Consider the following 59,630-nt stretch of genomic DNA (forward strand, 5'->3'; position numbering starts at 1 on the left):
GCGGCGGCGGACCGGCGGTGGGGAGTGGTTTAGGGGCGGGCGGGGCAGCGCACCATCGGCCGCGGGCGAAGGGGGCAGCTGTTTGGCCGGTGGTGGCTGGCGGCTCAGGGGGGTGGAGGTTGAAGATGAACTGCAGGCCCTTGATTTCGTATCCAAAGGCTGGAAAATCGACTGACCAAAGATGAAAAAGTCCGTCGACTGACGTGTAGCCTCACCTGATGCTGCTACATGACCAGCCGCCCCGGCTCTCGCACGCGTTGTTGCTGCTACTGCTTTTCTGCTACTAGTGTGTTCAGTTTCGATAGTACAATTCAGTTTCGACAGTTTTGACAGTTAAGTTCAGAGATGAGCGGCAGATGTATTTTACAGCTAGCACTTTGTGCTTATGTATTTTACGTCATCTATTGGAGATGCCATTAGAATTCCACTCAGGTTAACGTTGTTTCTCTTGTCCTGCTTCAGCCTCGGCGTCGTACAACTCACCAGAGCTTCTCCAATGACGAAACCCTCCATCACAATGGAGCAGTACCCCGGGCTCCATCTCTAGACGCCTAAAATCTTCTTCCCCTCCTGTGACAGCCAAGTCAGCCAGAGCATCCTCACCGACCAACCCAATCACGCTGAGATCAACATGGCTTCGCCAAAGAGGTTGTACACTTGCTGCATCTCTTTTTTACTCTACACGTTATATATATTGTCCACTGAGCATACGTAGTAACATGAAATACGATTATTTTATCCTACTATACGACAAGCAGTGAGGTACCAAGCAACTTAGTTATCCGTGATGGACTCTCTTGAACACCATCATTATTTATCTCTGCATGTTTGAGTTGTGCATTTGTCGATGGGCCTAGGAGTTGAGCTAGTAGGGCAGTGGCCTGGTTCCAAAGTAATAGAAGTAGCACAAAAACACTTTTTGAGTGTAGGCTTTTCCTTGCTCAAGCCTGCCTACTAAAATTGCCAGTGCTTGAAAGGAAAAGTGAAGGAAAACATAGGAATTGGAAAGTTTCCTATGATACTACTATTCATGCATTTGGTTCAAAGGAATGGAGCAAAGGAAAACTGCAGGATTTGTTCCTTTAGTGTCTCCTTGAAAGAAAAACTATAGGAGTTTTAATTTCCACTTGTCCTCCTTTTCAAATTCCTATTCATGAAGCACAAGACTAAGAGATAGTAGCATAATAGCATTATAACCGTACATTTTCTTGTGGTTTGACTTAATCTCACCATGCGTCTTTGCATCCTGTGATCTTCCAATTCTTGTGAATCAAACACCCAGATTGGCAGAAATCCTGTGTTTTAAAATTCTCTATTTTGCATGTGCATTCCTATCCTATTCCTGTCTATTTCCTATCCCTGCATTGTTAGAATCCTCAAATTCAAACAAGCACTTACATAATTAGTTCTGTTACAGATTTGTGTCAAAGAAAACCTTGTGTCGTTTGTCCTGCTCCTGATGCGTTGTGTTCCACCCCCGCTTAGCTGCTCCAACGACGAAAGGGTTCACCACATCATGGATCCGCTCTCCAGACTGTCTTTCACCGCCTCAGATCTTCTTCCCCGCCGCCGGCAACCACGACAACTGCATTACCAACATCAACTGAGGAGATGACCTTGAGGACTACATGGGTCCGCAAGAGAGGTCGCACTCTTTTGTGTTTGCTTACGTTATGCATCGCTTAATATGATGACATGCTACTTTATCGTCGTGTTCACCTATTAGACTCCGAGTCAGGTCCAAACTAATGCTGAAACTTGAGTTTTTAAATGGTTGTGGGGTACATATTGGGGCAGCAATCAGTACTATCTGTCTATTATCTGGTTAATCTCGGGTGTCTACTATGAGTTTCATGTTGGATGCAAACAAACATTAAAGGAGCCATTATCTGTATTTTTTAACTAAAGCTATTATCTGCCTGCTATCATTGGTTTTGGGTCTATCCATAGTTTGCTACCATCACTCTGGATTTGTGCATGCACTCCTTACATAATCTCACTATGTTTTATTCCTATGCATGTCAGTTATTGTACACAATGGAACTGAACACGTAGAGCAAAAGAGACGAGCCTTGTGTGGCAATAAAATTTCATGCAGACATCGCTCCATGGTGGGCGCAAAGGCAGCCCCCCTCTACCCATTTCAGATCGTAATCAAGAGGAAGATAACTGTTCTGAGGGGGATTCAGAAGGATAAGACCACTCCTATTTACCCCATGAGGTCTTCACTCTAACTTGGCATGCTGATGGTGGTAATATCATGCATATGGTGCCTTGCATTGCTTACTGTATACATCAAATATGTCATCTGCTTAGTTTATACATGCTTTGTGTCAATGTCATCTGTTTAGTTTCTTTATTGTATATGTGAATCATGCAATGCCATCTTGTTTAGCCAGGCATCATATATGTGAATTTTGCAATGCCACCCTGGTTAGCCATCATATATGTGAAATTGTGTCATGCTATCCTGTTTAATTAGCCATCATATATGTGAAATTATGTCGTACTATTCTATTTGGTTAGACAACATAAATGTGAATTATTTCATGCCCTATTTTCTTCACTACTATCCATTGCACCTGTCTATCTTACAATGTTTGTACATTTAATTACTTTTCTTGTTTATCAGCCATTTCAATTGGAGGGGTGATGGCAGTATCTGTGGGAGTAAAAAGATGGTCTTTAGAAAAGATCGTGCTACCTGTCGATGCAGATAGAACCACGATTGTACTTGCCCAAGAACCAGCCCCACCACACATAACCTAGACTCACGCAGATTGTACCCCTACCCAGTTGGACAGAGAACCAGCCACACCCCTTCTAACCCCAACCCCAGCAGATAGTAACCCAGTTCCAGTTGACATAGCACCGTCTCCACCACAGAGCACCCAAACACGAGCAGTTAGTAAGGCAACTGTAGTGCCCAAAGCACGAGGACCACCACTCCGAACCCCAAGTCAACACTTAAAGAAGAAGAAGAAGAATTGTTCTCAGGTCAGGTTCCGTAGCTATGGTTCATACTACTTTGTTCTTGCATCACTGTATTTACTCATACCAACTAATTTCAAATTTGAAGGATGCAAATGAAACTCCAATGGTGCAACAGGTATGTTTTAAACCTGTTTCTTTAATGTGTTTGTTGTTGTAACTTGCTCTATGTTGATTTCAGTTTCAATTGAATAAACAGATATGTTCTCATGCCATGCACATTACAAGTGTTGTTATTGCTATGTAGTTTCCTATACTTATATTCTGTCTATGCTGCTTTGTCTTAAATAGATATGATTCGAACTGTATCTATCTTGATTTGGCAACATAAACTAGAATGGTATAGACCATACAGTGACTATACTACATAGATATATGTTTGTTTCATGTTGTTATCCTATCCACCTTACTACTGAACTGGTTTACCAAAATGAGTTTCATATACTACATTGTAAACCTGTGATGTGTTTGTTTATTTCTCTTTTAGAATGCAGATAAAATATTGGAGAAGAGTACCCGTTTATGCAATGGTAAAGGAAGTAATGCAAATAAGGTTCAAGATAGTAAGACATCCCTGTTGGTCTCGAAGAAAGCTGATAAAAACTATATTAAAGACACTGAGACAACCCCAAAGTCATGTCTTGATGTAGTGTTTGAGCTACTGGCTGCTACTACTGGCACCAGCTCTTCGAACTTGCTACCTGAATCAGTTCGGCTCCTTGAGCCTCAACTTCAAGTTGAAAGACATCAATTATATGTTATGCGACAGGAAGCCGAAGGACTAAGGAAGTCCCTGCAGAATTCAAATGCATACTTTTTGGTGCAACAGCAAGTGCTGGAGGATTTAAGCGCCAAACAAGAGAAAGTTAATAAGCTAGCTAAGCATCTTGCCATCATTATGGGTACCTAGGATATTGTTTCTTGAGCTCTTCTGAAGTGGTTTCGGTTCTGGACTTGTTTTGCTGCGGCGTTTATTTGCATTGGTCGCCAACTTTGACAACTAGTGTATATGATATGCTGCTTTGTTCCCTATATTTGCACTGGTGGCGAACTTTGATGCCCAGTGGATGTAATATGTGCAATAGTCATGATAGCCTAGCATAAGTTGCTTGCTTACTTATTTCCTTGTTGTCTTGTTTATTTTTTTTGCTTGTAGTCAGTGCAATTCTTTTTCCGCAGTTTGCCAGTGGCTGCAATAACCTATTTTTTAAAACTAGGCCACAATAACCATGGGCTACATATTTACTGTAGTTACTATGGGCCTCCTATGGGTCGTAGAAACAATGGTCCTTCTAAGGGTCGTAGAAACAATGGGCCTTCTACGTGTCGTATGATCGATAGGCCAAACATGGGCCAATAACAGACCGCATTATGGGTCGTAAACGGGCTAGATTTGGAATCATCCATTCATGGGCCGACAATAACAGGCCTTCGTTAATCAGCCTTATTTGATGACGCTATGAAAACGGCCCAACGAATTAACGGGCCGCAAACGGGCCCATTGTAACCGTGGGCTGAATTTGGCCCACAAGCAGAAAAGGCCACTAATGGGCCGTAAGTAACTGAATGCTGGAAATGAGCCCAAGAATAAATGGGCCCTGAGAAGGCCGAAAGAGAACACGGGTTGGAAACATCCCAATGGAATAATGGGCCGTTAATGGGTATAATGGGGTACACTGTTCATTGCAGGCCAGATTCACCACAGGTCGTTAATGGGCCAAGAGTTACAAATGGCCTCGTATGGGCCGAAAGACATCATGGGCCATACATGGGCCGGAAGTTACAACGGGCTGAAATCATATTGGATGGCCCAGATGAAGCTACTGGGCTTAATTCCGATAGGCCGTAACGGGCCATGAGTCAGCGGGCCGTAAATGGGCTATATACGAACATGACGTTAGCAGGCTTTCCGTGGGTCGGCCCGTTACCTTTTGACCAAGTGAAACGGGCTATCCTTTTCACTGGAATGGGTCTCTGTTGGGCCGTGTCACGTGTCGACATATCATAGGCGCCTCCTGTCCAATGAATGGATGACATCTGTCCCAACGGTGAGCCAACATGTGTTTCCTCCGGCCAATGAGAATTTTACACGTGGAAAATCCTCATTGGTCCGGGCTGTTAGCGGGTTATTAGATCCAAAACCGTACCCGATAGCTTGACGGCGACCCGTTACGGTGGATGCCATATGTCGGTCACCCTTGACGAAAGCACTTCCATAATGCACCATTTATCGTCATGGAAGTGGACACTTCCGTGATGATAATTTTGGTAATGTCATGAAACACTTCTACGACAACACAGGTATGACTATCTTGATTCTTTCACAAAATCGTCATGGATGTACATGCATGACAGAAAATGTGACCTACTGTGACAAACACGTATCATCATGGAAGTGTATTTTTTTATAGTGTGGTCTTCAAGATCGGGTAGCGCTTCGCCGTCCAGAGCTAATCGTCGCCACATAATTAGAGGGATTAGGTTAGAACCGCATCGGGCTTCTAATTATAAGGATTAGAGGATCTAGGTCAAACTCTAATTGATCAACTAGGAGCAACTAGAACTACAAGACTAAAGGAGGCTCCAAAAGTTGTCTGTCCTAAAGGGCAAAATCCTCTAGTATATATAGGTTAGAGGGTGAGGGAGGGGCTGCCACCAAGAAGGGAAATCCCCTTCTTGATGCGCCGGCCAAGGGAGGGGAGGAGGAATCCTACCCCACTCCAATACGCCCTCCCCACTTGGAAAAGTGGGGAGCCTTCCCTATTGGGCCATGGTGACCCAATATTCATTCCACCACTTGGCCTTACAAGGACCGTTTATATTAAAGTAAATATAAAAGCCTTCTAATAATTACTAGAGTCTTTAATTATTAATTTAATATCACCAGAAACATTTTCCATCTATATATTATTTATCAGTAATATCTGGTATTGCCCGATAAACTCTGAAACCCTTCCAGTGACCCCGATACGCTTTCGGTTCCTCTTGAAACTATTATGAATATTAATGAAATAATTCCACAAATAAATCCTCAATACTCTCGTACTACTAACACTCAACAGATCGTGATTACATTAAGCTTGTGACCCCGTAGGTTCGGTAAATCATAGACATAAACGAAACCACATCGTTCAATGACCGATAGCGGAACTGTGGACGTCCATATTGATATCTATGATTACAGAAATAACATTGAAGTGAACCTTTGGTTATCATGTGATATTCCCTTTGTTTCGTGATACTTTACAAAACCTAAGGTGAGATATATTGGTATCCTTTTGGGTCATACACATGCTCACTATACTGGCTCGTTACAGGTTTTGTTCTTCTTTGTCATTGACATGTTCCGGCATCCCTGTGACACTGTCATCTGTGTCTGGCCAGACGATAATGGATGTAGTTACACCGAGAGGGCCCTAAGACTACCTCTTCATCGCCGGAGGAGCAAATTCCACTCTCGAGCTATCGTGTCCCTCGTCAAACTTTCTGATGAACCTGTAAGTTGTCTTTATGGTCACCGTGTTAAAGATGATGTTTGAGCAACCCCAAAGCTTATCAAACGGTAAGAAGTGACTAGGATACTCTCATGGTCTAGGGAACTAAACACATATTAACACTTCGTGTTGTAGCAATTGACTTACGACGATATTATCTCAAAGTATAACAAACAAGTTTGGGTCGATTTAATATGATCGTTCTTCTAACATTATACTCTTAATGTTGTTTTGAGACTATCCTTACTCTTAGCGATATCTCAAGATCCAGAAAATGTGATCACGAACAACACTTCAGCTAGTTTTAGAGGCGAGACTAGGAATCCAGCTTTTACCGCTTATCGTTCTACATGTGCATGCTAGTTTTCCACCGAATCGCATATTCCAGGATCAACAGTTAGAGCAACTCCAACGGGCCGACCCAAACGGACGGCGATTTCGTCCGCTTTTTGTCCGTTTGGGTCGGCCAGACGGACATGGATGCCCGCTTCCACATTTGGGTCGGCGTCTACGCCCAACGTTGGCCTGAGACCCATTTTAACAGCGCTAAAAAAATATACGCATGCATATTTAAAAAAAGAGAAACAACATTAATTAAACATTAAAGCCGGCCACGAAGGCCGGCGAGAGTCCACGCGTCCACATTTGCATTAAAAAAATAAAAACAGCCTAAACTACGAGGCGGCGCGCTGCCCTAGGCGTCGTCGTCGTCCTCGGGGTCTGTGAGGTCGATGAACGTCGGCGCCGGCCCGGCCCAGGCGAACGCCGTGTTCCAGAGCGCCGCCATGTCGGGCTGTGCCGGCGCAAGCAGTGCCGGGACGGGGGGCTGTGCGGCCACCTATCCAGCCATGGCCTCGCGTGCCACCTCCTCGGCCTCGCGCGCCTCCTCCTCGAGGTCGCGCTCGAGCATCTCCTCGTACTCGCCTTGACGGCGCTCCTCTGCCAGCCGGCGCTGGCGCCACATCTCGAGGTAGGCCTGCTCCTGCGCCGGCATCGCCCCCAGCCAAATCGGTGGCGCGGACACCCACTCGCGCATCACTCCATTCCAGGAGAAGCGCGCGATGGGCTCGGGCTCGGGCTCCGGCTGCGGCTCCGGCTTGATGGGGGCGGCGGGGCCAACGGCGGCACCACGCTGTCGCCCGCCGCGGAGAGGGCAAGGGCCTGCGCCATTGCCGCCTTGTAGCGGGCCTCCTCTTCCGCCTCCGCCGCCTCCGCTCTGTGCCGCTCGTCCTCCTCGCTCTCTTGATAGACGGCCGCAAGGGCCGCCTGATAGGCGTCCTCCGCCGCCTGGTCCTCCTCGCGAACGACCAGCGGCGTTGGCCTCCGGTCGACCTCGCGCACGCCCCGTCGCCTCGCCTCCTCGTGCTCGAAGGCGAACCACCTCACCCAGTTGGGCGAGTCGGTTGCGTAGGCATTGTCGAGGCGCTGCTCCGGCGTCAGCAGCGCCCGCCGGCGCCGCTCCTCCTCCGCGTGAGCACGAGCCGACCGCGGCGCCGCCAGCACTGGGATCATATCTGGATCCAGATGCCAGTCGTGCGGCGGCGTCACGTCCGGATACGGCAGAGGTTGGCGGTTCTGCCAGTGCCACTCCGCCTGGTGCACTGGCACGCTGACGCGCTACCTCTGCCGGCGAGGCGCCGGCGGGGGTGGGAGGAACTCGAAGGGGAAAGGGGTGGCGGGGGACTTGCCCTTGGCCTTGCTGCTGCTGGTGCCGGAGAAGAGGCCCATCGTCGCTGTGGTTGTGGTGGCTAGGGTTTGCCGGTGACGAGGGAGCAAGATGGGCAGATGGGGACGGCGAGTTTGGATGAGGACGGCCCCGCCGCACGGTCGGCTTAAAAAAGGACGAGCGACGTCGCTGACGCGTGGGCCCGTCGTCATAAATTAAGCTGACCGCGTGGGCAGCGGGTAGTTGGACGGCTGCCATGTGGGGACGCGGCGGATAGTGAGAAGGCGCGTGAAGCGTCCGTCCAGCGTCCGCGCCGACGCATTTGGGGCGCAAATTTGGGCCGCAAATGCGTCGGCGCGGACGCGACGCGGACGTGATTTGGGTTTGGGTCGGCGCGTTGGGACGCCACTTTTGTCCGCGCCGACCTAAACGAACGCATGCGGACGAAATGGATCGGCCCTTTGGTTGCTCTTATGTCATAGAATATAAACTCTTAATCATGAACATGGAAATATAATAATACAATATTATTGCCTCTAGGACGTACTTTCAACATGCACTACTAGTGACTCATTGATTCGTATATGTAGTTTAGAGGTTTATTTGTGATGGAGACTCGTCACTGGAACCACTCAATGGAGATAGAAGTTATTAGAAGCTTGTGCTAATGGCTTATTGCAATCAGCTGATCTGTATCGCAATGGCCTGAGCGTGTGCAACACTTGAGGCATGAACACAGCTATGCGACATGACGCAGTCTAACGGATCACCCGTTAGATTGATGTGTACAAATTTATATGCTACAGTAGAGGTTGAATGGGTTCATCATGGTTCCGCTCATCATATTATTATTATTAGTCACATAAATACTTTTAGTTTGTTTACTTATTCAAACATGAATAAATATATCACATTACCTTTGTGTTTGCATGTAAATAATTTGTTCACGTAATACATTAGGGGTAAAACAATCTTTTCAGGTCAGACTTAACACCATTACTAGCCAAAACTGAAGGAGGTGTCACATAGGGAATAAAATGAAGTTTAAGTGTTAGAAAAAGGAGAGAAAAAATTAGGCCAAAAAAGGAACCAAACTTTGAGAAAGGGCCAAACAAAGAATTCTCTCTTCTTTGAAGCCCAGATAATATAGGTTCCAAGATGATCAGTTCCATGAAAAAAGAAGTATATAGATAGAAGATTTGCAATGATAGTCACTGTATCATCGCTGAAATGTGGGATCTTTCAAGGGCCAAGGTATTATAATTGTTGCATTTTTCACTCTAATAAAAGTATATTTAGTACGGTGTACTTGCAGCTTTCTCATTGTCGTGTCAACAAGATTGCCTACTCTTTTTTTTGAAAGGGGATTCTCCGGCCTCTGCATCAGAAAGATGCATACGGCCATCTTATTAACCAAATAAAGTAGTGCCAACATGGTTCCAAAGGTCTTCAAAAGTAATAAAAAAGCACAGAAAGCTCACACAGAGCCAATAAGAGCTAGAAACACCAACTAGCCAAAAAAAGACGCCACAACCGGCTGGCTAAAACTAGATAGGGAAACTAATTGCCTATCCTATTACATGACCGCCATCCAAACCGGTTGAAGATATCCCGAGCTACCATCTCTCAGCGGAAAGACCCAGTAACCAAATGATCCCTGGCCTCCGTCTGGGTGAGTAGCGACCACGAACGGATCAGAGCCGTAGTTCGGAATATGACCTGCAAAAAATGTATACATGATATTTTATTAAAAACCAAATCATTTCTGCAAGTCCAGATTGTCCACAACAAAGGACAAACTCCAACCCGAATATGTCTCGCTAAGTCAGGCTCAATCCCATTAAGTCATGTCCCAAATAACGCATTAACAGAATTCGGTGGATTGATATTAAAAGCAATGTGGACCGTCTGCCAAAGTACCTTGGCCAACGGGCAATCAAAAAAGAGGTGTTTGATAGTCTCATCCCGATCGCAGAAACTATACCTAGTAGGTCCTGTCCAATTACGCTTTATCAAGTTATCCTTAGTTAAAATAACTTGTTTATGGACAAACCACATAAACACTTTTATTTTTAAAGGAACTTTGACATCCCAAACATGCTTGGACGTAGGAATGGAGTTCGAATTAATAACATCAATGTACATTGATTTAACCGTGAATACTCCAGACTTAGTCAATTTCCAGCGTAATTCATCGGGTTGTTGCGAAAGCTGGACCTCCATCAGTCTCCTAACTAGACGGAGCCATTCTTCCCAACGATTGCCCGCTAGCGTTCGTCGGAACTGAATATTAAGGGGGGTAGATTGAAAGACCGATGCAACGAACACCTCACGTCGTTGAACAATGCGGTATAAAGACGGATATTGGATGGCCAAGGGTGTCTCGCCGAGCCAAGTATCCTCCCAGAAACGTGTACTCGTGCCGTTTCCAATGACAAACTTCGTCCTATTAAACAAGGACTATTTGACTTTCATCAGGCCTTTCCAGAAAGGTGAATCGGTCGGCCTGACTGTAACCTGGGACAAAGTTTTTGTCTGGAGGTACTTGCTGCGAAGGATTTGAGCCCACATAACAAGATTGCCTACTGATTTATTCTTTTGCTTCGAAGGTGAGGAATTAGGCAAAGAATATGCATTGACGAGGATGAAGCTAGAGAAAAATGTATTGATATACTAAAAATGTATACCCATGGGCATAACTTCAACCAGAAAATGTGTTGACATAGTAAAATACCTCAAAGGCACAACTGCAACCAGAAAATGTACTAATAGCAATGCATTGTGTTGACAGAGTTGTTAACGCATAAATTAAGTAAGGGATATAGCATGTGCTGTGCTGAGAATATTGTTGTCAGTCCAGCTATCAGAATCTGCCGGTTACCGAAGTGAGCACCGACCATACCTAGTTAGGACAAAATATCAAATTGATTTTGGGCGGTTGAGCAATCACATGATAACTAAAAACTATAACCAACACCATTATTGGATTGCACAATGCATTGCCACTGACAAGCCATATAATGTGTCTTGTCGCTTCATATAATCAACTACACTTCTTTCTTTTTCATAAAATCAACTACACTTCTACCCCCAAATAAAACGTTGTTGAGAGGGAAGGGGGGAGAGAGAGAGAGAGACACCACTGGCTGGCGAGCACCAACCAGCAGCCCACATTGCACCAAAGCAATACATATACTAATCGGGCGGTCTACATAATTGCGTACTGGCAGGTTGCACGCTTCCATCCCATCATCCTACTAGGCATGTCCACCGATCATGCATCGTGTTCATAAAAGAAACAAAGGGAGCTGGGGACACCGGAAAGCAGCACCTAGCTCCACACCACCCATCATCCATGGCCATGCACGATAGTAGTAGGTGCACAGAAACAGCTTTCGACTTCACGTGGCCCTAAAGGTTCCCTTCTTTTCCCCCATGATCGAGTCATATTATAGAGGCGGAACGGCAGGAGATTGGCTGGTTTCTACTGCTTGCCCTCCAATAATACTCCTTGAGTCTCTGTGCAGCCGCGCTAGAATCTAGACTTTGACCTAGATTCTCCCCGGGCGAGCGAACCAGCGCGGGTGGTGCCGGAATCTGGAGGCGACGGCAGGGGAGAGAGATTCCGTCGGGCTGGGCATAATGTGCGCAGCGCAGCGCAGTGCAGGCAGCAGCGAGCCTCGTGTCGGCAATGGTGGTGCCGCGTCAGTCCGATCATATGTGTCGAAGCTAGCATAGCATAGCATAGTGGCTCCAGCTTGTCATGTCACTTACTGCAAGAGTCCCGACGGTTGCTTTGCTGCAAGTGTACCCAGTTTATATGGCGGACACGTGTTGGTGCTGGCCCGTGACAGCGTCTGCGTACACGCCCGGTGTGTGTCGCCATGCGTGTCGGCAGCAACGCTTGGCTCGGCATGTATGGACACCGGAGCGCCACGATTAAAGGTCTGGGCAAAAGTTTAAAGAGGCCTAAAGTTGTAAATTCCCTCTGGTGATGCACATATCTGAAAAAATGACGGTCTTTTCACGTCCTTCCCTCTATTTTGAAAAAAAACATGAACCTTACAAGATTGGGCATTTGATTTGTATAAGAAAAGAAAAAACCATATGAATTCACCCTTCGCTCGACATGCGGACAATATGCAAGTGGAGTAAGCATGTATAGACACTAAAACAGACACTGGAACATCAGAGTGGTCAGGGGTGGGCCCACCTCAATTTAAGAGTATTCAGTTGAATGCTCATTATTTTTGGCAAAAAAAATAGGTATATATATTGTATATGATGTGCATGTAGGGAGCTCCTATTGGACGCCCGTTGTGTCCAAGAGCACGCCGACGCACAAGGAGACGCCGCCATGGGCCGGCCCATTTCAAGGCACCGAAGTGGAGTAAGCATGTAGGAAGGAATCGACCTCATGACTCCCAAATAGTTTAGGAGTGATGCTAGCCACTACAGCCAACAACTACTAGTGGCATATGACATCGCTAAACATTTAAGAAGTCAGTGTAACGGCGTATTCATTGTACCACGTTATTTGCTGTACCATCTGGATTTCTAAATTATTTAAAAATATTAGGAAAACACATACAATTTTATGAAGAAAGAAAATGTGAACAAAATTTGAAATTTCAATACATCTTTTATAAAACCCCAAAGATATTTCGAAATTTTCAACATTGGAACAAAATTTGAAAATAGGAACATTCTTCAAATTATGAACAACTTTTAATGCAATATAGTTAAAAATTCCCGAATCAAATTTTGCATTTGTGAAATTCTTTTGAAAACATGAACAAACTTAAAAAACAAGAACAATTTTTGAATTTGTGAACAATTTCAAAAACATGAACTTTTTTGAATTGATGAAAAAATTGTGAAAATATGAAGAATAAAATTAAATTCCTGAATATTTTTTGAATTTGTGAACAAATTTTAAAAATGCAAACATTTTCCCAAATGTTTATCATTTTGAAAATTATGTAAAGTTTTCTGAAATTATAGAACATATTTTGAAAATAAGCAAACAAATTTCTAATTCTAATTTCTTTAAAAATTTTGAACTTTTTTACATTTCAGGAAAAAAATTAATAGGAACATTTTTAAATTTGAACAAATTTCACGAACATATTTGAAATTTCTCAACTTTTTTGAAAAGGAAAAAACATGAAAAAGTAAAATAAAAATAAAGGAAAAGAAAAAGAGAATGAGAAAGGGAAAGAGAAAACAGAAAAGAAAACTGAAAGAAAACAGAAAAACCGAGAAAGGAAGCAGCACGGGAAAAATCCCAGTTCGAGTTCCCACCATCGGTCGCACTGTGTTTAAAGCTGGAAGTGGGCCGGCCCATATCCCTGTACGAATCCCCGACAATTCGCCAGGGTTTTCCGTGCATGTATATATAAAGAAAAATGAAACCGGTACATGCTAGTCCAGCATTTGAACCGAAAAACAGAGGCTTCACCACGACTTGGCCCAGTAGACTACCATGACTTGGCCCAAATGGCTGTAGCAAACCGCGCGCTCGCATGGCCTTTTTCATAATTTTGACCTTTGCAGAGAACTTTAGTACAAGATAAACTCCACACAAAACTATTTCACGATCTTAGTATCTTACCTTTTGGTAACACCATAAGTCGTGACTTTTTTTCTATTTGAAAATGCCGAACTAACATGTGTTGGTCCCCTTCATAAATAAGTGGCAAATGTGAACAAGCTACTTGAAACGCCACTAACAATGATGTTTCGTATTTGGGCAGCAACGCGACCCCCTTTGGTGTTTCCAGCAATGCCACACACTTTGGTGTTTTTGTCATGCCACGTAGCGTCTCGACCAGACCAGCAACGCGGGTAGGTTTGACGTTTCTATAACAGTTTGTCTAATTCACATCTAGATGTTTTTTTAAGGATGTCACATCTAAGCTTCCCAATATATAATGTAGCAACAAGAAACAAAAAAAAACTAAAACAATAAAAATAGACCATAAACAGAGTGGACATCAGTCTAGATGTGACATAAGATATGTCCTAGACTGACCCTTTTCTTATAGTGCAGCAACGCTACGGCCTCAGAAGACTAAAACGGTGAAAAAGGCCCATTAACACACACGTCCATCGTTGCCAATGCCCGATAAAAGTCCATCGATCGAGTCGATCAGACACGGAGACGAACCGGCGCCTTCCTTCCCATCATACCCTGTTATGTTCTCTTTGCAGATAGCACGCGAGCCGCCAGGCGGCCGCGGCTGTTGCCGTTGGTTGATTGACGATTACGTGTGCAGACAGCGCCAAGAATCCATCCCTCGCTGTCCCGCTCCCTGCCTCCCTTGGTTCTGAACTTCTGTTCTTTGCAGTTGGCAGCGAGCAGCAGGCCACATCGATTCAGTTTCACATGCTGATTCTTAGGCTGTCCATAATGGAAGTATCATAGGTAATACTATACATGCTAACTAAGCAAGTTTGGTGAGATGGCATAGAATTAAATGAAAAAAGAGAGGCTTGAGTATCATATCATGATACCGTATCATATTAAATGATGTGCTACTTTGTGTCATGCATGGCAATAAATGTAGTCTTCTATGATACCAACTTATGATACTATGCATTAGGGATGTAGTATTATAGACTAATATCATATGCATGATACTAGTATATGATACTCCCCATTACAACCAGCCTTAGTTGATATGTCAACGAATTTTTTTACTTCTATATCTATTCATGCAACCATGCCACCTCAGCAAACCTATGTTAATTAGTTCACTTATTTTTTGCTGACATAGACGGTAATGCTACACATTTATGTAGGATGACCTACATATACAACCCTTTAAGAGTCGTGGCAAGGGCGATCGCTGGGCGATCCACCTGCCGAGATTTACTGTGCCGAACGAAGACAAAATAAAACACGAACGATCCCAAAAAAATAAGGACAAAAACAAAACGCTCGCACCTCTCGCACCCAACCAATCTTTCGTTCTTTCCTCCCAGCTAGGGTTCCTCCTCCGCCGCCGCCGTGGCCCTCACCCGTGCTCGTGCTTCATCTTCCGTCCCGAGCTCCACCTTAGCCTTTCTTTTCCTCCCTCTGCCTCTCCTCTCTCGCCTCTCCGCTAGGGTTGCCGCAGCCACCATCCATGCTCCTCAACCGGGGATGGGGCAGAAGAAGCGTCGCTGGTGGTGATGGCCTCCTCAGACTGCGGCGGCGCAGACGAGTCGAGGGGGCGGGGCCAACCCGTTGGCCGAGCTGACCGACCGCTTCAGGTCGCTGGAGGCCGAGGCAGAGGAGGTCTAACAGGTGGAGGGGGTGGCCGTGGGAGGAGCAACCCACAACAAAATGCGACCTGGTTGGTTTCGTAGATCATCGATCTGTCCTTATGCAGGTTGTCTCTCTCCTTTCCCTCTCCTAATTTTTTTACCGCCCCCGCCTTCATCCGTCTGCACAAGTTTCAGTTGTTTGATGTATGTGCGTTTGCAGTTTTTATGATTTTGATGTGGAGTTTGTGTTGCAGTAATGCTGACAAGAAAACTGCAGAATGAGTAAAGATTGGAGGCTTGGAGGCGATGGGATCAAATGGTTTATTTTAAGAGAACGATAGTATCTTTGTCTTGTCTATTGTACGGCAAAGTATGTTACCGGTGTACATATATTTCGGTTATCTATCTGTTCTGTAGTAGAGTATCTGAACCTGGTGTAAAGAACTGAAGCATCTGGGTTGCTCATAACAGGGCAGGTGAGAGTTTCTCATCTTTTGAGAAGTAGGCCCCGTGTTTGCGCTCAAAGGAGTTTCTCATCTTTTGAAACCTAGGCACCATTTTTTAGTTCAAGGGAGACGCCATTTTTGGCTTGCACGGCATTGAATTCTTAAGCAAGAACCTACGCAAGGTGTTGAGCGACGGTGTAAAACATTTTTTGCTAGGTTTGGATGATTAACTCTTTTTGTGCATCTAGGTCAAACCAGTACGTACCCAGTTTATCCTGAAACTAAGGCCCTTTGGTGTTTTAGCATGACGTTCCATATTTCTCATTGGGAGAAGGAAGAAGTGTTGCTTGACTAGAATGAGATCACAGAGAAATCTGGTATGTGCTTTGCTACATAAAGCAGTTTGGTGTGATCTCCATATTCACATGTATACTCTTGTGAGCGTCAATTGTATAGTTTAATATAGTTTGATTAATATATTTTCTGCAATTAATTTTGAACAATGCTTATTTGCTTATTACTATGCGGACATTTTTTTTGCTTGAGCCTGAAAAGTTACTGGTGGATCATTTTGTAACTTATGCAGGTTATGTGCACATTGAGAGCTTCTTCTGCTCGAGGCAGCCGTCGTCCACATGCTCCTCCTAAAGTTCCTCCTTGTCCACGGGAGATGCTGGTGATGCCAGCTTCCCTCCACGCACAAGCATGATATAATACCCATATTTCTCTGTAGGTGCATTCGGTTTTTGTCTTGAAGAACCAAGAACAATCCTGTTTTGATAAGGGTGGCAATTTTACAAGCTTTGGTTCTAACACAGTAATGTGCCTGGTTTCAGCTATCTTCTCATGTTGCTGCAGCAACTTCATAAATTGTAACTTGAGACACCGCCCTGCGGGATTACCATCAGTATTTACAAGAAAATGAGGTGAAAGTGAGTACATTTGGAAGCTACTCTATGAATAATGGAGGATGCACCAGCAGGTCAATTAACTCCTCATCCTGCAAATCATGCCTGATCTTAGCTGAACTTAATCTTTGTGATATTAGCGACCACTTTCGTATTTCAAGACAAATCAACACCCAACCACCATCCATGGGTAAAATATGGCATGGTTTATTTTTTCTTTTGAGGAAGAATGTAGTATAATATCAATTGGTCCTGTATATAATTACAGTATGACACAGGTTACACAATTTTTGCTCGCTTTGGTACCAATTACCAAGGGCAATTTGTCCAAAAAGTTTGGATATGCGGGAGCTTTGTGCCCATTCGCAAAAACATTTTGAACACTCACACAGTTGGTTTTATAAATCAAAATAATTGTAATTTTGAAATTATGTGGGAAGCAGGGAACCTGAATCCCTTAAGGCCTGTCCCATCTCATGTTTGGAAGAAGTTACAGTATTGATTGGTTGGCTGTCTTTTTTTGTTTGCAGCAATGTGAAGCAAAATTTCCAGGGATTCAAGCATGCGAGTAAGTGTTTTCTATCCCTGTGATGTCTCTACTAACTTATCGACGTTAATGATCTTCCCATTTAGTTTGTGCTTGCGTATACTACATACCATGATGTATTCCAAGGACAATGTTTGGATGTTTGGTGCACGAATTTTCAGTTCTAATCCATCATGGGCACTGGGCAGGACTGGGGATCAAGTAGAGAGGTGATAGAAGAAGAAATGTATTCAAATGATGATTATTAACATTCTCGTATGCATTTTTAGTACCTTAGCCAAAATATGCAGGACATTTCAACTGTCATTATTAACTGTAGTTTAACATAGATTGTTTGTGTCCTCCAGTGAAGTAACTTTTAGATTGATGTACTAGTACTTACAATTGCATTTGCTTCATTGCAGTGCTTGGTTTGAGGAGCTTCGCAAGCAGAGAGTTGTTAAATTGAAACAGGAGGCGGCTCGGCGCCGCCGACTCCCCACCAGCCATCGAGCATGGTGATGTCTACTACACAACCTTCTTCTTGTAGACGTTGTTGGGCCTCCAAGTGCAGAGATTTGTAGGACAGTAGCAAATTTCCCTCAAGTGGATGACCTAAGGTTTATCAATCCGTAGGAGGCGTAGGATGAAGATGGTCTCTCTCAAGCAACCCTGCAACCAAATAACAAAGAGTCTCTTGTGTCCCTAACACACCTAATACAATGGTAAATTGTATAGGTGCACTAGTTCGGCAAAGAGATGGTGATACAAGTGCAATATGGATGGTAGATAAAGGTATTTGTAATTTGAAAATATAAAAACAGCAAGGTAACTAATGATAAAAGTGAGCGTAAACGGTATTGCAATGATAGGAAATAAGGCCTAGGGTTCATACTTTCACTAGTGCAAGTTCTCTCAACAATAATAACATAGATAGATCATATAACGAGCCCTCAACATGCAACAAAGAGTCACTCCGAAGCCACTAATAGCGGAGAACAAACGTAGAGATTATGGTAGGGTACGAAACCACCTCAAAGTTATTCTTTCAAATCAATCCGTTGGGCTATTCCTATAAGTGTCACAAACAACCCTGGAGTTTTTACTAGAATAACACCTTAAGACACAAATCAACCAGAACCCTAATGTCACCTAGATACTCCATTGTCACCTCAAGTATCCGTGGGCATGATTATACGATATGCATCACACAATCTCAGATTTATCCAACCAACATAAAAGTATTTCAAATAGTGCCCCAAAGTTTCTATCGGAGAATCAAGAATGTGTGCCAACCCCTATGCATAGGTTCATGGGCGAAACCCGCAAGTTGGTCACCAAAACATACATCAAGTGGCACGTGATATCCCATTGTCACCACAGATAAGCACGGCAAGACATACATCAAGTGTTCATAAAAGACTCAATCCGATAAGATAACTTCAAAGGGGAAACTCAATTCATCACAAGAGAGTAGAGGGGGAGAAGAAATATAAGATCCAACTACAATAGCAAAGCTCGGGATACATCAAGATCGTGCCATAGATGGAACACGAGAGAGAACACGAGAGAGAGAGAGATCAAACACATGGCTACTGGTACATACCCTCATCTCCGAGGGTGAACTACTTCCTCCTCGTCATGGATAGCGCCGGGATGATGAAGATGGCCACCGAAGATGGATCCCCCCTCCGGCAGGGTACCGAAAAGGGGTCCCAATTGGTTTTTCGTGGCTCTGGAGGCTTGCGGCGGCGGAACTCCCGATCTATATTCTGTTCTGGAAGTTTTAGGGTACGACGGTATATATGGGTGAAAGGAGTACGTCGGTGGAGCTACGGGGGCCCCACGAGGCAGGGGGCGCGCCCAGGGGGGAGGGCGCGCCCCCCACCCTCGTGAGCACCTCCCGTATCTTCTGACGTGGAGTCCAAGTCTATCAGGTGGGTTTCCTTCCAAAAATAACTTCTCCAGTTGATTTCGTTCCGTTTTGACTCCGTCTGATATTCCTTTTCCTCGAAACACTGAAATAGGCATAAAACAGCAAATCTGGGCTGGGCCTCCGGTTAATAGGTTAGTCCCAAAAATAATATAAAAGTGGAAAATAAAGCCCAATATTGCCTAAAACAATAGATAATATAGCATGGAGCAATCAAAAATTATAGATACGTTGGAGACGTATCAAGCATTCCCAAACTTAATTCCTGCTCGTCCTCGAGTAGGTAAATGGTAAAAAGATAATTTTTGATGTGGAATGCTAGTTGGCATAATTTCATTGCAATTCTTCTTACTTGTGATATGAATATTCAGATCCAAAAGATTCAAGACAAAAGTTCATATTGACATAAAAATAATAATACTTCAAGCATACTAACAAAGCAATCATGTCTTCTCAAAATAACATGGCCAAAGAAAGTTATCCCTACAAAATCATATAGTCTGGCTATGCTCCATCTTCCCCATACAAAATATTTAAATCATGCACAACCCCGATGACAAGCCAAGCAATTGTTTCATACTTTAACATTTTCAAAACTTTTTCAATCTTCACGCAATACATGAGCGTGAGCCATGGATATAACACTATATGTGGAATAGAATGGTGGTTGTGGAGAAGACAAAAAGAGGGAAGATAGTCTCACATCAACTAGGCGTATCAACGGACTATGAAGATGCCCATTAATAGATATCAATGTGAGTGAGTAGGGATTGCCATGCAACGGATGCACTAGAGCTATAAGTATGTGAAAGCTCAACAAAAGAAACTAAGTGGGTGTGCATCCAACTCGCTTGCTCAAGAAGACCTAGGGCATTTTGAGGAAGCTCATCATTGGAATATACAAGCCAAGTTCTATAATAATAAAAATTCCCACTAGTATATGAAAGTGACAAAATGAGAGACTCTTTATCATGAAGATCATGGTGCTACTTTGAAGCACAAGTGTGGTAAAAGGATAGTAGCATTGTCCCTTCTCTCTTTTTCTCTCATTTTTTTATTTTTTTATTTTTTTGTTTGGGCCTTTTCTCTCTTTTTTATGGCCTATTTTTTTCTATTTTTTTTATTTTTCGTCCGGAGTCTCATCCCGACTTGTGGGGGAATCATAGTCTCCATCATCCTTTCCTCACTTGGGACAATGCTCTAATAATGATGATGATCACACTTTTATTTTTCTTACAACTCAACAATTACAACTCGATACTTAGAACAAAATATGACTCTATATGAATGCCTCCGGCGGTGTACCGGGATACGCAATGACTCATGAGTGACATGTATGAAAGAATTATGAACGGTGGCTTTGCCACAAATACGATGTCAACTACATGATCATACTAGCAATATGACAATGATGGAGCGTGTCATAATAAACGGAACGGTGGAAAGTTGCATGGCAATATATCTCGGAATGGCTATGGAAATGCCATAATAGGTAGGTATGGTGGCTGTTTTGAGAAAGGTATATGGTGGGTGTATGATATCGGCAAAAGATGCGCGGTATTAGAGAGGCTAGCAATAGTGGAAGGATGGGAAAAAGTGCGTATAATCCATGGACTCAACATTAGTCATAAAGAACTCATATATTTATTGCAAAAATCTACAAGTTATCAAAGCAAAGTATTACGCGCATGCTCCTAGGGGGATAGATTGGTAGGAAAAGACCATCGCTCGTCCCCGACCGCCACTCATAAGGAAGACAATCAATAAATAAATCATGCTCTGAGTTCATCACATAACGGTTCATCATACGTGCATGCTACGGGAATCACAAACTTCAACACAAGTATTCTTTAAATTCACAACTACTCAACTAGCATGACTCTAATATTATCACCTCCATATCTCAAAACAATTATCAAGCATCAAACTTATCTTAGTATTCAACGCACTCAAAAGAAAGTTTCACATATCTTGAATACCAAGTATATTAACATTAAGCGAATTACCATGCTATTAATGACTCAAAATAATCTATGTGAAACATGAGAGTTCATTTATTTCTTAAAAATAAAACTACCACCATGCTCTAAAAGGTATAAGTGAAGCACTAGAGCAAACAACAAACTACTCCAAAAGATATAAGTGAAGATCAATGAGTAGTCGACTAATTATGTAACTATGTGAAGACTCTCCCATTTAATAATTTCAGATCTTGGTATTGTATCCAAACAGCAAGCAAAACAAAATAAAATGACACGACGCTCCAAGCAAAACACATATCATGTGGTGAATAAAAATATAGCTTCAAGTAAAGTTACCGATGAACGAAGACGAAAGAGGGGATGCCTTTCGGGGCATCCCCAAGCTTAGGCTCTTGGTTGTCCTTGAATATTACCTGGGGGTGCATTGGTCATCCCCAAGCTTAGGCTCTTGCCACTCCCTATTCCATAGTCCATCGAATCCTTACCCAAAGCTTGAAAACTTCACAACACAAAACTTAACAGAAAACTCGTAAGCTCCGTTAGTATAAGAAAATAAATCACCACTTCAAGGTACTGTAATGAACTCATTATTCATTTATATTGGTGTTAAACCTAATGTATTCCAACTTCTCTATGGTTTATAAACTATTTTACTAGCCATAGATTTATTAAAATAAGCAAACAACACACAAAAATAGAATCTGTCAAAAACAGAACAGTCTGTAGTAATCTGGATCAAACGTATACTTATGAAACTCATAAAATTCTCACATAAATTTCTGGACCTTAGGAATTTATCTATTAATCATCTGCAAAAAGAATTAACTAAATATAACTCTCCAAATAAAAATGGCAGCAATTCTCGTGAGCGCTAAAGTTTCTCTTTTTACAGCATGATCAACAAGACTTTCCCCAAGTCTTCCCAAAGGTTCTATTTGGCACAAACACTAATTAAAAGCATAAAACCACATCTAAACAGAGGCTAGATGAATTATTTATTACTAAACAGGAACAAAAGGCAAGGAACAAAAATAAAATTGGGTTGCCTCCCAACAAGCGCTATCGTTTAACGCCCCTAGCTAGGCATGATGATTTCAATGATGCTCACATAAAAGATAAGGATTGTATCATAAAGAGAGCATCATGAAGAATATGACTAGCACATTTAAGTCTAACCCACTTTCTATGCATAGGTATTTTGTGAGAAAACAACTTGTGGGGACAAGAATCAACTTGCATAGGAAGGTAAAACAAGCATAACTTCAAAATTTTAAGCACATAGAGAGGAAACTTGATATTATTGCAATTCCTACAAGCATATGTTCCTCCCTCATAATAATTTTCAGTAGCATCATGAATGAATTCAACAATATAACCAGCACCTAAAGCATTCTTTTCATGATCTACAAGCATAGAAAATTTATTACTCTCCGCATAGGCAAAATTCTTCTCATGAATAATAGTGGGAGCAAACTCAACAAAATAGCTATCATGTGATTGAAAATTAAGATCAAGATGACAAGTTTCATGGTTATCATTATTCTTTAAAGCATACGTTTCATCATAATAATCATCATAGATAGGAGGCATGCTTTCATCATAATAAATTTGCTCATCAAAGCTTGGGGGACCAAAAATATCATCTTCATCAAACATAGCTTCCCCGAGCTTGTGGCTTTGCATATCATTAGCATCATGGATATTCAAAGAATTCGTACTAACAACATTGCAATCATGCTCATCATTCACATATTTTATGCCAAGAATTCTATGTAATTCTTCTTCTAGCACTTTGGCACAATTTTCTTTTCCATCATACTCACGAAAGATATTAAAAAGGTGAAGTGTATGAGACAAACTCAATTCCATTTTTTTGTAATTTTCTTTTATAAACTGAACTAGTGATAAAACAAGAAACTAAAAGACTCGATTGCAAGATCTAAAGATATACCTTCAAGCACTCACCTCCCCGGCAACGGCGCCAGAAAAGAGCTTAGTTGACGGGGTGTGAGTGCCGCTTTCCTAGCCTCCCCGGCAACGGCGCCAGAAAAGAGCTTGATGTCTACTACACAACCTTCTTCTTGTAGACGTTGTTGGGCCTCCAAGTGCAGAGGTTTGTAGGACAGTAGCAAATTTCCCTCAAGTGGATGACCTAAGATTTATCAATCCGTAGGAGGCGTAGGATGAAGATGGTCTCTCTCAAGCAACCCTGCAACCAAATAACAAAGAGTCTCTTGTGTCCCCAACACATCCAATACAATGGTAAATTGTATAGGTGCACTAGTTCGGCGAAGAGATGGTGATACAAGTGCAATATGGATGGTAGACAAAGGTATTTGTAATCTGAAAATGTAAAAACAGCAAGGTAACTAATGATAAAAGTGAGCGTAAACGGTATTGCAATGATAGGAAACAAGGCCTAGGGTTCATACTTTCACTAGTGCATGTTCTCTCAACAATAATAACATAGATAGATCATATAACGAGCCCTCAACATGCAACAAAGAGTCACTTCGAAGCCACTAATAGCGGAGAACAAACGTAGAGATTATGGTAGGGTACGAAACCACCTCAAAGTTATTCTTTCAAATCAATCCGTTGGGCTATTCCTATAAGTGTCACAAACAACCCTGGAGTTTTTACTAGAATAACACCTTAAGACACAAATCAACCAAAACCCTAATGTCACCTAGATACTCCATTGTCACCTCAAGTATCCGTGGGCATGATTATACGATATGCATCACACAATCTCAGATTTATCCAACCAACATAAAAGTACTTCAAATAGTGCCCCGAAGTTTCTACCGGAGAATCAAGAATGTGTGCCAACCCCTATGCATAGGTTCATGGGCGGAACCTGCAAGTTGGTCACCAAAACATACATCAAGTGGCACGTAATATCCCATTGTCACCACAGATAAGCACGGCAAGACATACATCAAGTGTTCATAAAAGACTCAATCCGATAAGATAACTTCAAAGGGAAAACTCAATTCATCACAAGAGAGTAGAGGGGGAGAAGAAACATAAGATCCAACTACAATAGCAAAGCTCAGGATACATCAAGATCGTGTCATAGATGGAACACGAGAGAGAACACGAGAGAGAGAGATCAAACACATAGCTACTGGTACATGCCCTCATCCCTGAGGGTGAACTACTCCCTCCTCGTCATGGATAGCGCCGGGATGATGAAGATGGCCACCGGAGATGGATCCCCCCTCCGGTAGGGTACCGGAAAGGGGTCCCGATTGGTTTTTCGTGGCTCTGGAGGCTTGCGGCGGCGGAACTCCCGATCTATGTTCTGTTCTGGAAGTTTTAGGGTTCGACGGTATATATGGGTGAAAGGAGTACGTCGGTGGAGCTACGGGGGCCCCATGAGGCAGGGGGCGCGCCCATGGGGGGAGGGCGCACCCCCCACCCTCGTGAGCACCTCCCGTATCTTCTGACGTGGGGTCCAAGTCCATCAGGTGGGTTTCCTTCCAAAAAATAACTTCTTCAGTTGATTTCGTTCCGTTTTGACTCCGTCTGATATTCCTTTTCCTCGAAACACTGAAATAGGCATAAAACAGCAAATCTGGGCTGGGCCTCCGGTTAATAGGTTAGTCCCAAAAATAATATAAAAGTGGAAAATAAAGCCCAATTTTCCTAAAACAGTAGATAATATAGTATGGAGCAATCAAAAATTATAGATACGTTGGAGACGTATCACATGGGCACCGTCATGACGCTTCTATTCTGCGGCTATTCTCTAGGGGCATGGTATATAGACAAGCTGATTATAGAGAAGGGATACACGGGTGCCCAGGTCATGAATGTCATCTTTGCGGTGCTTACCCACTTTATAAGTTAGTGACCTCCATGCCTGTCGGTAGTGTTATATTTTTTAAAGAGAAGGGATACACCGGAGACAAGCTGATTATGGAGAATGTGATTTAAAAGAACCATGCCAGAGGTTTTCTAGGGGCTGCTATTTTTTGTTGCTATCGGTAGTGTTATATTTTTAACCACTGTCGTTTGTCCGCGCTGTTAGAACGTTGCAGTATGATTAGTGCATACAATAACGCTCAAGAGGGAGCACCCTCATCATGTCCAATAGCTACATTTACTTGTAGCCAAATCACTTTTGTTGTATATAATCAAGGATCAACCTAGACCTAAGGATGTGTGTAAGCTAGATAAGTGCACACATCAACGCTCAGGAGGCGTGCCAATGGCACGCCCCAGCCACTAATCATCAAAAAGTCAATAAATTGGCAACTCCACAGGTCTGCACTTGCTTCTTCTTTTACATTAATCCAAAATTTAGGGGGCCCATTTTGTTATAAGTGTTATTGAGAAAATATGTCTAATAATTAATAATATTGTCTGTTGCATAGTATTTTTCATGAGTAGTCTCCCCCTTCCGCTCTTATCTTTTCTGTTAAGAAATTTCAATAAATATTTTGCATGATTTTTTGATGTTTAAATTATTTGATATAGGAACTTTGTATAACTGAAGTTAAAATAGAATCATTTTTAGCAAAACTGTCGGCTCCCACATATGGTAACGATAAAAGATTAGGAGTCATTTGATTTTGTAAAAACATTGAACTTTATATGTTGTGATTAAGATCTCATATGTTCTTCTTTTTAGGATGTCATGTGTTCTTTTCTAATTGTCCTGCAATACTTTTGTGGTCAATATCACATTTTTAATATATGGGTATGATATATATTGGTACTACCATCAGATGGATTTCAGATAGATAGCTTCAGGATCTCCTTTCTTGCGATCTCATACCAACTCACTGGAACTCCATGTTGTCCCCATGGTTCTGAAATTTATTTGTAGACATGTAATTCAGGGAAAGAGGGAGGAAAGAACTCCTCGGTTGTAGTTCAGATCATCGGCCTGCTATGATTCTCTTTCATGATTCAAAATTTTAGTCGAAGAGTCTTGGCTTTTTATTGGGTCTTTGGAGTTATGCCGAGTGGTTATCATTCATCATCATCATGAGATGATTTCATTTTGTGGATGCTTGAGTTTAGAAAATTTAGGCTCTGTAGTCCATCATCTCTATAGTTGCTAGTCTTTGTAGGATGTAAGACTGCTACTCTATGTTCATATAAGCCTACCTATTAATAATATCTCTGATTTATTTTATGAATGTACATTGCAAGTAATGCATTTCTGTTGGTCTTGTAACTACTATCTACACTACTCAGCTTGAACTGTAATCAAAGTCCACATGAGTTGATCAGCAGTTCCATGTACATGTTCTACCCATAGCGCCAAGAAGTGAATGAAAAGTGCGGCCACCTACCTGGCACCACACATGCACGCCTTAAGCGGTGCCACCCGGTGGCGCCCCAACCACTAGTATTTATACGTTGTAGCAAATATATGTAGGTCATGCTACATAGGTCATGTTACACATTTTTGTAGCATGACCTACATATATTTGTATGTTGTAGCCAATGTGACCTACCTATATTTGTATGTTGTAGTTAATATATGTAGGTCATGTTACACATTTTTGTTAAAAATGGCACCCCTTTTGACTCCAGTCTAATATATTTCTCTTTTCATACAACATTTTGTCACATGCTTCATATATTTTATTGTTTTCAAAATATATCCCGAGAGCATTCTTAAATTTGTTAGTGAGTTTCTGATGATTTTATTCAGTTTTACTTTTTGTTTTCTTTCTTCCTTTCTTTTCTTTTTTCTTGTTTTCTCTTCTCATCTCCTTTTCTATTTTTCTTGTCCCTTTTTCCTTTCTTTTTTCTCAAAATGCGTGAACTTTTTCTATCGATGTCCACGAAGTTTTTCAAACTACGGTGACCTTTTTGTTGAATTCACGAACTTAATTTTCAAAATTAATAAACTTTTTTCAAACTCATGAATTATTTGCTGAAAGTTGATGAACTTTTTCACTTTTGTGATTTTTTTTGCCAAAATTGATGAACTTGTTTTCAAATCAATCGAACTTTTTCACGGTTTGTGAACATTTTTGAAAACTGATGAACTTCTTTTGATAATTTATTAAAAAAAGATGAACTTTTTACCAAAATTGTTTAACCTTTTTTCAAAATCGATGAAGACTTTCCTAGTTTGTGAACTTTCCTCCAAAATTGATGAACTTATTCAGTTTTGTGGACTTTTCTTAAAAATTGATGAATTTTTTTATAAATTTAGGGTTCCTTTTTTAATTAATTTATACATGGCATATGTTAACGTTTTACTAAAAGAAAGGTTAACTGGTAGTTGACAGTAGAGTGAGTTTGGTCCAGTGGTTGTTGCGTTAGGCTGCCGACAAATCCCAATTTGGGACTGCTTTGCTCCTTAAAATTCAGCTACGTTTCAGAAAACACAAGCCAAACAGGGTAGCTCCACGATATGCCGCTCCGCAAAAAAACTAGAATCTGGGGTACAACTCTTAGGCTAGTCATAGTGGGGAGTAAGTTAGACTAGTGTCATATGCATGACACTAGTCTAAGTTACTACCCCCATAGTGCAAAGTATCTTAGTAGTAGTGTCATAGTTTGTTTCATTTATCGTCTTATAGACTCATTTTACCTTAGGAAGCGCTATGTTACAGTAACACATTATGTTACTCCAAGCACCTCTCTCCTTATTAAATACTTGCCACATAAGCAAAATTATCTTGGGATGTGTTAAGTTACTACCTAAGTTACCCCCATTATGGTTAGCCTTAGTTTTTTATGAAGTTCTTCAGGAGGTGCTCCAAAAAACTCTAAAAGCTGGAGTTAGGTGGAAATTACCCACCACTGCCACCAATAAGTGGACACCCCTTCGTTTCTTCCCCCTCAACCAATCAAATAGATCCTTTCCACCAAATTTCTGATTTTTGAAGCTGAAACTAGATGGCAGCCAAACATTCTCTTTGATAGTACTACAACTTCTAGATGGAACTGCTCCAAAGTGAATTTAGTGGAGCGAAACCGATTTTTGTGAAGCGGAGTAGTCCCAAACAAGCCCTAATTTCTACATTTTTCTTCATGTTTTGTTTTTGAAGCAGGTTACTGTGCCGGCCCATTGCACGTCACGTGCGAGCGTTAATAGTGCCAACCAGCAATTTGAGCGTTGACTAGAAGAACACCCGTGCGTTGCAACGGGGCCACATTAACTTTAAGAGTTCAATATTACGACATTGGCGATCTTTTTTACCATCAAATCCTCTCACACACACAGACACACACTCTCCCTCCCTTTTCCTCACTCTCTATCCCCCTCTCCCTCTCTCTCTAACACACACACACATATCCATTTTATTGGGTACGGGACCATAATCCATCTATTTCACACATACACGCTAGTGCATAACAATATGGATTATATGTATTATATTTGCCACCAGAACTGAGGGAATTAATTTCATGTAAATCGACCAGCCACAGCTCCAAGAATACGCGAACGATGTGGCTCGGGTCGGCGTCGGCGCCGTCCAGCGCGAGCCACGGGCCCGCTTCCAAGTGCACGTGCAATGCACGTCTTCACAAATATTATAACCAGATGTGAGAAATCACATGCATAGAAAAGACATTCTGATAGCAATCCAAATACCATACTCAATTGAATACCTAACCTGGACAATACTCTTATTTCTATGCGCCAGAAAAAATGGAATAGCAAAGCTAAGTATGCCTACATACGTTCATATTATATATAAGAATCTTGGGTGAACAATTGCAACAAAGCACTAAGCAGCGATAAATTTAAATAAAAAATCCATTAACTATGCAAGCAGCAGGCTTGTTACAACATAGAGAGATAGGAAAATGTCACCTCTAGTAATGTAGCGCAAAAGAGTGGAACGAAGCATGAATGAGCGGTTGTCTGTTCTTCTCCATGTACATGGATCAGCAGTAGAGGCCAAGTATATAAGTACTTGACTGAACTCCACTCTTCGTGTACGGAGAGCCATGTCACCTTCTCGCCGCTGCAGCATGGGAGGACGGCTGGTTCACGTGACCCTCCAGCTGGGGGATCCATGGTGTCTGACCGTCGAGCTCAAGGCAGAGAAGTTGAGGGCAGTAATGGCGAGATCCATGTCGGCCAACCGGGCGAAGAGGAGGTCGTTGGGGAGGGACACATCGGCAAGATCCGGTCACCACGCGACCTGAAGAGCAACAGTGATCTCCACAAGCTGTAGGCCGACGGCGTGCTCCATCCCCTGTGATGGGGTGACCATGGCGGTGGCCACAGCTCCTCATGCTCGCCTCGATCTCGGTGACACACCCTGAGTGTAGGAGGCAGCAACGACCTCGACGAAATCATGGCCTCCATCCCGGAACGCATGAAGGACCTCGGCCCTGTCGCTACTCCTCTCGCCGTAGCTGCATGCGGCAGCGGACCGTGGGTAGGAGGGCAGGCGGCGTCGCCTCGGCTGACGGCAGGGAGCAACGTTGATTTCGGGTAGGTGGCATCGCGAGGACGGTCGCGGCCGCGGGGAAGCACCCCGATCATGCTGCCAGGCCAATCCTTCTCCTCCGATCCCCTATCCCCGAAGATTGCGCCGCCGCCCCGGTCGTGTTGTTTCCATATATTATGCCATTTTTTCCTGTACCTAAACAAACGCGGGCGAGCGGATGGCAGAGTTTTGGTCCGCCCTCTAAAATTGCTAAACGCACTTTTGGTGAGGATTATTGTTAATAAATGAATTCAATCATGTCGCTCTAAATAAATGGATTCAATCATGTGACTCTAATTACTTCGGATTGTTATGTGCACACTAAGCGGGGTGCAGTTAGGAAAGAAAATGTTTTCTAATTAAAGTGATTGAGTGATTTAAGGTAAGGTTATTAATTTAGATTTGATTTTTAGTGATTGTTAGTAAAGTATGATACGTCTTTAAAACCTTTTATTTGTTTCCTTAAAATCTATTATTTGTTTCCTAAAGAAATTTGCAATAATGAAAGGTATCGATTGATTTGGATAAGTTAGTAAATTTAGATCCGTGATTGCGTGCATGTTTGGAAAGTGCTGATTTGCAAGAAAAGAGCTGAGGGGTAAATAAACCGGTGAATAAGAAACCAGCATCGAAAAAAATCTACGACGATTAACCTACGAAAAAAACCGGACGAAAGTGGTGGGACGAAAAAAAACCTGGAAGCGAGACTACCAACTGCAGTTAGGAAAGAAAATGTTTTCTAATTAAAGTGATTGAGTGATTTAAGGTAAGGTTAATTAATTTAGATTTGATTTTTAGTGATTGTTAGTAAAGTATGATGCGTCTTTAAAATCTTTTATTTGTTTTCTTAAAATTTATTAGTTGTTTCCTAAAAAAATTTGCAATAATGGAAGGTATCGGTTGATTTGGATAAGTTAGTAAATTTAGATCCGTGATTGCGTGCATGTTTGGAAAGTGCTGATTTGCAAGGAAAGAGCTAAGGGGTAAATAAACCGGTGAATAAGAAACCAGCATCGAAAAAAAAATTACGACGATTAACCTACGAAAAAAACCGGACGAAAGTGGTGGGACGAAAAAAAACCTGGAAGCGAGACTACCAACTTCAGTTAGGAAAGAAAATATTTTCTAATTAAAGTGACTGAGTGATTTAAGGTAAGGTTAATTAATTTAGATTTGATTTTTAGTGATTGTTAGTAAAGTATGATGCGTCTTTAAAATCTTTTATTTGTTTCCTTAAAATCTATTATTTGTTTCCTAAAGAAATTTGCAATAATGGAAGGTATCGGTTGATTTGCATAAGTTAGTAAATTTAGATCTGTGATTGCGTGCACGTTTGGAAAGTGCTGATTTGCAAGGAAAGAGCTGAGGGGTAAATAAACTGGTGAATAAGAAAGCAACATCGAAAAAAATCTACGACGGTTAACCTACGAAAAAAAACCGGACGAAAGTGATGGGACGAAAAAAAACCTGGAAGCGAGACTACCAACTGCTCCATTAGGAGTAGAGATTAGGAGCTCTCCATGTGCTCCTGCAATGGGTATTTCCTATTGGATGATATGTCAAATTGTTGCCATTTTGCACATAGCTAGCCTAGCTATTCCTTGTATGCTCCGGGCCATTCTCAAAGTAATTCTCAGAATTTTCAAAAAATGTTTGGTAATTTCAAATATAATTGTGTTTTAATTTATTTATTTTGTTAAGAAACTTCAACAAATGTTCACATTTTCAGAATGTTTTAACGAATTCAAAAAATGTACCGGAATTTACAAATGTTGTTCACAATTTTAGAGCTTATCCAGAATTTCAAAAAGGTTACTGTTATCAAAATTTGTTCACAAATTCAAAAAATATTAGCATTAATATAAAATGTTCAGTAATATTCAAAAAAACAAGGAATTTTCCGAAAATATTTTGAATTAAAAATAACTTCGGCAAAATATATATATGTACTTTCAGACAAATTATAAATAAAAAAATTCAACTAGTCACTACAGTGTGCCCTAGATGGGTGGGCCTAGTCCTGGCCTCCCTTTTGTGAGGGTCCCTAACTGACGCAAAACGCGGTATATAGAATCTCGCCCAGCAATGTGGGGGAAATTCTGTTTGGCGGGTCGCTGGTTAGGTACCTCGCGGTACCCATCTGATGAGCTGATTTTTTTATGGGCAGGCCCATTTTCAGGTTTAAGGTTATAGAACCTTCTCAAACGGTTTTCTTTAGTTTTTCTTATGTTTTTTTACTTTTTACTTTTTCTGTCTTCTTTTTGGGTTTTCTTTTGTTTATGTTTTTCCTTTTCATTTTTGTTATCATCTTTTTAATTTGGAAAATATTTTAAATTCATGAACATTTTTTTCAATCCTGACCATTTTTTTAAATCATGAACATATTGAATGCATGGACATTTTTCTGAACTCGTGAACATTTTTTTTACAAATTCGTAAACATTCTCGTAACTCATGAACATTTTTTGAAATCGTGAATATTTTTCTACGTTCACAAATAGTTTTTCGGAATCGTGATTTTTTTAAATCTACTCATGAACATGTTGTACAAATTCGTGAACATTTTCTTAAATCATGAACATTTTTTTAATTCGTGAACAATTTTTTGAAATCATGAACATTTTTAAAATTCATGACATTTTCTTCAAATTCGATAACATTCTCTTAAATCCAGAACTTTTTTCTAATACACGGCCATTTTTAGAAATCATGAATATTTTTTAAATTCATTAATATTTTTTTACAAATTCATGAATATTCTCTTAAACCGTGAACACTTTTTGAATTCCCGAACAAAATTTTGAAATCATGAACATTTAGTGAATTCATGAACATTTATTTTTAAAATTTCACAAATTTTTAGAAAGTAGAACTTTTTTTATATCCCAAATTATTCAAAGGGGGGAAACAGGGGGTATCCGGGTCCGCACATGGGCCGGCCCAGAAAGGCGCGCAGTGGAGCGGGCCATGCGCGCATGGCTGCTTTCTGGCATGCAGGTCGCCGAATAGGAGGTCCCACCAATGAGCTAAATTTTGAGCCTTTTCTTTTTGCATACTGGATATATCAGCATGATCTTGGACGGGTTTTTCTTCATTCTCTCAGTTCGTGGGGACAGAGCCCAAAGTGTACCATGTATATGGGGAGCATTCACTCTCTTTTTTGTGATGTCATGGACAATATTCTTGCTTTGTGCATAGTCTTGTACTACCTTTTTAGCGAGTATATGTGTATATATGTAACTTTATATAGAAATCATAATCTTATGTATGACTTGTACAAAACAATTAAGTACAGTGGGAGAGATAACCACCATCGAGAGCTGATCATGAGAATAACCGCTGTAGATTGTATTAGTGAATAAGATGTTTGTAGATTTTTTTATGTATGAAATGCAAAATCAACTTTATACACCTGACAAAGACACGGAACAACAAGTGATTAATGTAATCCGCAGCAAATGAACAAACATGAACTTTTTTACTTCTAGGTGAGTAAGGAGAAGGAGTCGTCGAACACCCATGTAGCAGTTTAGCACTAACCGAAAGAATCAAAATCACACGCAGTGTAGGTTGAACCTCGAGATAAAAGAATATCTTGAGGCAGTGTTAACCTCTCCTTTCTTTTTCCATTTCTCGTTATGTTTTTCTTTTTTTATGTTTTTCTTTTGTTGAAACAGAGGCAAAAGATTTGACTCATCCATGAAGTAAGAAGATAATAGAGTATGGTTTACAATGGCTCGAAAGCCCGAATAACACAAAAAGGTCACTCTCCTGATAAAATTAAGCCCAACTTCTTTGCACCCACGGTAACCTAGATTTTGGCCTCACTTTTGATGCAATTGAAGAGGATTGTTGGTGGAGTGCACTTGTTTCGGAAGATACAGGGGTTTTTTCCATTCCAAATGGTCCAACTAATAAGCATGATGAGGGAGGCCACGACTTCTCTAATCGGGATGCTCTTGCCAGATAGGCTTACCCATCGCTCCCTGAGAGAGGGTTCCAAGTGCCAACATGATGTGTTATTGCTCTAGAGATGTAGCCACCCATTTGCGAGGTCTTATGAGTGAATGGTAAAGCAGCACTTGGTGAAGAGGTGTGTCATGGATTCTTGCACCATTTACAAAGGGGGCAAAGGGCACAGTTTGGCCGGCCCTTCTTAGTGAACCTACCAGCTGTCCAAATCCAATCTTGAGTAACCAACCAAGCAAAGAACTTGACCTTGGGGACGAGGGAGGGGGCAAGCCTTCCAGACCATATGCAATATGGACGAGTAGAAAATTCCAAGCAATTGCGCCAGATAAGCTTGTTTTTGAAGTTTTCTCAACATTTCTAGAGAATTTTATGACTTTTTTTACAGCATAGAGAATTTTAAGATTAGCGCGGGATGGATGCATTTTTGTCTGCATATACTAAATAAAGCACGGAATGGAAATTGCAAAAAATAAATAGAATTGGACTCCTTTTCATCTTAGATGAATCAAATAACTACCTATTCTGAACTAATCCCCTTTTAGTAATCCATTCTTACTCTATACTACATTTTAAATGAATTCCCCTAAGAGGTAGAGGATGATCCATGAATTAATCTAACCATCGACTGTAAAAAAAAAACAATAACGCCGAGTATAGCTGTGCTTCCTCTGCTTGAGTAGAGTTGATTTTGAGTGGCAGGGGTGGCCAGATAGGACAGGCAAATGGTGGCAACAGACCAACACCAGCCAGCCACACGTAGCACGGCAGTTAAACCTAACCGGACTTTAACACCCGGCGCCAATCATGGAGCACCAGTGACCTCCTTCCCAAGTTACCGAACCCCCACACGCCCACGAAGTGCGAAAACTAGCCTCACCTCGCCACGTACCCTAGCCTGCAGGTTCGTTCAACCGTCGCTACCAGTACCACCCCAAGATATTACTCCATTAGTCGATCGGCGATGATACTCGCCAGGCCCGAAGTAGCAGCAGCACGGCAAGCAACCAAGATGGAGCAAGCCAATGGATGAGCAATGGCCAAGTCACGCGCGCGCACCCAACCCAACCCAACTCGCCGCGAAACAAACTGGATGCTCCCTTGGCGAGCCCGGTGGGTGTCGCTCTCCGTCGCTGCTAGTTGGCGGATTCCACGGACACGCGAGAGGCAGTCGGCTAGAACCAAATCAGTCGGCCTCCGGCACCGAGGGTCCACCGAGCTCGCCGCCGCTTTCCGCGACTTGGACGACCACTCTAGAGTCTAGACTCTACTATCTACTCTACTGTTCTACAGCGAGCTACGGGTTCGGGCGATCGATGTGAAAGCATCGTATGCCCCGCGACCTTGCCCGCCTTTTCCCCATCTAATCAGATCAATCCGTATCTTGCATAATTAGCTCCTCCCTCTGCTCGCAGGCACCAATAATGCCATTTCCTTTCATGCGAGGGAAACGATATGATCTCGGCTGGAAGTACTCTTTTCCTGAATGAATATGTTCCTTGCTCAAAGAAAAAGGGGAGCATAAAATGTTGGGTAGCATTTGTTCCAAGGAATGAGAACAAAGGGGATAGAGATGGGTTGGAGGAGAGGAGAGGAGATAGGCTCGTAGAGAGGGGCTGGCTGGTTGGTTGGTTAGGGGATGCCCCATTATCGATCGTGCCTGCCTGGCCCCCCGTGTTCTTCAGTCTTCTACCTTTTCACCGGCGACTTGGGTTCTGCTGATAATTTGCAACCAGTGGAGGGAGGCCGGCCGTGGGATGCGGTGGCGATGAGGGCTGGCTGGCCCGGCGTCGCCACCGGGTCGTTTTCGTCGGATAAGCTTGGAACGAATGCTCCTTGCATGGCTTCGGCCCAAATCCGGACGCCTCTTTCTTTGGCACATTTGCTGAATTCGTCGAGTGATTAAATGGTGCAAATGCGTGTGTGACGTTAAGAGTGCTTTCGTTTGCGACCTAACCCAAACAGCTCAGAAGATCGGCGGTCATGGGACTGGAAGTTGGATACAACTAACATGTAAATTAACACTGACGGACCACAGTTTTAGTTAGGCGGAGGCTAGAAAGAGGGCGGAAGTCAAAGAGCAAAACACATCCGTAGAAACTTGGTTCTTTTCATTTTGGGAGAAGAGGGAATACCAATCGACATAGGCAACCTAATAAACTTGGGTGCTGCGTGTAAATAAGTTGTTGCTGTTAAGTGTCAGTTTGCTCTTCCCTTGGCAGGCCTGGAGTGTGGCAACGTTCTTCTTTGTGATGTGTTGACTTGACTTGAGTACCATATGAACTGGAAGCTAGAACTCTGCTCCGTTCATATTCTCAGGTCCCATGAAAAGCATGATCGGCTTTTGCATACGTGCTAGTAATTTGGTTGTGAATTCGTCTCCCATGCATAGACATGTTTCCAAGAAGCGCAACCTGATGCCATCACCATACTTTTGTTTCTGAAAAGATGTCATCATGTATACTGTACTTTGGCGCAATCAGAAAAGGCACTACGAAGCATCTGCGTAGGCCACAACTCAGGGATGCACGCATGAAAAACGCTACAGCAAGAGCACACTTCACACATCGCTGGATCAGTAGCGGTGCACCAAGAGACATGCATATTATAGTTACATAAGCTAGTGCAATTCTTTCAGCTGGTAAACATGATTACACCTCTCGACTGGCCGCCTAGCCGTGAAAAAACTGCCGGCAGGTCAACCAGGAGATCAATTACGCCACGTAGTAGCATACTAAACACCACTGGCTAATTACTACTAGTAGTAGTTAATTACTGCTACTCGCAGCAGCCATGGCCGACGTCTAAAATGCCGTCGGGCCAGAGCAGCCGCCGATTCGATCGAAGGAGAGATTACATCATAGCTACGGAGCTTAACGAAGACTGTACTAGTAGTAGCAGCAGCTGCTTGCTGCTCACGACAGGATGGAGTCCCAGTCGATCTCCACGGACGGGTACTTGCGCAGGTGGAAGGTCTCCGACTCGTCCCACGGCGCCTCCGTGAAGTCCAGCTTCTCCATCTCCGGGACCGGCGGCGTGGACCCGGCGGACGCCGAGTCCTCGCCCTCCGTCGACGCCGAGCACTTGGGGGACTCCGGCTCCGAGTTCTTGGACGAGGGCGCGGCGAGGGACTCGCAGATGGCGGTGAGCTTGGCGTCGACGGAGGCGTGGAGCGGTCCGGCCAGGTGGGCGCCGCCGCGCCGGAGCGACGGGAAGTTGAGGCGGGCGAGGTCGCCGCGGAGGCGGAAGGCGGCCTTGTCGTAGGCGAGCGCGGCGTCCTCGGCGGTGTCGAAGGTGCCGAGCCACAGCCTGGTGCGGTTCTTGGGGAGGCGGATCTCCGCCACCCACTTGCCCCAGTGCCGCTGCCGCACGCCGCGGTACAGCTTGGACTGCGCGGGCGCCACTCCGGCCAGCGCCAGCGCGGCGGCGGACGCGCGCGGCGGCGACCCGGACTGCTTCATCGGCAGCGCGCGCGGGCCGAGGAAGGAGCCACCAGCCAGGCCCCTCTGCTGCTGCTGCTGCTGCTGGACGAAGAACTGGGCCTGGATCTGCTGGATCTGGGCCGGGCCGAGCTGGGCCAGCCCCATGGATCCGTTCACGGCATACTGCGAGGAGTAGAGCGGCGGAAGCTGGGAGAAAGACGGCGAGGCGGGGGCGGTGGTGGGCAGAGGAGAGGCTGCGAACGAGGAGGCGTAGGACGACGACGATGGGGTGGCCATGTACGAATCTTGGGTCATGGAGGGAGAGGAGTAGTAGTGGTAGGGGTAGTGAGAGGAAGAGGAGGAAGCAATCGTGATAAAAGGTTCGAGTGCTTTCATGAGCTCCTGATCCGAGGCAGAGGCGGCGGAGCCGATCTGGTGCGTGCTGGTGTTGTACTTGTACATGTCTATGGCAGCGGCCATGAGGGCTTGGGCAGAGGTAGAAGAAGGTGATGTAGAGAAGGCCGAACCAAAACCGGAATGAAAAAAAAGGAGCTTTCTGGTGCAAAATCAGAAGAAAAAAAGGCCCTGTTCCTCAATAAAATTAGAGAAACGAGGGGAAGAAGAGGAAACAAATCGGACGAACTAGAAGGGTATTGCAAAAGAACCCTTTCTCGCCGTACCGGAGCAAAACAAGGCTGAAAAAAGGCAAGAATCCAGGAGAGAAAAAAGGTTCTCTGGATCTCTCTGTTCCTCCTAGGAGAGTAGTGAGGTTAGCAAGAAATCAGGAGAATCCCGAGCAAGAGGAGGGCGCTTCTTCCGATCTAATAATCCCAGAAGAAGGACCCCTTGAACGGGACCTGAATTTCTTGTGTGTTCCTGCTGGCTGCCGCTAAAAAGACCAGAGAAGTTCAGAGAACAAACCTGCCGTCGTTGCTGCTGAAGGGCTCGTCGGATCGCTCAACCTCACCGTGGAGTGGAATGGGACGTGGATGTGGCTGCGTGTTGCTCGTGGGTGGTGGGGTGGGGGTTGAGGCGTCTCTCTGAGGAAGAAGAGGCGTCGCTCCGGGGCCTTTTATAGCGCCAGGCTCCGGCCGTGCAGCCGAAGCGAAGCAACCACTCAGGCGATCCGATCAGATTAATTTCGTTAATGGTTTCTTGTTTGCTGGGAGTTGGCAGTGCGGTTTTGAAAATGAGACGTTGCTTTCGTGCATGGCGTCAGCCGACGCCGGGCAGCACGCGCGAGCCACAAGTCGCGGCCAATGAGGACCCGCCTCGTGTGCTCCGGACGCGCGGGTGATCGTCGCCGCGCTGTGGCTTTGTGCAAGTGGCGCCGCGTCATTGGGTGGTGGTGCGCTCGTTTGACCTCAGCGTGTGCTGCCCCTGCCCTTTGTGCTCTGCTCCGAGAATTCGGCTTCTGCGTTGCACCAAGAGCTGCGAGCCCCTTGCTTAAAGTAAGGACCAAGTAAATCCTTTTTCACATGCACCTATGTTTTCCTACAATGGTTTTGTAATTTGTGTCTAACTCTTGTTTATTATGTCTTTTTCGATAAGGGGAATATGTTATTATCGCGAAGATACCAATTACATCTAGCCTCTGCACCAATAAGATATACAAAGACATTAAGGATGCACACATCCAAGAAAAGAAAAAGAACAAAGACCTCGTTACAGTGATTGAAACTTGCAACGGCAGCACTCTAACCACCTCCGAAGACAACACCCGGGCCACAAAAAAGATTCTTCAAAAGCAACGCCTCCAAGAAGGAAACAATGCACAGACATTGCCATCGCCCGATCGAAGATCTTGGGTTTTCACCTGAAGAGGGTCAAGGCCATTGCCTACAACCAATAAAGGCCAGACCTTGAGCTTTTCACCCTGAAAATCAAGGCTCGGCACTCGAGGAGCACCATCAAAAATGTAGTCCACCTGTGTTGTCACCCCCTCTTGCCAAGGCCGCAGCTGCAACTCACCAAACACCTGACACACAGGAAGAACCTGTGCCGCCAGTCTTCATCGCAATCAAAACACCTCTCCGCCATTTCAAACCTCTGATCGCAGCCACCATGACTTTCTCCACCTCTATCAATACCATAGAAATCTGTATTTAGACATGTCCCATGGCATCAACAAGAACGTGAAGCTTCACGCCACGCCCTCATGAAGCCTTACTGGCCGAAGATAAGGGCGCACACGACCGAATCGAATCCGATCTAGATATCCAGTGGCGCCATGCGCCAATCAACGAAAATCTCTGAAGGGAAGGCCAGAACTCTTCGGCATCCAGACCGGGGGGGGGCATGAAGCAGATCAACGACTTGGCGCTTGAAAATCAGCAGGTCGAAAACACCTTTAGATGCAAGACCAACAAACCCCCATGCCGCCTGTCAACTCCCTGCCGGACTGGCCGTCGAGAAGAAGGTAGCCCCGCGCGTCCATGTTGGCCCCGATCGGCCGAGAGGCCCAGATCAGATCGGAGCACCACGTCCGCCGGCGGCATGCCAGCACCTCCACAACGCCACTCTGCGAGAAGACCTCCCACGCCATTAGAAATTCCGCCACCCATGTCTGTTGGAAATATGCCCTAGAGGCAATAATAAATTAGTTATTATTATTATATTTCATTGTTCATGATAATCGTTTATTATCCATGCTAGAATTGTATTGATAGGAAACTCAGATACATGTGTGGATACATAGACAACACCATGTCCCTAGTAAGCCTCTAGTTGACTAGCTCGTTGATCAATAGATGGTTACAGTTTCCTGACCATGGACATTGGATGTCGTTGATAACGGGATCACATCATTAGGAGAACGATGTGATGGACAAGACCCAATCCTAAGCCTAGCACAAGATCGTGTAGTTCGTATGCTAAAGCTTTTCTAGTGTCAAGTATCATTTCCTTAGACCATGAGATTGTGCAACTCCCGGATACCGTAGGAGTGCTTTGGGTGTGCCAAACGTCACAACGTAACTGGGTGGCTATAAAGGTACACTACAGGTATCTCCGAAAGTGTCTGTTGGGTTGGCACGAATCGAGACTGGGATTTGTCACTCCGTGTAAACGGAGAGGTATCTCTGGGCCCACTCGGTAGGACATCATCATAATGTGCACAATGTGACCAAGGAGTTGATCACGGGATGATGTGTTACGGAACGAGTAAAGAGACTTGCCGGTAACGAGATTGAACAAGGTATCGGGATACCGATGATCGAATCTCGGGCAAGTACTATACCGCTAGACAAAGGGAATTGTATACGGGATTGATTGAATCCTTGACATCTTGGTTCATCCCATGAGATCATCGTGGAGCATGTGGGAGCCAACATGGGTATCCAGATCCCGCTGTTGGTTATTGACCGGAGAGTTGTCTCGGCCATGTCTTCATGACTCCCGAACCCGTAGGGTCTACACACTTAAGGTTCGATGATGCTAGGATTATAGGGAAAGTATGTTCGCGGTTACCGAATGTTGTTCGGAGTCCCGGATGAGATCCCGGACGTCACGAGGAGTTTCGGAATGGTCCGGAGGTAAACATTGATATACAGGAAGTATGGTTTTGGCCACCGGAAGTGTTCCGGGCATCACCGGTAGTGTACCGGGACCACCGGAGGGGTCCGGGGGTCCACCAGGTGGGGCCACTAGCCCCGGAGGCCTACATGGGCCAATAGTGGGAAGGGACCAGCCCCTAGGTGGGCTGGGGCGCCTCCCACCAAGGCCCAAGGCGCCTCCTAGAGGGGAAGGAGGCAAACCCTAGGGCAGATGGGCCTTAAGGCCCACCCTAGGCGCGCCTCCTCTCTCTCCCCCCTTGGCCGCAACCCTAGATGGGTTTTGGGCCTACCGCCACCCCTAGGGAGGGAACCCTAGATGGGGGCGCAGCCCCTCCCCTTCCCCTATATATACTTGAGGTATTGGGGGCTGCAACATACGCGAGATCATCTCCCTCTTGGCGCAGCCCTACCTCTCTCCCTCCTCGTCCCTCGTAGTGCTTGGCGAAGCCCTGCTAGAGTTCCGCGCTCCTCCACCACCACCACACCGCCGTGCTGCTGGTGGACGGAGTCTTCCCCAACCTCTCCTTCTCCCCTTGCTGGATCAAGGCGTAGGAGACGTCATCGGGCTGCACGTGTGTTGAACGCGGAGGCGCCGTTGTTCGGTGCTTAGATCGGAATCAACCGTGATCTGAATCGCTGCGAGTATGACTCCTTCATCCGCGTTCTTGCAACGCTTCCACTTAGCGATCTACAAGGGTATGTAGATGCACTCTCATTCCCCTCGTTGCTAGATTACTCCATAGATTGATCTTGGTGTTGCGTAGAAAATTTTAAATTTCTGCTACGATCCCCAACAGTGGTATCAGAGCCAGATTTATGCGTAGTTTCTATGCACGAGTAGAACACAAAGCAGTTGTGGGCGTCGATATTGTCAATTTACTTGTTGTTACTAGTCTTATCTTGATTCGGCGGCATCGTGGGATGAAGCGGCCCGGATCGATCTTACATGTACGCTTACGTGAGACTAGTTCCACCGACTGACATGCACTAGTTGCATAAGGTGGCTAGTGGGTGTCTGTCTCTCCTACTTTAGTCAGATCGATTCGATGAAAAGGGTCCTTATGAAGGGTAAATAGAAATTGGCATATCACGTTGTGGTTTTGGCGTAGGTAAGAAACGTTCTTGCTAGAAACCTATAGCAGCCACGTAAAAACTTGCAACAACAATTAGAGGACGTCTAACTTGTTTTTGCAGCATATGCCTTGTGATGTGATATGGCCAAAAGGATGTGATGAATGATATATGTGATGTATGAGATTGATCATGTTCTTGTAATAGGAATCACGACTTGCATGTCGATGAGTACGACAACCGGCAGGAGCCATAGGAGTTGTCTTAATTTATTTATGACCTGCGTGTCAACTTAAACGTCATGTAATTACTTTACTTTATTGCTAAAGCGTTAGCCATAGTAGTAGAAGTAATAGATGACGAGACAACTTCAAGAAGACACGATGATGGAGATCATGATGATGGAGATCATGGTGTCATGCCGGTGACAACGATGATCATGGAGCCCCGAAGATGGAGATCAAAAGGAGCAAAATGATATTGGCCATATCATGTCACTATTTGATTGCATGTGATGTTTATCATGTTTTACATCTTATTTGCTTAGAACTACGGTAGCTTAAATAAGATGATCCCTCACTAAAATTTCAAGAAAAGTGTTCCCCCTAACTGTGCACCGTTGCGAAGGTTCGTTGTTTCGAAGCACCACGTGATGATCGGGTGTGATAGATTCTAACGTTCGAATACAAAGGGTGTTGACGAGCCTAGCATGTACAGACATGGCCTCGGAACACATGCGAAACACTTAGGTTGACTTGACGAGCCTAGCATGTACAGACATGGCCTCGGAACACGGAAGACCGAAAGGTCGAACATGAGTCATATAGAAGATACGATCAACATGAGATGTTCACCGTTGATGACTAGTCCGTCTCACGTGATGATCGGACACGGCCTAGTCGATTCGGATCATGTTTCACTTAGATGACTAGAGGGATGTCTATCTGAGTGGGAGTTCATTAAATTAATTTGATTAGATGAACTCAATTATCATGAACATAGTCTAAAATTGTCTTCGCAAATATGTTGTAAATAAATAGCTCACGTTGAAGCTCCCTGTTTCAATATGTTCCTAGAGAAAGATTAAGTTGAAAGATATTGTAAGTAATGATGCGGACTAGGTCCGTAGTCCGAGGAGTGTCCTCACTGCTACATAGAAGGCTTATGTCTTTGATGCACCGCTCGATGTGCAAACCCCTACAACGTCGTCTGTGGATGTTGTGAACACCTGACAGACACATCCTGATGACTACTTGATAGTTTAGTGCACCATACTTTATAGCTTAGAATCGGGATTCCAATGACGTTTTGAACGCCATAGAACATATGAGATGTTCCAAGAGCTGAAATTGGGATTTCAGGCTCATGCCCGTGTTGAGAGATGTGAGACCTCTGACAAGTTTTTTTGCCAACAAGATGGAGGAGAATAGCTCAGCTAGTGAGCATGTGCTCAGAATGTCTGGGTGTTATAATCACTTAAATCAAGTGGGAGTTAAACTTCCAGATAAGATAGTGATTGATAGAGTTCTCTAGCCACTATCACTAAGCTACTAGATCTTCGTGATGAACTATGACGTGCAAGGGATGGAGTTGATCCCGGAGCTGTTCGCGGTGCTTAAGGCCGCAAAAGGTAGAAATCAAGAAGGAGCATCAAGTGTTGATGGTTTGACAAGACCACTGGTTTCAAGAAGGGCAAGGGCTAGAAGGGAAACTTCATGGATGGAAAACCAGTTGCCGCTCCAGTGAAGGAACCCAAGGTTGAACCCAAACCCGAGACTAAATGCTTCTATTGTAAGGGGAACAGTCACTAGTAGCGGAATTACCCCAAATGCATGGTAGATAAGAAGGCTGGCAACTTCAAAGTATATACGTGTTATTAATGTGTACCTCACTAGTACTCCTGGTAGCACCTGGGTATTGGATACCAGTTCAGTTACTATTATTGGTGACTTGAAGCAAAAAAACTACGGACTAAACGGAGAATGGCTAAGGGCGAGGTGACGATGTGTGTTGGAAGTATTTCCAAAGTTGATGAGATCACCATCGCACGCTCCATATGCCTTCGGGATTAGTATTGAACATAGATAAATGTTATCAGGTCTCTACGTTGAGCATGAATATGATTAGATCATGTTCATTGCAATACGGTCATTCATTTAAGTTAGAGAATAATGATTATTCTGTTTACATGAATGATACCTTTCATGGTCATGCACCCTATGTGAATGGTTCATTGAATCTCGGTCGTGGTAATACACTTGTTCACGCCAAAAGATGTAGAGTTAATAATGATAGTACCACTTTCTCGTGGCACTGCCGCTTAGGTCATATTGGCGTAAGATGCATGAAGAAACTCCATGTCGATGGATGTTTGGAGTCACTTGATTTTGAATCACTTGACACATGCGAGCCATGCCTCATGGGCAGGATGACTAAGACCCCATTTTCAGGTACAATGAAACGGGCAAGTGACTTGTTGGAAATCATGCATGCTGATGCGTGTGATCCAATGAGAATTGAAGCGTGCGGTGGATATCGCTATTTTCTCATCTTCACTGACGATTTGGGTAGATATAGGTATATCTACTTAATGAAGCACAAGTCTGAAACATTTGAAAAGTTGAGCGATTTCAGAGTGAAGTTAAGAATCATCATAACAATAAGATCATGTTCCTACGATCTGATCAAAAGGGGATTTTCTGAGTTATGAGTTTGGCAATCACTTAAGACATTGTGGAATTGTTTCACTGTTGAAGCCGCCTGGAACACCACAGGGTAATGGTGTGTCCGGACGTCGTAATCGAACCCTATGAGGTATGGTGCGATCTATGATGTCTCTTGTCGATCTACCGTTTTCATTTTGAGGTTATGCATTAGAGACAGCTGCATTCACTTTAGATAGGACACCATATAAGTCTGTTGAGACGACGCCGTATGAACATTGGTTTGGCAAGAAACCAAAGTTGTCGTTTCTTAATATTTGGGGATGCGATGCTTAAGACTTCAATCGAAGAAACTCGAACCCAAAAGCGGACAAACACATCTTCATAGGATACCCAAAGGTGACAGTTGGGTATACCTTCTATCTCAGATCCGAGGGAAAATTGTTTGTCGCTAAGAACGGGTCCTTTCTCGAGAAGGAGTTCCTCTCGAAATAATTGAGTGGGAGGAAGATAGAACTTGATGAGGTTGTCGAACCTTTACTTCAACCAGAGAGTGATGCAACACAGAAAGATATTTTCTATGGCGCCTACGTCTGTTGAAGAGGAAGTTAATGATAGTGATCATGAAGCTTCGATCAAGTTGCTATCGAACCTCATAGGTCGATAAGGATATGTACTACTCCTGAGTGGTACGGTAATCCTGTCTTAGATATCATGTTGTTGGACAACAATGAACCTACAAGCTATGGAGAAGCAATGGTGGCCCATATTCCGACAAATGGTTAGAAGCCATGAAATCCGAGATAGGATCCTTGTATTAGAACAAAGTATGGACTTTGGTGGACTTGCCCGATGATCGGCGAGCCATTGAGATAAATGGATCTTTAAGAAGAAGACGGACGTGGGCGGTAATGTTACCGTCTATGAAGCTCGACTTGTGGGAAAGAGTCTTTTCACAAGTTCAAGGAGTTGACTACGATGAGAATTTCTCACCCGTAGCGATGCTTAAGTCCGTCGGAATCATGTTAGCATTAGTTGTATTTTTCGATTATGAAATCTTACAGATGGATGTCAAATCAAGTTTTCTTACCAGTTTTCGTAAGAAAAAGTTGTATGCGATACAATAAAAGGTTTTGTCGATCCTAAGGATGCTAAAAGGTATGCTGGCTCCAGCAATCCTTCTATGGACTAGAGCAAGCATCTCGGAGTCGGAATATACGCTTTGATGGAGTGATCAAAGCTTTTAGGTTTATACAATGTTTGCTAGAAACTTGTATTTACAAGAAAGTGAGTGGGAGCACTACAACATTTCTGATAAGTATATGTGGATGACATATTGTTGATCCGAAATAATGTAGAATTTTTGGAAAGCATAAACGGTTGTTTGAAGAGTGTTTTTTCAAAGGAAGACCTGGATAAAGCTGCTTACATATTGGGCATCAAGATCTATAGAGATAGATCAAGACGCCTGATGGTACTTTCAAAGAACACACACCTTGACATGTTTTTGAAGGAGTTCAGAATAGATCAGTCAAAGAAGGGGTTCTTACCTGAGTTGTAAGGTGTGAAGTTGAGTAATACTCAAAGATTGACCACGACAGAAGAAAGAGGAAGGACGAAGGTCGTCCCCTATGCTTTTGTCATAGGCTCTATACGGTATGCCATGCTGAGTACCACACCAGATGTGTGCCTTGCCACATGTCTGGCAAGAGGGTACAAAGGTGATCTAGGATTGGATCACCAGATATTGGTCAAAATTATCCTTAGAGGAATAAGGAAATGTTTCTCGGTTATGGAGGTGATAAAGAGTTCGACGTAAAGAGTTACGTCGATGCAAGCTTAACACCTATCCGAATAGCTCTGAGTAGAGATACCGGATACGTATAATGGAGCAACAATTTGGAATAGCTCCAAGTGTTACGCGTGGTAGCAGCATCTACGATATAAAGTTTTGCGAAATACATAGGGATCTGAATATGGCAAGACCCGTTGACTACAACCTCTCTCACAAGCATAACATGATCAAACCCAGAACTCTTTGAGTGTTTATCACATAGTGATGTGAACTAGATCATTGAGTCTAGTAGACTCTTGGATGTTGGTCACATGGCGATGTGACCTGTGAGTGTTAATCACATGGCGATGTGAACTAGATTATTCACTCTAGTGCAAGTGGGAGACTGTTGGAAATATGCCCTAGAGGCAATAATAAATTAGTTATTATTATTATATTTCATTGTTCATGATAATCGTTTATTATCCATGCTAGAATTGTATTGATAGGAAACTCAGATACATGTGTGGATACATAGACAACACCATGTCCCTAGTAAGCCTCTAGTTGACTAGCTCGTTGATCAATAGATGGTTACAGTTTCCTGACCATGGACATTGGATGTCGTTGATAACGGGATCACATCATTAGGAGAATGATGTGATGGACAAGACCCAATCCTAAGCCTAGCACAAGATCGTGTAGTTCGTATGCTAAAGCTTTTCTAATGTCAAGTATCATTTCCTTAGACCATGAGATTGTGCAACTCCCGGATACCGTAGGAGTGCTTTGGGTGTGCCAAACATCACAACGTAACTGGGTGGCTATAAAGGTACACTACAGGTATCTCCGAAAGTGTCTGTTGGGTTGGCACGAATCGAGACTAGGATTTGTCACTCCGTGTAAACGGAGAGGTATCTCTGGGCCCACTCGGTAGGACATCATCATAATGTGCACAATGTGACCAAGGAGTTGATCACGGGATGATGTGTTACGGAACGAGTAAAGAGACTTGCCGATAACGAGATTGAACAAGGTATCGGGATACCGACGATCGAATCTCGGGCAAGTACTATACCGCTAGACAAAGGGAATTGTATACGGGATTGATTGAATCCTTGACATCTTGGTTCATCCCATGAGATCATCGTGGAGCATGTGGGAGCCAACATGGGTATCCAGATCCCGCTGTTGGTTATTGACCGGAGAGTTGTCTCGGCCATGTCTTCATGACTCCCGAACCCGTAGGGTCTACACACTTAAGGTTCGATGACGCTAGGATTATAGGGAAAGTATGTTCGCGGTTACCGAATGTTGTTCGGAGTCCCGGATGAGATCCCGGACGTCACGAGGAGTTTGGGAATGGTCCGGAGGTAAACATTGATATATAGGAAGTATGGTTTTGGCCACCGGAAGTGTCCCGGGCATCACCGGTAGTGTACCGGGACCACCGGAGGGGTCCAGGGGTCCACCAGGTGGGGCCACTAGCCCCGGAGGCCTACATGGGCCAATAGTGGGAAGGGACCAGCCCCTAGGTGGGCTGGGGCGCCTCCCACCAAGGCCCAAGGCGCCTCCTAGAGGGGAAGGGGGCAAACCCTAGGGCAGATGGGCCTTAAGGCCCACCCTAGGCGTGCCTCCTCTCTCTCCCCCCTTGGCCGCAACCCTAGATGGGTTTTGGGCCTACCCCACCCCTAGGGAGGGAACCCTAGATGGGGGCGCAGCCCCTCCCCTTCCCCTATATATACTTGAGGTATTGGGGGCTGCAACATACGCGAGATCATCTCCCTCTTGGTGCAGCCCTACCTCTCTCCCTCCTCGTCTCTCGTAGTGCTTGGCGAAGCTCTGCTGGAGTTCCGCGCTCCTCCACCACCATCACACCGTCGTGCTGCTGCTGGACGGAGTCTTCCCCAACCTCTCCTTCTCCCCTTACTGGATCAAGGCGTAGGAGACGTCACCGGGTTGCATGTGTGTTGAACGCGGAGGCGCCGTTGTTCGGCGCTTAGATCGGAATCAACCGCGATCTGAATCGCTGCGAGTATGACTCCTTCATCCGTGTTCTTGCAACGCTTCCGCTTAGCGATCTACAAGGGTATGTAGATGCACTCCCCTTCTCCTCGTTGCTAGATTACTCCATAGATTGATCTTGGTGATGCGTAGAAAATTTTAAATTTCTGCTACGATCCCCAACAATGTCTGCAATTAGAACATAGGCTATGGGGCAAATACCTGACGCCACCAATCCACTTAATGAGAAACATAGAGTCTACTTGGATTTTGTTCGTGTTGGCCCCACCAAAGCACGGGCGAGCCAAAAAAAATAGTGAAGCTTTTCGCTGCCACATATCACCAAATTGTTTGTGTGAATTTAAACTAGAAAGCTAAATCCATCCTGGACACTCCAAATGATGGGGCTGGCCAAATGAATATTTCTGCCTGCTCTGCCTTAGAAGTTTGGAAACATCCGTGCACCTGATCTGGAGCTTCCCTTTCTCTCGAAAAGTTTGGCAGGAGGTTGCAACCTGGAATGGCTGCTGTGCTATGGCTCTGAGTGATAGGCTGAATCTTCCTTCTCCGACAGTAATATGTCAAGCTACCATCAGGAGGGCGGCAGTTGAGAACAAGCGGGGGGTCAGGACCATGATCTTGCTGGTAGCGTGGGAGCTTTGGAAAGAAAGAAATGGCACGGCCTTCAGAGCCAAGCTTCCAGATAGCTCGAATGCAGTTGAGGCTATTAGATACAACATGGAGCAATGGCGACTCGTCGGCGCCAAAAACATAAAGACCCCGTTTTGGGAGAGGACCACGAGATAGCGCTATACGATTCTTTGTTTCTTTCTTGTTTTTGACCTCTCTGTAACGGCACTATCTTGATCACTTGATCACCCCTGTTTTCCGCTTGCTTTTTGCTAATCCAATGAAACTAGTGCTCACCGGATCTTTCAAGAAAAAGTGATGGCTTCCGATCCAAGCGATGCCGGAGCACTCGGCCAACGCCAATTATTCAGCCTGGGGCTCCTACCCAAGCAGGCCCATAAGCCTAGTGGCTGGTTATCCTGATCATCTTGCCATTTGTGTTTTTGCCTTGGAATATTTTTAGAGTTGTCTTTTTTGTAGAGATCTTCTCCTGTTTGTTCTTGAATCGTCTTGTACCTTTTGCAGCAGTGAGAAAGATCTAGAACAGATGTTGTTGCATGGTCGTAATCAAACTGGTGGTGTGAACTAGGAGAAACAGAAATGCCGCACTGTTCCTTCCGTAGAGCCGTGGCCACCGTTGATTAGGACCCCCAAAAGGACAATGTTGAACCGTAGCGCCTGCTCAATTATGCCACCGTTTGCAGGTCCAATTAGTACACGCGAATGTACCCGAGGAGATCATTATTGGGCGCTCATTTTCCATGGCCACCACGTGAATGGTAGTACGGAGTCCCTCTCGTGATGGGTTTATTTGTGCCAAGTTGAGGCGAAACATCAAATCATGGACAACAACGCAATGAGAAAATATAACCGAAACGAGGTGATATTTTTTCGAACTGTGCTGGATTCAGTCGACCAAGTCGCCCGTGCATGTATGATTGCATTGGTTGGAGTTTTTTCGCTTCTTCCCCGGGGGTTGATTGCAGTCGGGCAGGAGGAAGAGGTTAACCTCTGTAGTAAATAATCCCCGTGCCCGGACACGTAGGCAAGAGGAGCCTGGCACACACCTCGGCGATCCGGCGCGTTCTGGATCAACCATTCCCCACCGAAAAATCTCGCGGGTTGGACCCCCGGCCGCGCGGCCACGACGTTGACGCGGCGGGAACAGGCGCCGATCCGCGGGAGTTCCGCCGTGCGACGCGACGCCGCTCTCCCGGTGCGAAACCGGCGACATGACGGGACGCCGAGCGGCACGAGCAAAACACCCGGTGCGTGTGTGGGCGCTGGAGCTTGCGTGCGCGGGCACGGCTGGGCCGGCCGCGCTCCCACGGGAAGCCGCTGCGTTTTCGGCAAGGAGACCGACGCGCTCCAGATCGCGGCTGCACTGCCCGGCTCGTGTCGCGCGACGGACAGGCCGTCGGTCGCTTTGGGTACCGCTGGCTCCGTGTCCGCCCAAAAGAAAGTATGATGAAGTGGTTGGGGTTGGGTTCTCCCTGTCCTGTAGCGTTCCGCGGTACAACAAAGCCCACAGCTGTACCTCTCAGTCCTACTACCTGCTAGCTTGTTTTTACCCCTGATCAGCACACGGATCGTCGCGTACATGTACGTACGACCAGGTTTCCCTAAAAATCAGCAAATTTGGTGCTCGCACAACGTGACGTACGGGTTGGTGTAGGAGATAAGATCATCCATAGCCGGCCGTCTCAAACCCTCCGCATACGTCTGGATAGATGGCCTGGTTAATGAGGACGCATCAAACCGTGTCAAATGCCCGGGTTGACAGGTACCCCTCATATCTAGCCCAAATATGAGACGGATATGGATGGTTCGGGCGTAACCGGGCGCGTCCGCCACGTCGGATCCGGTCCACATTGGCTCATCTGACCCACATATATTCTTCCCCCTCCGCTCCTCAGACTAAACCCTAGCCACTCCACTTCCCTCCACTCTAACCGTCACCCAAGCTTCCGTCCGACGATCTCCGGCCTTCTCTGGCATGACGGGCATCGGATCCGAGTCCTGCAACTTCAGATCTGTCGACCCCGAGCTTGTCTCATGCGGGCCCAAGGAGGTGATGACCGTTTGAATTGCGCTACACCACTCCCGGGAGGAGGCCGCCCGACGACAGCGCTCGGACTGCTTTTGTCGGGAATCCATTACGTCCGCCCAAATGGCGCATGGATCCGCTACTGCCTCATCGAAGGCGGCACGGTTCGTCTGGCGCCCGAACGCGGTGGCAGATACACCCCCTTGGTTGGTGCGACGAGGTGGAGGTGGACACATGAGTGTCGCAGGACGCAAATATGGCACGGCTTGCCTGCCGTGCGAAGCAGCGGGCGCGGGAGACGGCTGCAGCCCTTGCGGCGGTTGACGTTGACAGGGCAGAGTTGCATTCTCCGGCGCCCCGTATGGTGCACCAGTCCGGACGCCGCAACCGTGTCATGATGAACGTCGCCGGTTCCTTGCAGGACGGATCCATCATCGATATCACGTTCACGGGCATTGTCAAGGTTCCAGCCTCCGACGAGGAATAGTAGAACATAGGAGACGGCGGCATCTTGAGTCCCGTGAAACGGTTCATGTCGCATGTCCTACTGTACCTCGCTGGCAACCGGAGGAGCACCAAACGCGTCCGCGGACATTTGAAAGGTCCGATTTGCTGTATCCGACTGTAGATACTCTAATAGAAATACGTTTGAGGGGTCGTATTTGCTGTATGCGACAATAGATGCTCAGACGGGAGCACGGTTGAGCGACGACCTAAGGCCTGCCGAGAGGTGAACGAATTATTGGCCACCAGCTGTAAGCTACCACCACGCATCAATCAAGCGACCCAAAATCCATGCCTATGCGTGCCGTGCATGTAAATGCCAATACCGGACCGTGACATCTCTTGTCTCCAGCGTATGTAGTTTTGCGGGCCGAGGATGAGGCCGATCGACGATGGACGGACCGGCGGAAGCATCTGGATTGTGGATGTAGAGCACGATGCCCGCATGGGTACAACAGAACGGAGGCTAGCGTCTCCCACTAACCGATCGAACCCGTTACTTAATCAAAGATATCTCCGCCCAATTGGAATAGTCTAGGAGCGTTCTTGAACGAGAAGGGATAGGCATTGGTGGCTGCGAAACTGCGTCATCATCGACCCCCTTGTGTGTGCGACACCAGGTCCGTCTCCATCGGACACCGGTCTAGATATCCTTGTTAATCGCCGGGTGAGCTAATCCTGCAGGGAAGTTTAATGGGTGGTCGACGCGGGAGCTCTTGTCACCATGGCCACGTCCCCAACCACCGTACGCTAACCTAACCTTGAACCCATAATTGGGGTCGTATAGCCCTAAGAAAACACTCTCAGCCCATGTAGTAGTAATACATTGTAGTCATGGTTTACATCATGTACGGGATGTAATATGTTCTTCTCCTCTCTATTTTCCTGTGGATTAGATGTGGCAGCTAGAGGTCCAGGAGAAGATATGGCGTGTGTGTTGGGAGGAGGGGGGATATTTTGGGTGGAGGCTGGCTAAAGCGAGGGGAAGCAACGAAACGAGTATCTTGTGTGTGGTAGAATCCGCTTCAGAAACGCAGTGCGCGTTGCCGCATCCAATCATTCCCCGTTCACATCAATTTTCGACGTCTTCTTTCCCCACCTTTTCCCCCGCTGTTGCTCTCATTCGCCCACACACGCGCGGGCCGACTCACAAGCTGTGGTCGTCTGCACCTATCAGGCATCTGCTTTACGCGTACTCGCACAACCGGCTATTGGCATTCCTCACACAACTGAAATGCGTGTTTTGAACTCTCTTTGACCAGTGTGTGATGCGAAGTTTTCTTTTTGAAAGAGTGTGTGATACGAAGTTGCGACTGTCCTTTGCGGTATCTCTGATCGAAACCCTAGATTTTAGTTCCCCAAGCACTTTCTCAAATATTAACTTCTCAAATTTGAATAGTTTAGAATAAAACATGGACCTAACCAAACCTCTAAACTTAACCCCCTACAAAAATTGCACACAACTTTACACTGCTTTATTGCATAATTAACAACAGTACCACAGTGGCATCATACGTAACATAATTAAACATTCGATTACCTACTAAATTGGCACTACATCGACAATAAATTAGCTAAAGCACCGAGATAAACTAAATAGAACTAGATATTGGATACTACATCGGCACTATTTGTCGTCCTCGGCTAAGTCCGGCTAGAAGGAAATGGGGGCCCTAACGAGAGGCGTGATGGTGGCCGCAACAATGGTGTCAGGGGAGTTTAGCTTCGTCCGACACCGAAGAAGCGGCGCTACGTGGTGTCGTAGGCGTGCGTCCCCTCCTTCGCAATGGAAAATTTGTCAAGCCACACACACTCTCGCATGTTCGGACCATAGATCTCTCCTACCCACCTACCCTACCATCGCAGCCTCACGCTACAGTACTTCAGCGACGGCGACGGCCAATCCCATGGAGGCAGCATGAATCGGGAGTTACGGAGGCGGTGTGGTTCCATTCCCGATGAAATGAGGCTCCGTAGTGGCCCTCCTTGTCGATGAGTTCACGATAGCGACGACTAATAGATGCGGAAATTCTAGCGGCAGTGGCGGCCGCCGGGCGAATCGAAGAGGGGCGTGGGAGGTTGGCAAGGTTGTGGGGTGTGAGCGAGCATGCTGGGTCGCAGCCGAAGACAAGGGACGCGACAGAAGCAGCGCCACCGTCAAGGTTGCCAGAATTGTGATTCTGTTATACGATTCTGCGACTTTACGATCCAAACTAACCCTTCTGGTTCTACGTTCTTAGTTCACAGAATTTAAGTTATACGATACTGATAGTTAAGATTTTACGATTTGCGATCCTACCTTTGTGAGCTCCGATCCAATTGAAAATCGCGATTCTGACAACCTTGGCCGGTGTTGAAGTGCCCGACAAGGGAGAGATGCAACCGCCTGAGAGAAAGAGAATCTTTTAGTGAGGCTTCATTCAACTTTTCAAAATTGAGATGAGGCCGACACTTCTCAAAATTGAGAATCTCTTGAGGAGTTAAAGCCTATCAGAGAACCATGTGTGTACAGAGGCACACATGCCTCTAACATGGACCCTATGTGTTTTGTCTGTATTTTCAGCCAAAAAAAACACGGTGTACGAAGCATTTCGGAGCACTTATTTTATTTTTTCAGACCATCACAAGGGCCATCCTGTCGCAAAAAATCGCATGTAGCTAGAAATCTAAGCAATGTTTATAGCAAAAAAAACAGTTGTTTGGATTTTACTGTTTATAACAGGATCATTTGAGCTTGAAATTAAAATGACATGTTCCATATGTTTTCTCTTCTTCTTGTTAGGCTAGTCATAGTGGGAGTAACTTAGCTAGTAATATAGCGCACTTCGAAAAAATTCTGCTTATGTGGCAAGTAATTAATGAGAGGTGGTAACATAATATGTTACTGTAACATAACGCTTTTCAAAACAAGATGAGTCTATGAGCTAATAAATGAAGTCATCTATGATACTACTAGTATGTTACTTTGCATTATGAAGATGGTAACTTAGACTAGTAGTATACACTGGGCAGTCTTATTGTTGGAAGTTGAAACGAGAGGGATGTCGTGGTTCTAAGCCTGACAGTAGAGTGGGGGGGTAGGTATGGAGAGGCAAGGTCCTAGCTATGGAGAGGTTGTAAACGCAAGAGATGTACGAGTTCAGGCCCTTCTCGGAGGAAGTAAAAGCCCTACGTCTCAGAGCCCGGAGGCGGTCGAGTGGATTATATGTATATGAGTTACAGGGTGCCGAACCCCTCTACCTGTGGAGGGGGTGGCTTATATAGAGTGCGCCAGGACCCCAGCCAGCCCACGTAGGAGAGGGTTTAAGGTGAGTTAAGTCCGGGGCGTTACTGGTAACGCCCCACATAAAGTGTCTTTACTATCATAAAGTCTACTTAATTACAGGCCGTTGCAGTGCAGAGTGCCTCTTGACCTTCTGGTGGTCGAGTGAGTCTTCGTGGTCGAGTCCTTCAAGGCAGTCGAGTGTGTCTCTCGTTGGTCGACTGGAAGGTGACCTCTTCTAAGGGTGTCCTTGGGCAGGGTACTTAGATCAGGTCTGTGGCCCTACCCTAGGTACATGACCCCATCATTAGCCCCCGAATGGATTGAGGCTTCGAGTGAGGAAGGAGTTGATGTTGTTTCCGATTAACTTTTGCACACTGGTCGTGCGTTGTTCTGGACCAAAGAATCTCTTCGTTGGTAGTGAGCAACTTGTCTTCAGTCGACTCGATCCATTCTCTTCTTTCGTCGAGTGATCTTTCGGGCTTCGACAATTTCCGAGCGACGGATCGCAGGAAATCCCGCGTCTGACAAACCGATCTGCCGTTCGCGGATTCCGCGGGATGCGAAATTTGGGGAAGCGCGCGAAGCGGAGCGGACCGCGGCGTTCGGATGGGACGGGACATAGACGCCTCGATCCCCGCGCCGCTTTCTTCGCCACGTATCCCGCCTGCATAACTGTTCCTGGATATGATTAGATCGACCGGGCCCACCTGTCATCCACTCGGAAGGGACCTTATAAATACGCCCGGCGAGGGTTTTTTTTACAGTGCCTCAGCATTCTCTTTCTCTGCTCCCTTCGTCTCCGTCCAGCGCGCTCGCTCTCGCCTCCGCACAACTTCTCCTCGCGCGTCTCACCGGCAACCATGGCCAAGGAGAAGACGGCGGCGCTGGAACGCGCGAAGAAGGCGTCAGCGACGGAGAAGGCGAAGGGGAGATCCACCAGCCGCGGCGGGTCTTCGTCTAGATCCTGCCTGCCGAAGGGCTGGGTCCAAGGAGATTGGATCCAGTCGACCATCACGGAGAAAGATCTCCTCGACATGGCCAACGAGGGCCTGATCCCTCATGGAGCTGCGAGGCTTCCAGGGAAGGAGTGGCAGCCCCAGCCAGAAGAGGGTGAGTGCGTGCTCCTGGCTACCCATGTCGACCGTGGATTTTCTTTGCCGCCGAGTATTTTCTTTCGTGGTTTGTTGAACTTCTTTGGAGCGCAACTCCATCACTTTACCCCAAATTCTATCGCCTATCTTGCCGCGTTCGTGTCCATGTGTGAGGGTTTTCTAGGATGTCGACCGCACTGGGGCTTGTTCAAGCATATATTCACGTGTCGCTCTCAGACCGTGAAGAAGGCGAGCCCAGGCGACGAAAGGACCCGAGTTGTCCAAATGTGTGGGGGCCTGGGGATCCAGGTGAGGAATAAAAGCACCTTCCCAGCCATGACTTTTCCCGAGTCAGTCAGAGGCTGGCAGTCGACCTGGTTCTACTGCCAGGATCAGTCGACGCCGGGGCAGTCGAGTGGACTCCCTCAGTTTACCATGGACCGAGTGAACAAGCCCTCCTCTCTGAAGTTGATTCCGGAGGAGAAAGCTGACGTGAAGATGTTGATGGAGCGCGTAGTACAGTTGGTTCGGGAGGGAGTGACGGGCATGGATCTCCTGGAGGTTTTCCTTAGGCGTCGTATCCAGCCCCTTCAGTTCCGGAGCCACTGCATGTGGTTGTACTGTGGGACTGAGGACGAGACTCGGGTCCATCCATAAGCAGTCGACGATGTCACTCTGGAAAGGTGGATGGCCGCCGTTACCGGAAACAAGGATAACCCACGCGGAGCCAGAAGGATTCCTCCACTCGACCACCACAGTGATCCAAACAAGGTATGCCTGCTCTGCTCTCCACTGTGTTCTTGTCATATTCATTTCTGTTTATTCTGCCAATCGGTCGATTGATCTTTGTCTTGATGTCTATCAGGCCCTCACCGAGCTGTACTCGATGCCCAATGGAGCACAGGCTTCGACTGAGGAGGGAGAGGCGAGTGGGGGCGAGAGCCAGGAGGAGGAGTGGGACTCGGACGTTGCTGAGGATGATGATGACGATGACGACGATGACGGTGATGAAGATGATGCTGAAGACGAGGAAGAAGAGGAGGAGGAGGTCGTACCACCGCGCTCAGAAAGGCGGTCGAAGCTTGTCCACGACCCTGCGACTGAACGTGGCAAGGGGGTTGCGACCGTTGCACAGTCGACCAAGCGCCCTCGGACCACCTCTCCGGCGCCGACTGAAAAGGCGTCGAAGCAGCCCAGGGCGGCTCCGTCAAAGCCGACCAAGCTCCTGCCGAAGATGAAGGTGTCCATCCCCACCATATCAGGGTAATCATGCTGCTTAAGACTTCCTATTTTGTGTGAACTTTGTCTCTGGTTGGCGCTGGAGTTAGTCGACTGATTCTTTGGAGTTGCAGTGTTGCTACTTCTGAGACCTCAGCCCGGGCTGATGACCATGAGATGGAGGACGCAGCAACCTCAAAACCAGGTACTATACTCTTAACGCCGTTTTTAGTCGACTGACTCATGATCTCTAATCCTGATTCTTTTCTGTAGCTCCACCCAATGTTGTTATCACTCTCCCTGATGATGAAGATGAGGAACCGCTGAAGCACAGAAGGAGTAGGAAAGCGTCTGCCAGCAGGGTGCCCCAGGATGTGACGGTGCCTGAGACTCTGGTTGCGGAGGAGGAGAACACCACTCGACACACTGTGTCCTTCGCAGATCCACTGACGAGTGCTCAGCAGCCCTCCCTTTTCACGACGCACCATGTCCCAGAGGACCAAGCTGGCGCCGCGAAGGAGGCGATACGCCAGGCAGGGATCATGATGGAGCAGTTAAGGACCATCCGGGATGCTAGCCAGGCAGCTTACGACGCTAGTTCCGCCCTTCAAAGCAATATTCAGGTCAGTCGACCACCGCCTGTTCTGTTAAGATATGCTATCAAAAACTTTTCTTTCCAGAATTTATAGTAGTCACCCAGTGGGTGTGTCCACTTAGACTCCGTGTTAGCGGGGGCACGCTGAGTGCACCCGCTGGGTGTAGTCCCCAAGGCTAAGGTCGACTGCTGGCAGTCGGTCTTAGGCTTTATAATTTCAGTCTTTGCGTCATTCGACTATGTCGACTGGATTTCACAAACTGGTCGACTGGTCGACTCTGTCTTCAATAGGATTAGTGGGGGCACGCTGAGTGCACCCACTGGGTGTAGTCTCCAAGGCTAAGGTCGACTGTTGGCAGTCGGCTTTAGGTTTTATAATTTCAGTCTTTCCGTCATTCGACTATGTCGAATGGATTTCGCAAATCGGTGGGGGCACGCTGAGTGCACCCACTGGGTGTAGTCCCCGAGACTGTGGTCGACTGCTTGCAGTCGATTACAGTCTTAAAGAATACATCTCTCTCTTTTTTTTTCGAGGTCGACTGGTCGACTCTATCTTCGATAGGATTAGTGGGGGCACGCTGAGTGCACCCACTGGGTGTAGTCCCCGAGACTACGGTCGAATGCTTGTATTCGGCTGTAGTCTTAGAAACGTGTGATTTTTCCTTTTTCACTCGGAAGTGAATTATATTTGACATTTAGTCGATTGGTTCTTCGCAGAACTCCTGTGATCTTGTGGCTCGCTACTCTGAGCTGGAAAACAAGCACGTTCAGCTCGAGCTGAATTTGAAGCTGGTTCAGGAGAAACTGACGAAGGCAAAGGAGGAGACCGAAGGTATGTTTGGTGAGACCTTGACGACTGATTTTTCCCTTCGTTTGTTTCAAAATCTGATCTTGCTGTAACTTGCAGGTAAGGTAAGGGAGGCCCAACAGAAAAAAGACCTTGAACTAGCTGAGAAGATCAAGCTTGCTGACGAGAAGCTAGCTTCAGTCACCAAGCTTGAACAAGACAATACCAATCTGAAAGCTGCTCTTGGGATTGCCAACAAGGAAGTTAGTCGACTGAAAACTGATAAAACTGCCCTGACCGACCAAGTCAGTAAGTTGACTGGGAAGAAAAATGATCTGGAGGCCTTCCTGAGTGGTCTTGCCAAGAAGCTGTTTCTTATGCTTGAAGGTAAACCTCTATGCTCGGCAATCATTTCCAATCGTGGCTTTTCCATTCGACCATCGCCTTGACTCGGTGATCGTCCTTGCAGAATTTTGTCAAAACTTTGAAGAAGAAACTAGCCGGCTGGAACCAAACCTCGACCCCGTCAATTCTCCGGTGAACGACGAAGTTGCCATGAATGTTTTCCGACTGGAGTCCCGTGTTGCAGCTGCCGTGGACTATCTTGCAAGGCTGAAGGTCGCCACATCTCGCATCGACTCGACGCTCTGGCCCGGGGAGACACTTCAAAATGACCTTGAGTCGCTGATGGCTCGCTTGAACACGATCCCTGGTCGAGTGCAGGAGTGGAAGAAGTCCTTGGCTCGGTGCGGTGCAGATGTTGCTCTGTGTCTGGCCCGAGTCCACTGCAAAGATGCGCGAGAAGAGAAGCTGGCGGCCCTCCGGGTGGCCAACACCAAGAAACACGACTTCAGGTCCTTTATGGAAACTTTCCTTGCGGCTGCCACTCAGATCGCAGATGGAATTGATCTTGATGAGTTCGTTGCACCTTCCAGCCCTCCACAGGAGGGGTAAAAAACTTCTTCTAAGCTCGATGCTTTAAATTTGCCTCGGTATGCCGAGTGGAGTTGTAACCGATAAACCTTAACGGGCTTAGCACCCGAGCACTTTCGGTTCCTTTAGGTATCGATCCGAACTTGAATTTGTCGTTTGAATATGATTGCTTTTGGCTCGAAATGTCTTTTGCAGGTTCAAAGCAGGGCGCTTACTGCAATCGACTTATTCCTTAGTCCACTTAGGTGAGCGCTGGGCTGCAGCTAAGCCCCCGAGTGGAAGTCTGGCTTACCACTCGGCAGGATTTTTATAACTTAGGTGAGTACTTGGACTGCAGCTAAGCCCCCGAGTGAGAGGTCTGGCTTACCACTTGGTAGGATTTTTATAACTTAGGCGAGTACTTGGACTGCAGCTAAGCCTCCGAGTGGAAGTCTGGCTTACCACTCGGTAGGATTTTTATAACTTAGGCGAGTACTTGGACTGCAG

The 59,630-nt window shown here is 45.4% G+C and overlaps 1 protein-coding gene and 1 long non-coding RNA gene across 2 annotated transcripts; one reads left to right on the plus strand and one right to left on the minus strand.

The window, feature by feature from the left end:
- Positions 1-15,099: 15,099 nt before the first annotated feature.
- On the plus strand, positions 15,100-17,899 carry LOC119317816. Its single transcript, XR_005153781.1, has 5 exons — positions 15,100-16,225; positions 16,435-16,577; positions 16,685-16,830; positions 17,287-17,324; positions 17,708-17,899. It is a non-coding gene; the product is annotated as an uncharacterized LOC119317816 (long non-coding RNA).
- An 18,565-nt stretch (positions 17,900-36,464) lies between these two features.
- On the minus strand, positions 36,465-38,061 carry LOC119317817 (ethylene-responsive transcription factor RAP2-4-like). The gene has a single exon (XM_037592312.1). The coding sequence runs from the start codon at positions 37,486-37,488 to the stop codon at positions 36,502-36,504; it is 987 nt and encodes a 328-aa protein (XP_037448209.1). The 5' UTR covers positions 37,489-38,061; the 3' UTR covers positions 36,465-36,501.
- Positions 38,062-59,630: the final 21,569 nt, after the last annotated feature.

This window comes from Triticum dicoccoides, chromosome 6A, assembly GCF_002162155.2.
Source record: "Triticum dicoccoides isolate Atlit2015 ecotype Zavitan chromosome 6A, WEW_v2.0, whole genome shotgun sequence".
Classification (NCBI taxonomy): Eukaryota; Viridiplantae; Streptophyta; class Magnoliopsida; order Poales; family Poaceae; genus Triticum; species Triticum dicoccoides.

What these genes read in the sequence shown, in the direction of transcription:
- LOC119317817 (XM_037592312.1), bottom strand. Translation starts at nt 37,488, where the DNA reads ATGGCCGCTGCCATAGACATGTACAAGTACAACACCAGCACGCACCAG.